The sequence below is a fragment of the Anoplopoma fimbria genome, chromosome 5 (assembly GCF_027596085.1).
Source record: "Anoplopoma fimbria isolate UVic2021 breed Golden Eagle Sablefish chromosome 5, Afim_UVic_2022, whole genome shotgun sequence".
Taxonomy (NCBI): Eukaryota; Metazoa; Chordata; class Actinopteri; order Perciformes; family Anoplopomatidae; genus Anoplopoma; species Anoplopoma fimbria.
Window position 1 is genome coordinate 541,478 of NC_072453.1, and position 71,675 is coordinate 613,152.

General features: G+C 40.6%; 5 protein-coding genes across 5 annotated transcripts in view; 3 read left to right on the forward strand and 2 right to left on the reverse strand.

Annotated features, from left to right (window-relative positions):
- Window positions 1-27,822: 27,822 nt before the first annotated feature.
- On the reverse strand, window positions 27,823-34,275 carry eme1 (essential meiotic structure-specific endonuclease 1). The gene is made up of 9 exons (XM_054599262.1): window positions 33,943-34,275; window positions 32,631-33,350; window positions 32,405-32,532; window positions 32,097-32,192; window positions 30,373-30,494; window positions 30,112-30,250; window positions 29,372-29,487; window positions 29,087-29,276; window positions 27,823-28,186 (listed from the first exon to the last, which is right to left on the reverse strand). Exons 2-9 carry the CDS (start codon window positions 33,322-33,324, stop codon window positions 28,010-28,012), a joined length of 1,662 nt encoding a protein of 553 aa, XP_054455237.1. The 5' UTR covers window positions 33,325-33,350; window positions 33,943-34,275; the 3' UTR covers window positions 27,823-28,009.
- A 198-nt stretch (window positions 34,276-34,473) lies between these two features.
- Window positions 34,474-37,587, forward strand: mrpl27 (mitochondrial ribosomal protein L27). Its single transcript, XM_054599266.1, has 4 exons — window positions 34,474-34,579; window positions 34,947-35,075; window positions 36,679-36,746; window positions 36,852-37,587. The coding sequence occupies exons 1-4, from the start codon at window positions 34,540-34,542 to the stop codon at window positions 37,056-37,058; spliced, it is 444 nt and encodes a 147-aa protein (XP_054455241.1). The 5' UTR covers window positions 34,474-34,539; the 3' UTR covers window positions 37,059-37,587.
- A 135-nt stretch (window positions 37,588-37,722) lies between these two features.
- Window positions 37,723-45,492, reverse strand: LOC129091586 (uncharacterized). Its single transcript, XM_054599265.1, has 5 exons — window positions 45,323-45,492; window positions 44,432-44,526; window positions 42,641-42,736; window positions 42,366-42,527; window positions 37,723-41,446 (listed from the first exon to the last, which is right to left on the reverse strand). The coding sequence occupies exons 1-5, from the start codon at window positions 45,357-45,359 to the stop codon at window positions 41,222-41,224; spliced, it is 615 nt and encodes a 204-aa protein (XP_054455240.1). The 5' UTR covers window positions 45,360-45,492; the 3' UTR covers window positions 37,723-41,221.
- A 2,583-nt stretch (window positions 45,493-48,075) lies between these two features.
- Window positions 48,076-58,777, forward strand: LOC129091585 (ras-related protein Rab-37-like). Its single transcript, XM_054599264.1, has 9 exons — window positions 48,076-48,246; window positions 54,152-54,262; window positions 55,155-55,196; window positions 55,361-55,427; window positions 55,545-55,597; window positions 55,769-55,834; window positions 57,539-57,595; window positions 57,686-57,762; window positions 58,623-58,777. The coding sequence occupies exons 1-9, from the start codon at window positions 48,076-48,078 to the stop codon at window positions 58,726-58,728; spliced, it is 750 nt and encodes a 249-aa protein (XP_054455239.1). The 3' UTR covers window positions 58,729-58,777.
- A 5,591-nt stretch (window positions 58,778-64,368) lies between these two features.
- The window catches only part of LOC129091584 (Na(+)/H(+) exchange regulatory cofactor NHE-RF1-like), a 26,028-nt gene continuing 18,721 nt past the window's right edge, over window positions 64,369-71,675 (forward strand). Inside the window, 2 exon segments of the mRNA XM_054599263.1 lie at window positions 64,369-64,873; window positions 64,876-65,033. Coding sequence (XP_054455238.1) covers window positions 64,576-64,873; window positions 64,876-65,033 — 456 coding nt within the window. The 5' untranslated portion in view covers window positions 64,369-64,575.

Sequence of the window (71,675 nt, forward strand, 5' to 3'; positions counted from 1 at the left end):
CTCGTTGCAACACTGACATATTGTTTAAAGTTGGTCAGGACAGGAGAGACGGAGACATGGTTAAAGTCCCCGCTGATCATTATGAGTGAGTTGGGATGTTTAGTCTGAAGCCCCGCTGTAACAGAGTGGATGACGTCACTCGCGCTCCTCGCTGCAGCTGATGGTGGGATGTAAACAATAACAACAATGGCGTGTGAGTACTCCCACGGTAGATAGTAGGGTCTCAAACCCACCGCCAGGAGCTCAGTGCAGATACACTCCTTCACAGTGACATGGCCGGGATTACACCATTTAGAGTTGACAAAGACGGCAAGACCTCCTCCTCTCTTCTTACCGCTCTGTTTCCCTCTGTCCGCCCGAACCAGCGTGAAGCCGGCTAGTTCGAGCAGACTGTCCGGTATCTTCCCGTGCAGCCATGTCTCCTGAAGCAGAGCAGACTACACTCCCTGTAGGCCCGCTGGTTGCTCACCAATGCTGACAGTTCATCCACTTTGTTAGCGAGGGACCTCACATTCCCCATAATGACCGTGGGGAGAAAAGGTTTAACTCTCCTGTCCCTCTCTATCCTCTCCCGGACCCTCACTCCGGCTCTTTTTCCGCGACGGGGTTGTCTCCATATCGCGTCGGGTATGCGGGCGGAGGGAACGCCGGCTCCTCTCCGGTAGCGCAGAAGCTGGTCGCGGGTGTAGGTCAGCATGATTAAAAGTTCCAGTTGTGTGCAGAGAAGGTGGAAAAAACGCTACAACTAAAACGCTGAAGCAGGAACATGCAATTACCAAAAAAAAGAAAACAACAACGAATAAAAATAGCAGAAAAAATACAAAAGTAGCAAAGCTGGTAGAGAGCTGCTGCGACAGGCTGCCGACCTCTGGCGCCATTTTAACATAACTATTGGTGAGGCTGTCATGATTTTGTATTTCAATCTGCTTATTTTATTCAGTTTTATTGGTTATCCATGTTGTTCAAGTTATTTTCTGCTGTCATTTCAGACCCGGTCCCTCCACCCTGCCTGCTCCTCCACTTATAGGTTATCGTCACCTGCTCATCTTCCCCACTCAACTGTTCCCCATTCACTCATTAGCTCCATAGTATATCTACCATCCCTCTTCCACTAGCTATTTGCCAGATTGTCTTAACATTTCTGAGTCGGCTGAGTTCATATTTGGCCAGATTGATCTGTCACAGTTCAAAGGCACAGAAACCCAAGAGGGTTTCAAGAGGCAGTTGGAACTTAGAGTCTTTACTGAAGGCAAAATTCAAGGATTTACAAATCCAGGCAGGCAAAAATGTGTCAGGCTGAGGCAGAATCCAGGGTTCACAGGCAGGGTCAAAAAACAAGGTAGATCAGGATCAGGAAAATTTACTAGCAGAATTGAAATGCTGGAAAATGTAACCTTTTTTTCACTGAAGAAAAACATTTATTTAATTCTGAGAGTTTAAAAATGAAGAGATTTGTCAATTTGTTACAAAAGTTGAGCTGACTTACCCGGTACAGTAATGTAAAAAGCTTACTAAATTTATGACTAGGAATGAATTATTGCTGAAATACAAATCTTTCTTTGGCCTTTGTGAGTGCTCCAAATTGGGCTACTGTAACAGTAAGAATAGTTGAGCTGTCCTGCTCTGTCACATCATCGTGCGCTGTCAGCAGCTACATTTTTACGTGCACTACCGTGATTATGGACGTGGTATTTCAAACCCTGAGCTGCATAACAACACATCGATAACGGGATGTTGAAACGATCACAGGCTGCCGATAAATTGAAAATACAGAAATGAGTGGAAACCAATGGGGTGACGGGAACTGCTCTTTATAGCTTGCATTCAGAAATTGTCAGCAACGGATACTGGTTCTGTAATATGAAGATGTCAGCAAAGATGGGTTCACTGTAGCACTACAGATAGAGACAAAATTAAGATCCCAGCAGGGGAATGCCTCAAAATAACTGTTTGAAACAATGGTTGCACTCTCAGCACTTCTTACCCACATGCAGGGTAGACTGTTATAAAAAGACAGCATGGAATTAGCAACAATAAAAGTCCTTCCATGCGTTTTCTTGAAAAATATCTTACTCAAATGGAAAATGTTTCTTATCTATGATGTCTATGTTCTGTGTATGACAGTGTTTGAATAAACCTGCTCGAAACATACACACATCCACTTGTCCGGTTAAGCCTCCTCCCGACGCTCCCTCCAGCAGACCCTGAAATAATTCGTCGGCGTGTTCGTCTCACAAACCTGATCCACAAACACTAAAACATCCAGGGGCCAATCATCTGAGAAATTGATCCTCCCAAAGACTAACATTCACAAAGCCAGTTTTGGTGGCGACGTTACATTCAGTAGGTACAAACACGGAGCTGATAAAACTTGTGTTTTCCTGTTCTTTATATCCCCACCCAACCACAGAGAGAGTTGACTCCAGTCTTTTCTATTTCAATTTGCGGTGTGTTTTTAAAGCTAACTAAAAAAGCTCTGTCTCACTGGTGTTGTCAATAGAAGATAAAATAAAATAACTTGCCTCATAAGTTAGGGTCCATTTACAAAGAGTTGGCCCTGAAGTGCCAGTTTTAAAGGACAAATTATACCAATATGTTTTCACACTAATGGGATGTCTCCCTGGGATAAAATGTTGTGCTCTCTGAAAGTGTTTTCAGCAATGTAAAGTGCTCCATAACACTTGACTAAAATGGAAAAGGTAAAGTGGTTTCATAGTGAATATAAAATGGCTCCACATTTTTGTCGTTGAATTGATGATGGCTTTTCTGTCGCCACCTGAAACTCTTTCCAACTGATGCTCAAGCAAGGGAGGGTGCTTTAAAAATTGAAAAGTTGAAGATTGAGGTAGGCCTTACTGGGGCTGGTCGGTGTATTTATTAATCAGGGGTGTCCCCAACTAAGAATTGATATAGACAAATCTGATTGGTCGGGTCTTGCCGATTAGCCAATATGCTGTTCCGATAGTCCCGCAAATTTGGATGGTGATTTATTCAAGCTCACTAAGGAGATTGATTCAAAGCGCTGGAGTTAATTTGAAATTTGTATTAACAGTATTATTAATAGGCTGATAGTTAAACAAAAATAGGTTATATATCATGATTTATTGGAGCAATTCTATGCAAAATTAGACTTTCAGCTCCCCCATATAGCCTCCCTATTGGTTTAATCGAGCTGATCGATAACTGTGATTTGTCAATCTCTTTACCAGTTTGCTGTTTATACAGCTGTTCTTGTATAATTCTGCATCCTATGTTGTTGATGCAGTCATCCCTCTGACGCCGGCATCAAGACTATCTCAGAATACAAGGCGGTGATGGGAGAAACAGCTGCTTGGCCCGACTGATCAATACAGCTTTGAAATTGGAAACCAGCCTCTCCTGATTGTAATGTTGGGAAACAATGTAGAGACCGCCAGCGATATATAAACGGCACCGGTCGTCACTGTAGACATCGACTTTTACATCAGTCCAATTTGGCAGATCCGCTGCTTTGTGGCAGAAAACAGGAAGAAGTCATTGTTTTTGTCTCGGAGATCAAGTTTGCTCACAGAGGCATGTGGTAGAATGGGTGAAAGTTGGCTGGAATGCGAAACATTTCTCCAAATGTTAAAGCCGCACCGATGAAGTGAAATGGTTTATTTATAAGTTGTTCTGGACCTCTTGAGTCCAACTGTCTAAGCGTAGCTGAGACACTTAACATGAACACGCTCAAACGAGCTTCTCTCCTGTTTCACTTTCATAATATCTTCGTGTCTTTCAGCGGTGTATCTTTCTGCGTGTGTAAATGAACTTTCAGATGGCAGTGGTAAAATTGGACTTTTATTTTGCATCTCAAACTCATTTCGTGCAAAGCTGCTTCCCTGTTGCTAAGTCCCTATTGTGTTCAGACTGATGGTTCTTGCTGGAATGAGTCCTCGCTGCAGGACTCTGCAGTTTGGGAGAGAGACGGTGACATTTGAAGTTATTTTGCAAGCACAATGTGAATAAGTTATACTGCCAAGAAAGAAAGAAAAAAGATGCAGGTATTTATGTTGCGAGAGGTCATTAGCATTAATCACAATCACAAATTCTTTGTATATTGTGATTGTGATATATGGTGTGCACAGATGCCTCATGAAAGGCTCTCCAGTCAGTCAGCAGCCGCTAAATACTGACCTAATCAATACACATCTAGTTAAAAAAATGCTTGGTGGCATTTTGCTGGTGCCATTTAGTCATTCCCCTGCAGTCAACAGTCCCTATGACAAGATAAAATAGAGCCGTTCAGAGTAATGAGTGCCCAAATGCGTAGGTCAAAAGCTCTTTATGGTATTAAATTAGAGTAAGTGCATAGTCACAGGTATTAAGTCAGCTGAAGGGTGAAATTTGCACACAGCATGACGTGGAATTTAGGACAGCATGGCAGTAATTGAACTCAATGCTTTAGCTCATAACCCCTTTTTCACTGAGCGTAGGGGGAAAGAACAATTTGCAATGTAAATTGTCGACATGTTCTCACTCCCAACAAATCTGAGACGAAGGTGTCCCTACACCCTACGACGCGTTAGGTTCCCCTCTAGCATCAGTTTTGGACGCGTGAGGGATGGCGGGTCAGTTTCCACTTTGTTACATGCATAGGCTCTTTTTAAAATAAACTTCCTTCATCACAGGAAATGTAGAGTTTCCACTGCTAGGTTTACCAAGTTTTTATGTTTACTTGGTCAGAGGGGGATGCGAACGGCTGTCTCCAGGGGGAAAGTCCGTGTTTGTTTGACCCAACACCAGTCAGGTAACAAATCTAGTTATTTAACCCCATCTGTTACCTGACAGGTGTTGGTTTAAGTGTGTAAGTTACGCCACAAAAGTAAGGGGAAATAAATCAACGTTGACTTGGTTCTATTGGGGACACGAACTGCGGTCTCCTGTGTGAAAGTCTGTTTGTTTGACCCAATAACCCCTCCATCCCACCCACTATCCTAACGTGCTCTTTATATAACGGTTGCTCTGTATATTGTACATTGACTCAAATTGGTTTACATTAGAGTTAGTAAGTTAGTTAGTTAAAGCCTGGTGAATCCCATAGAGACGCTAAAGGTAGCTTTGATGTGTCGGTAGCAGATGCCGAGGACCACTGAACAAGCGTCCATACTTAATGAATTGTTTTGCTCGATAAGACCAGCTGAGACTGTGGTCACACTATGGGCAAAAAGGCTTGCTTCATTCAAAGTTGTACACTTATATTATATATTATGAACGACTGTTAAGGTTAGGCAAGTTAAGGATTGTTTAACACCACCAGCTCTCTGTGTCAGTATCAGGAGCAGGATTGGAGTTCAATTCTGCCTGACCGGTCATACAAGAGTAGCACTTGAACTGAACAACGGGCTGCTTCAGTTTGCCCAAATTATGTGATATTAGGGAGGATGAAGCATGCCGGTGTCCCAGTTGGGCCTAGAGATATCCTGGTTTAAGGAATGTTTCAATATTTTTGGAAAAATGTGCTCATTCTAAGTCAAATGAGAAGATCAATACCAATCTCCTGTCTGTGCATTTGGTTTGGAGCTGGAGTGGGGATGCTGTTAGGATAAGCTTTGCATAAACACTTGGCCTGGATTTATTGCAAGTCTTTTTTTAAATACACCTACCAGCTCACTAATACTCTGTGTCTTGTGTGTTTAATCGTGTCACTCTTTCTTGTGCTTGGTACCTTTGCTTTTGTAGCCGCTGGAATCTGCCTTCTGTTAACTTCAACATTCCTCCTTGACCTCAGCACCGCCTTTGACACCATCAACCACTCCATCCTCCTCTCACGTCTCCAGCACTCCCTTGGCATTACTGGCACTGCCCTCTCCTGGTTCACCTCATATCTCTCAGACTGACATCAATTCATTGCCATAAACAACTGTAAATCCTCCACCTCCCCAGTCACCCACGGTGTCCCCCAAGGTTCCTTGCTTGGTCCCCTCCTCTTCATCATTTACATCCTTCCCCTTGGACAAATCATCCGTCGTCATGGTCTCCATTTCCATTGCTACGCTGACGACACCCAACTCTACTTCTCCTCCAAGACCATCACCTCAGTCACCCACTCCACTCTCACCACCTGTCTCACCACCTGTCTCACTGATCAAATCATGGATGCAACAGAACTTTCTCAAACTCAACTGCAATAAATCTGAAATACTCATCATCGGCCCTAACTCCCTCACCCGCTCAGCCCAGACCTTCTCTCTCAACATTGATGGCTCCATCGTCCCCCCCTCCACCCAGGTCCGCAACCTCGGAATCATCCTCGACCCCACCCTCTCTTTCTTACCCCACGCCGACCACATCACCAAAACTGCCTTCTTTCACCTCAGGAACATTGCACGCCTCCGGCCCTCCCTGTCCTCAGCCACCACCGAAATTCTCATCCATGCCCTCCAGACTCGACTACTGCAACAGCATCCTCTATGGCTCTCCCAACAAAATCCTCAATAAACTCCAATATGTTCAGAACTCTGCCGCTCGACTGCTCACCTCCACCCGCCGCTATGAACACATCACCCCGGTCCTACGCAACCTCCACTGGCTCCCGGTCAAATACAGGATAGACTTTAAAATATTACTCACCACCTACAAAGCCCTAAACAACCTGGCCCCTCCCTACCTTTCAGACCTCCTCCCCCTCCACACCCCAACCCGTTGCCTCAGGTCCGCCGGCGCAAACACCCTGAAGACCATCAGGACCAAGCGCCGGACCTGGGGTGACAGGGCCTTCTCAGTTGCTGCACCCTCCCTCTGGAACGCCCTCCCCATCCACATCCGTCAGGCTCCCACCCTATCATCATTCAAACAAGCCCTCAAAACCCACCTCTTCAAACTCGCCTTCACCTGCTAACCCCTGCTCCCTTTCCCTCCACTACATGACTCATTCCGCACAGCTTCTCCAGTTTTCTTTTTTACTAAAATGTTCTGTTTGTTTTGTTTGCTCCTTTGTGTTCTTTTTTTGTTTTGTTTGTCTTCGCCCTATGTAAAGCGTCTTTGAGTACCTAGAAAAGCGCTATATAAAATTAAAGTATTATTATTATTATTATAACAGCCTTCTCAGTTTAGACCCTTGACTGTGTCATGATTCCTGTACCTACCTGCCCGCCTGTAGGCTTTATATATATATATATATATATATATATATATATATATATATATACACACACACACACACACACACACACACACACACACACACACACACACACACAGTTGCAATCAGAAATATTCAACCCCCTCACCTCAAAAGACATAGTGATGTGGATGAAAAATAATGACAATAAATGATAAAAAAAACCTCATTAAACAACAAAAAATATTTATTGATACATATGAGTTATTTTGACAACAGAAGTTGACTTAACTTTGAAGTTCAAATGAAAAATGTTTTAACACATGTGCAGTATTATTCAACCCCCAGCTTCAGTACCTTGTGGTGCATCCTTTAGCTTTTATTACTTCTAACAAACGTTTTCGGTAAGCTTCTTACACCTCTCTATCGGAATCTTTGCCCATTCTTCATGTGCAAAAGCCTCTAGCTCAGTGATGTTTGATGGCTTCCGTGCTGCAACTGCCTTCTTTAAATCCCACCAAAGATTTTCAATCAGATTTAAATCTGGTGACTGAGAAGGCCACTCCAGGACGTTCCAGGATATTTTTCTCAACCTAGCTTAGGTTGACTTGGAGGTGGGCTTGGGATCGTTGTCTTGCTGGAAAGTCCAATGATCACCAAGGTTTAATTTGCCAACAGAAGGCATCACCTTCCTCTTTAAAATGGCCTGGTATTTCTGGGAATCCATGATGCCAGGTACACGATCAAGATTGCCAGTTCCTGCCGCAGAAATACAGCCCCACATCATCAATGACCCACCTCCATGCTTGACCGTGGGGATGGTATTCTTCTGGTCATAAGCCTGGCTTTTCGCACGCCAGACATACCGCTGGTCCATATGTCCAAACAGTTCCAGTTTGGTTTCATCAGTCCATAGAACTGTCTCCCAAAACTCTGTAGTCTTATCCAAATTCCTCCTGGCATATTCTAGTCGACTTTTGATGTTCCTTGTGGTCAAGAGTGGAGTGCGTCTTGGAGTCCGGCCATGAAGTCCTTGTTTATTCAGTGCACGTCTTATAGTTGCCACTGAAGCACTAGTACCAGCCTTCATCAGGTCATCCTGTAGGTGTCTTGCAGTCACACAGGGGTTTCTCTTAGTTGTTCTGACTAAGTTGCTAAGGGCCCTTGATGAAATGTTGGGCTTTCTTCCATGACCAGGCAGGTTTGCAGCTGTTCCATAAGTTTTAAACTTCCTTATAATGCTCCAATGGTGTCTCTTGGAATATTACATTTTTTGGAAATCTTCTTATACCCAAGGCCCTTCAGGTGTGATGAAATAATCTCCTCTCTCAGCTTTTGTGGAAGCTCCTTTGTCTTTCCCATGTTTGCAGCTCACCTTGAATACCTTCATGGGTGGGGTTTATATATGCATCACAGCGAAAGCAAATGAAGGATCATTATAGAGTTCCTAAAGGCTTCATTATGTTTCAACTCCACTTTAGGCCAGACAGCTTTAAAAACAACAATATTATATAGGGGTTGAATAATTGTGACATGGCTATCTTAACAAAATATACTGTTACACACAAATACTACAACATGCATTTTCTGTGTTGATTTTATGTATCACTCAACTCATAAAGAAGTCATCTGAAGCAGAATCTTGCTCTTTGAAAAAACTTTAATTGATAAATCCTTGGGGGGGTTGAATATTTCTGATTGCAACTGTGTATATATATATATATATATAGTGCACACTTCCAAGTACATTAATGCTATTAAAACCAATCCAATGTATATGCTTGACAATTGAATAGCTCAGCATTGCATTAAGAAAAACAAGCCTGCTTCCAAGCTGTTTTTTGAATAATCCCTTTCCTTAATCATTTTGGGCTTGTTGCTGTCTCAAGGTAATGTTTATCTCCTTTTAAAAGTGTCCTCCAATGTTTGATGCTGCAGCCTTTCACTGAGTCACCTGAATGAACTGTATTCAGAGTGGTTATTTCCGTCTGTACATCTTTTGTGCGGATTGATAAATTGCTCTAATTGGCTTTTTGCTCGCTACTCCTGGTGCACGGCAGTGGCGTGGTGAGTGTGGTGGTCGGCGGCGGCTCTTTGCCGAACGTAAATGAAACAAATGCACATAAATTAGATAAATAACACAAATAAACGGTCTCCTATACTGTGTTTTTTTGGCTGCACTCGCTGTTTCTGCATGAAAAGCTTATCAAGTAGAAATACTTGGGTGAAGGCTGATGTTGAACAAAGAGGATTGAGGCTCAACAGCTCGATTTTGCCGATACTGATCAGTTAAAAAATAAATAAATGCCAATATAAACTTACTTTGACAATAAATCCCTCAACTGAATCATTGAAGTGCTGGGCGAATGGACAAACTGTTCCACATCCAGAGGTTCCAGCAAATTATTAAACAAAGGAGATAAAATAGTAATAGCTAGCCTTCTTGGTATGCAGTTTTAGTCTTTGTGCGAAATCAGCTTAGGCCAACAACGTCCTTATCTTCTCACACTTAGAAATGAAGGTTAAAAAAGTTACTACGCAAATATGTTAGAGAAAGGTTTCATGCTCAGGCAGACTCAGGTTCTGTTCTATTTCACTGTCCCAGTAAACCATGATAGTGTGATGGTTTTGTTCTATTAAACTGTCCCAGTAAACCATAATAGTGTGATGGTTTTGTTCTATTAAACTGTCCCAGTAAACCATGATAGTGTGATGGTTCTGTTCTATTAAACTGTCCCATCTGTCAGCTCCCTGAGGAAGCCCACAAAGTATAAAAACTGACAGTAATCACAAATGTTCAGTTAAAAAAAGGCCCCCTAATTGCCTCCATCTCTAACCCAACAGCTCGACAGGTTACCAAACTGTGAGTGCACATAGGTTTTGTTTGCAAGCCATAGTTTATTTGTCACTACAATATGTGAACTTAAATACATAAAAATGCAACAGTGTAAACTTTTTACATTGTTGTTCAGACCAAGATGTAAGTGTTTTAACAAAGAAAGAAATTAAAACTGGATTGAGACTCTGCTCATGCTGTACGAGTCATGTTCATCATATATGGGGCCACAATCCTTATAATGTAAGATTAATTTGAAGGTACCTAATTCAAAACATATCTTTCTGCTTTCCAGACAACTCAGAACTCAAACATATCCAGCCAAGCAGCCAACAGTGTTTAGCTGAGGGAGAACCAGAGGGGGGGCATTACGTGTTCTGCAAAGAAGCCATGGGCCGGGGACAGTGTTATCAGAGACCACCTTAGGACCCAGTGGGGTCCAGTTAGAGAAAATGTCCTCATGCGAATGTCCGGAACATCATAATAACGTATAACTTGAGCTATGATTTAGTGCCAAGTAGACTACCAGTTGTAACAACGTCTATATAAAGTCAAGAAGGTACAGATCAAATAAAGACGTTTTATTTGAATAATATTTCAACAATATCAGTTTTCAAATTTAACTGGATGAATTATAAATAATAAATACATGTTCTTCCCGTTTAATGTAAAATACATCTGCATTTAAAAGTAACATACAACAGAATTTTTGGGAAAAGTGAGCATCTTAAAATGAAGTACTTCATTTTAGAAAAAAGAAATTGAACTGAATTGTCCTTGTCCTGCAGCTTCAAATTCAGTTAATTCAGGTGTGATAAGATGTCAACCAAAAAGGCCACGCTATCCATTTTCTTTTCATTGTCTCAAAAGAGAAAATTGTGTGCAGGGACTATATCTGTGGTTAAGGAAACCAATTGTTATAGCTCCATTCCCTCGATGTAGGGCAGTGGATGAATGTGTCAGGAACGTGGTGGATCGATCATATTGGGCTATAAGAAAAAAAATTGGGCTTCTCTTGCACTGGAGCTTCACTTTGCTGCTTTGAATAATCTCCATGTTCTCTAAACATGTCACATTTTGAACTGCCTGTGGGAGAAATTAACATAGGAGTCTTTCCACTCATGATTAAAAGCTATGGTTTCACTGTCCACAATCCTGTGAATCACAGTGTAACCACGCACCAAAGCATACCCTGCTTTGTGCTATTTTACTCTAAATTGGACCATAATTTACTAAATGAATATCATGCTGTAGTGAATAAGGCTTGGAACTAGAGGTTGAGACTGTGAACTAATGTTTACAATCTACTGTGGGAATAAATAAAGAGAGAAGTAGTCATTTTCTCATAGACATCTATATAATCAGACTTCTTTCTGCAACCATAATAGGGCCACTTTAGGATACTTCCATATTGGCTTCCAACCAAGAGATTGCCGTATTTGCTAAAACATGTACGCTTTTTAATGACCCCTATAAGAACTAAACTCCACCCAGCAGATTAGCAAAAAGCCATTTCATTTGATTAATTAACAGTTTTGTTTCCAAGTGACGGATTGTGTCGTCGCAGCGCCAGATCCGAGTAAGTTATATGCAATGACAAATGACCTATCGTTCTGTTTAGTTAGAGACTAGAGTAAATGTGAGATATTTTCAAAGACACACCCTCCAGCTGTGCCGTGTGGCTTACATTTAGAGAGCCACTTCACTCACTTACAATAAATCCCACAGAGCTGCTGTGGCAGTCACATTGCAAAAGACATAAAGTGAGAGTTTCACTGATAAGCAGTGGAAGCTGAGGTATTCAGATAAGCCTCCCGTACCCCATGTCATATTTACACCAAGCTTCACATCATAAACTATAGTCAAGGACACGTGATGGGACACAATGCCACACCAGGGAGATTAACACAGAGGGTGTATGTGCGTTGGTCTAAGTTATGATAACCTTGTCATCGCTTGTCAGGTCTGTAAACCTCATCACCATTTATATTTCATCCCAGTGCTGGGGAAGCCGGCGGTTAATAGAGATTTAGACCTTCAGTGATTCCGTATCTGCTCCGGTGCATATCACTGCAAACTATTCCCCTGCTGTTCACTTGATTTGCCTTTTTTGTCTGAGAGCCCTCATGATATAAAATAACTATAGTGTCCGATAGTAATTGGTCCTACACTTATCACAGCAAAAAAAATGATCAGCTCTATAGAATATCCTAAAGGAGTGTTAAATTGATATCATGGGAGTAGTATAAAGAATAATAAAAATCGCTCCATAAATTCAGTGTTTAGAAGCCTACTTCACTACAGAGACACATTAAGTTCTTGTAGCAATATTAAAGGCATATTAGAGAATATTATTATGGGGTTTATTTGTTTAAGAAATCTTTAAATTAACCACAGGGGGAGATAGCTAAATGAATCAGGATCTAGATGTATAATCCTAATATAGAGCTAATATCTTTAAAAAAAATAATACGAGTGAAGGGACGCTGATTAGCAAAACACATATCATTCACCAGCTCCACTCTGACAGGATGGCAGGATAGTGGTGATGAGGGGGTAGCCATGGCAACTGGATATGTCTGACACAGAAGCGAGAACACACACGCAACACATCCACATGAACGCAGTCTTTTAAAATTCTGTGTTTTATGCTGACATAAAAACATATACAGAGCCTTTTTTGTAACTAGAGAAGTAAAAAATGAGAAACTGGAAAATGACGTACACATTGTTATGCCACTCCTGACTCTGGATTATCCATCTCGGAGCCTCTTTTGCATTTTGCTGATGGATGGGCTCATTTGCATTGCTAAAAAAACAAGTTAGATTGTGAGCAAGTCAGTAACGCTCTGAAACTTGATTATTCCGCCTGTTTAATGAAATCTTACAGCCCAACAGCTACCGGTTTAATATAAGCTCAGTTACTTCCAAAGTTGAATAAACTTGAATCTACTTCATTTTTGTGAAAGGGAAATGTCTTTAATGGCAATGCACCTACTCTATTGTTCGAAATTTGGATATAAGGTACCGAAGCACACACGGAGCTGGTAAAGTACCGTTAGCCGTTAGTAATTTAAGACATTGTGCCTTTGACCTTGTATTCCACTCAGAAAGTGCTGGTTAGCCAGCAAGGCCAGGGGGTGGCCAAACTTTTTGGATATTGGGCCATATACAGAACATAATACGGAATATATATTATTCTCATTCAGTGCTCACATAAAAGTAGTTCTGCATCTGCTGCTCTTAAATTTAATTACATTTAATTGAATCATTTTAAACTGCATGGTATGTAAGTCTGTAAATAAGAAAAGCTAACAGGCAGAAATTGCCAAATAAAGATATATTTGTTTATCTTCATGGCCTAAAGTCCCATTCAAAAGATTACATTGCAAATGTAAATGTAAGCCTTTAAGTCTAATATTAAGATGTTACAAACAGAACAGGCAGAAAAAGGTAGCAGAGGTTAAGACAGATAATTTCACAAAATTAAGTCGACAACTATGATTTGCAATGTGCATAAAGTGTAACTTATTAGAAATATGCTCAAGCCATATTCTAGGTTGTTTAAAAAAAAAATGGGTGATATAATCTTTTTGGCTTCAATTTTGAGGAGCTGTCATGACGTCTTTCTTTATATACATTCTATGGTTTTACCAGATACATCGATAGAGCAAATCACATCACAAAAATAAACACTAAACTTTCGAATATACTTTCTGACAATTACAACGGTGACCAAAGTACACAGGTCCAAACAAACGCCACAATTATAGATTCTGATTTCTTATTTAAGATCAGTTTTGACTTTAAAATCCTCTCTGGTTGTCTGGCAACAAGGAGCCCGAGGAGTAAAAGGAACCAGGAATGGTTGGAGTAAAAGACTCAATTCAGTCACACCTGAGCTGAGGTAGCCTCTCAACACCAGTCTGCCATCTCCATTCAATCAGGGTCATTCTCGAAAGTGCCACTGAAGCCTGAATTTATCTGGCAGCTCACATCAGTCTCTCTAGTTACACACAGCAGTCAGCCAATCCAGGCAGAATAAAATGATTTAGCACTTTTTCTTTTTCGCCCACACACTTGAGACCACGGTCCGGCTTGGTGGCAGAAGGCATTACTTTGCGAGCGAAATAATTCTTGTCCGAGTTGTAGATAATTCATGGGTCATTCTACTTTTTTAAAAATAGCATAAATTAGCAAATCAAATCCAGAGGGACAGCAGCAACATTACCCAGCTTAATGGCAGCAATATACAAGCCTGTATTTTGGTAATCACCTCATTATCCTGTTGCCAGACAACATAAGAGTTCAGTAAAGTTTATGAAATGTCTGAATCCCCTAACTGATTTGTAACAGAAGTCTTTTTTTTTTAACCAGTGTTCATTGGCTGATGGCTGAGTGGAGCAGCCAGTTGGAGTGATGGATCTCCCACTTCATCATGTGTAATGGGGGTAGACATGAGGGAGTAAACAGGGGCTGAGGTAGAGGCTCTCTTATGGAGAGAGCAACACCAGGGGCCAAGGTTGCCTTCGATACTATTTATTCAAGTTTATATGAGGCGGAAATGTTTTTCGGAGGTACCGGACAGGTGTCATTGACTTCTTTTGGCTGTTGGTTTTCAATCACAGGAGCTCAGCAGAGATGGGGAAACGGTGGCAGGGGTGTAATAATTCAAGTCAAACATGCTTTAAGTGCCATAAAGACATGATGTGCAGCCAGACGCTGTGATCCATAAAGTTCCTTAATCGATATTTTTTGTGTTAACAATGGATCAGATGAAATGTGTTGCTCTTAGTGACAAACTCAGAGAATTATCAGTCCACTTTGCAGCCCCACTCAGATCTATAAGGGTATTTAAGCCTCTTTTAGCTCAATGTTTTACAGCCAGCCAATCAGCTTATGGCTCATTCATAACAATACCTAGGAAGTTGAAGAACTCACTGTACACTGACAAGACAGACAAAGTTAGCAACTAGCTGGTGAACATAGTGAACATTTAACCGCTAAAGAGCAAAATAGTTCTTTCTTAAGAGCTGAGGGAGACCGAATATCTGCCTGAGGGTTTAATATTGGACTTATATCCGTCAGGTGGTCACCAATCTTGGAAACCCATCAGCTATCACCACAGATGAGCGTCTGGGGCGCGAGGGGCTACGTTTCTGGGGTTCTGGTGAATCCAAGACTTATTTTGCCAAGCACTGCTTGTTGTTTACAGTCCAATTAGAAACTTGATGTCAGGGAGGGGTAGTGTGGACCCAATAGCAGTGCGACTGGACACGGAATATAGTGCAGCAGATTTATTTGTGAGTGGGACAAACAGCAAACAAACAGGCAGGATAAGACTCACAGTGGGAAACAGGCAGGGGATCGGGCAGACGTAAACCAGAGGAAGCGGAGGCTAAACGCGTGGTCGGGGACAGAAGGCTAAGGTGGCTAACCGAGGCAAAGGCAAGGTAGAAATCCGGTGGTTGGGGACAGAAGGCTGAGTCGTTGACCGGGGCACAGGCAAGGCAGGGAAGTCCAAAAGGCAGGGTCGGCAACGGGAAATCAGTCCACGGGAAATTGCTGGAAGGTCTGGCATGAATGCGGCGAACGATCTGGCAGCGAGTGTGTGACTGACTGGGGTTTAAATACTGTAGGGTGTAGGTGCAGCAGAGTGAGCAGGTGAGAGTGATTGTGCTGATGAGGTGGGTGTGGCAGGCAGGTGCACTGCATGAGGCTGATTAGGTGAGTGAGGGAGAGTGTGGTGAGAGAGAGGGGGCTGGGCTGTGAGCTGGAAGTGGAACTGGGAGTGGCCGGAGTGAACTGAGAGAGAGTGACAGGCAGGTGAACAGAGTGAGCCAATTAGGTGAGTGAGACAGAGTGACAGGGAGTATGGAAGACAAACTGTTACACTTGAGATGCAAGACTGGAGTTGATTTATTACCTCAGTAAACATTGTAAACATGAGTTTATGGTCTCATCTCTACTTTCAAGTCTTCTTTAATACAGCATGATGTTCATTTAATACAATATAGTCCAGTTTAGAGTCAAATAGACCATAAAGCAGGGTATGCTTTAGGGCGTGGCTACCTTGTGATTCATGAAAGATAATTGTATGGGATGTTGTATTACACTACATTAGTTTTAGCTGCGAGTATAAGCTGGCAACTTGTTGCATATAAAAATGCGTCACTCATTAACTATATTAATTAATCAACTTAATTACCTAATTTAAGCTATTTAAGAGGCCAATATAACATTATCTGATTTAACTTTCAAATATTTGTGTTAGATTGGGCTTAAAAATATTCAGTATCTAGCTTTCATGCAATGCTGCTCTAAGGGGCAAGGAAAAATCATTTAATGCAGCTTTATTTAAAAGACAATCTTTTCAGAGATTACGAGTAATAAGAACAGGTTATTTTCACATATTTCTGTCAACCCCCTTGCATATCATATCATGCTCTACCACAGGGACTCCTCAACAGTCTCCTTTATCCCACCATGTGGTTGTCCCTCTATACGTCTCCGTCCTCCCGTTGGGTGTCTATGTGTCCATGTGTGAATTTTTTGGTTTTCCTCCTCCATGCTATATCTCTCCGTGGCTCTCCGGGGAGGAAGGCAGACCAGCGGAAAAGCGCTGATGATGAATGGCACAACACACACACACACACACTTTCTCCCTCCATCCTCTTTCCCTCTTTCTCTCTCTGTCTTCTCATCTCTCCCGGGCATCTCTCTGAGGAAGAAAGAGCTTGTCTTCTTCCTGTCGTGTGCGACAGAATGATGCAGTGTAGCTGCATGAGAGACAGAGAGAGGACACCGTCCAAACAGCGCTGCCGGCCAGACGTGATGCAGCTGCTGGCAGCCGGATAGAAAGAAGGCCTTACACATCACTTCAAGAGGGCCCGTCACTCTCTGCATGTATCTCAAGGACTTGGGGGGGAAGCAGGCCACTTCATGTCCAAGGAGTTGTGGTGTATGTTTTGAATAGAGCTCTCTGAATGGCACTCTGTTCTGCTGAAGGCAAGCCATAGATTGACGCAAAACAGGCAGTGTGGCAGCCATAAAATGACGGGGGGGCTTGTGAAATGCAAGCATCTTTGTAATTGTTTCCATTTATTTGTGCCTTCGTGTGATTAGGAAGCCATGCTTCTTGCGTGTCAGTGAACTCCCTGGGAATGTTTTCAGCTCCTGTATCAAAGGCTATTCCCAATTTGTTTCTGCGGATCAAGCAACCACAACGGCAGCCGAGTGGAATGTTAATAAAAATAAAAATAAACGCCCTGTGGGAGCACCCCTATCCGCTGTCATTACCCGTGTGGAGAGAATACTGATTTGCAGGCTCTGAGGCGCTGCAGACGTGGGGACTGGGGGGGGTGGATTGATGGTCTGGGGTTGTCCAGTTTGATTCTTCCGTCCACCTCTCTAAGGGGTTGGGCCCACACTCCTCAGAGATGCACTGTTTGTGTATTTTTTGACGAGCTCAAAAGTTCAGTTGTTTGTCCATCGGGCGGGCACTCACATTGTGATATCTGAAGCTGCGTGGAATATAAAACCAGCATCCGAGTATCTGACAGCAGGCTGGGGAAGAATGAGGATGACTCTTGATTTGTGGGACAGGAGATCAATGAAAGTTTGATGGGTGTAGTTTGTAGCTCCCTTTTGCTGAGGGCGGGACACGTTGTTGCTAACAGAGCTGCTGTTCCAAGGGCAAATGTAAGATCCACTACCCTACGATTTAAGGAGTATAAGCTGATCTCTGATAGTAAGTGCCTAAGGGCGACATCATGGCTTTCCAAATAGTCCTGGTCCTGGTGTGTTAAAAGCTGGTGTTGAAAGCTTGGCTGTTAGCACTCTGGTCATGACACTTTCAACAACAATGGGGAAGACAGAATGGGAGAAGGAAGACGCATAGTGAGATACTGGAAATGGTTTTTTTCCCTATGCCAGTGACTGAATACTTGATTGTCGTTTCCCTCCATTTTTGATTTCTCAAATGTACCGTTAGCGTTAGCATGTTATATCTTAACCACTCTGATGTAGCTTCATAAGCTGTGCTCAGGCTGAATTTTATGGCCCAAATTGTTCACAAAAAATGTAACGAGCATCTTTGGAGATCATTTGGCCCCATACAGCCAATGTGCACAATAGAGTATACAAACTGCGTAGGAGCTAGCTAGAAACGCTGGCAACAATTGTGTGACAGTTTGACTTTTCTCAGAACTTTCCGGAAATTCCCAATTCTTTCCCCCTCAGCCTCTGTACATTCATGAATTGATCATGGAGATAAGGCAATTGATTTGATCCACAGAAAATTAAATCAGAAACTGTTTCGACGCATATCAATGCTTAAATTTACTTTCCAAGTATAATTATTATTAAGTATAAATAACACCCGAATTTCCCCCATGGGGATCAATAAAGGAATATAATAATAATTGCCTAACATTCTAAAGTTTCACTGTTTCATCGATAGGATTTGCTGCTTTTCCTTTTCTAATGTAAGAATGTCTTTGGGCTTTGGACTGTTTGTTGAACAATGGGCCCTTTTAATGGCAGCCATTTTGACATGTCATTGCAGGGTAAACACAGGTGTAATTAATACAATTAAACCGAATAATAACAAAAACAATCTTTCACCCAGGAGACGACGTTGATTTACGTAACTTGTGTACTTCAGTAACAGCACTTCGGTAGTTATTTAACCCAAACGATTATCTTTTCCTAAACAAAACCTAGTTGTTTTGTTGCCTAAACCTAACTCAGTATTTCACAATTTTTTACTCAACCTTACCAATCAGTTTTGTTGCCTAAAACCTAACCAGGTTAATTCTTGTGAAGAAATTTTATTTTGTAACAAACGGAATTTGACACATGGTGCTGGGTGTCGTAGGAAAACCTTATTATTAGATATAATTAAAACCCATTGTAAGAGGATACGTTGGCCAGGGCCCTGTTATTAGGCATGCTGGCTCACTGGAATGTGACACACAAAGTAGAATGGGACCATAATTAATTTTAGCAATCACACCAGTGTTTACCCTGCTATGACATGTCAAAATTGCTTTAGGAAATTATGATGGATGGATTTTTCAAGTTTTCAGTCATTTCCAATGAATCAGATCTTAATGAATGAGTCAATCAAGAAATTAATCAGCAGATTGATCCATGTTTATGATCTGCTGTTCCACAGAATATAAAAAAAAACCAAGAATGTAAATTAAACCACATGAAAAGCATAATTTATAGTTTTAAACATACATTATGTGTATATTTCCACCTACATTGAGTCTGGTTTTTTTTATGGCAACTTACTTCCAAATAAGGGAAATCTTAATGTTAAAGTAGCTATGCAGTGATATTGTAAACAGAAGTGCTCATCCAACTTTGTGGCAAAAGTTTGGGGAAGGCCATTTCCTGTTTCAATATTTTAGTGCTCCCATGCACACAGCCTGGTCAATGAAGAGAAAGTTGGTGTGTAAAAAATTCTAAGCTGGGAGAACTCTGAGCCTTCTCCCCAACTGATGAGAGATCAGGCTAGTATAGTGTGTTTGTGGGTGTGGCATGTGATACCCTATTCATACCAAAATGAGTGCATTTATGCAGGTATTTTTTATAACGTGAAAGGCCGCAATAAAAAACAATTCTGTCCAGCGTAAGTACGGTGTGTTTGGATGATCAGCAAGGTTAAATAACTGTTGTCTGGTGGTTTTGAGGAGAGCATATTTATTCTTAAATTAATATGTTTGAATAACTGTGCAAATCCCTGTTGACATTATGTATTATATATTCACTTCAATGAGCGTAACATAGCATTGAGCCAGAAAAGAGGCAAAAATAAGCTTGTCCACCTGGGTGTCATGTTTCCATCACTGCCGATAGAGCTTTAGCTGACAAATACCCGTGACTTCTGCAGACACCAATTCTAACCTTTCCAACTGAAGACAAAAACTAGATGTAAGTGGGGGAAAGTGTGAGTGTGTTACATTTTTTTACTTTCATAAAGGGGGGGTTGAATATTGGGTTCAGGATTTAGATTATTTTTTACAATTGTAAAAGAATGCCTGAACTGTCAAACAGCTAAATTTATGTTTAGGATTAAGGATGTAAAGGGAATGGTTAAGGTTTGGATTAAAGGGTAATTCCACACCGAAGAAGAGATTAAATGTACACCACAGGTTAAAATATATAGCATGCCGCACATTAAGCCACAGTGATGTCACAACCGGTATATTCCAATGGTTGGTTCAATGGCAACATACCTGCCGTGACATCAATGATTTGAGCACAGCAATGGTTAGGGAACGAATTTATACAAAAGATGACAAGATAAAGGTGACACACTTCTTCATGGTTTCTTTTCAGTCTCATCTTTAGTGCGTTTCACATTCACACAGCATTCACACTAAAAACACTGTGCAGTGCACACACTGAGACGGCCCAATCCCCTTGATAGTCTGACACTATATCGCACTACATGATCACACATTTTAATGGGCCAGACAGCAGGGTTGAAGGACCTGTTTCACCTTAATCCATGCTGACACCCCCTCCTTATTCCACACACTCCCTTGAAACACGAATGAGCCTCTCTTCCACATTGGAGAAACGGAGGCAGGCTGAGTAAATATTAGATATCCAGCGTAGAAAATAAAACACTAGCTGACACGCCCTTCACTTTCTAAGCTTATCTTAGCATATAGAAAATTCTCCCAAACTTATCTAAGCCATTTATCAAAATCTTCGGCCGTTTTCTCGGTGCATATTTATCTTTCCCCGTTCGTTAGTTTACAGGATACATTTTCTGCCCGCCTGACCATTTATCCAGCCTCCAAAATCCTGACGCATGCTGATGTTTTTCTATCTCCCCATCTGACTCTATTCTGAGCCAATGGGGGTTTTGTACGTGGGGCAAGTCTGCCCCCTAGTGATTCATTCTCCCCATGCCTCTAGAGCTGCCTGCCACTCACACAGCACAGTAGTATCCCATACCTCTAGACATGATAATGAGCAGATTCATTTACACCTTCGTTATGTCAGGTTTAAATGTGGAACCGTTTAACATTCTGCTAATTAAACATTCTCAGGGTTTTTCTTCAGAAACAAGACTGGACATTCAAACAAGGAGCCGTACCAGGGTCTAAAGAGCCCCGAGGGGCCTGTAAGGCTCCAGGTTCACCATAAGGCAATTAGTTTGTGATAATTTGATCAATTGGAAATGTTACTGTAAAGATAAAAAACACGTCTTTCTTAAAGCCCCATCTCATGCATTTTGAAATCTAGTTTTTTGGGCCTTTATGCTTTCAGTTATTATTGCGCTTCCATTGTACAAACAAATTTCTAATTAAAGCCCTTTTTAAACATGCAATACACGACATTACTTGCTTCATCTATCTGTTAGAGTCTAGATGAAATGAAAAATTCCTTCTTTTTTTAAACCTTTTTAGATCACATCCCTGGTTGTATTATGCACCCATTTAACATATAATGCAAGACAATTTACAAAAACAAAGATTCCTCCAGGTTCTTATTTCACAGCCGCTGCTATGCACCGCTTTCCGTGGCAACATAACACCCACCCTCTATGTAAACCCACAGGTAAACACTGGTAGCCCTGTCAGCACGTTTCCCGTAGTATGTACCGTTAGCACCGTTAGCTAAGAGCTGCTGGCTCAGGCGTCACTATGTTGAGTTCCAATGAGAATAATTCTGCCGTGAATCATTGACATCGCTTTCGTGAATGATGGAGTTCAAAACTTATTTTGCAGATGATGCCCTAATAATGAACATCGTGGAGCATGGGTGACACTCGCCCCCGCTTCTCACAATAAAACCCCTGATAAATGTTCTCATCAATTTAATCATTGAACATTACTGAATTCTGCTGACAGCACATGCACGCAATGACAAGATCTTAAATTGGGACTCTCATATAATTCCTGTTTACTGTTTTGCTGCAAATTAATTTATCATCAGAATCAACTCATTACCAGTGTTTCATGGTTGACTGAAGTGATTTGTTTTGTGCGTTAGATATGATATATGTATCTCTCCTTGTATTTAACCTTGTGCTGCTGCAGCCCTAATCTGAAAGCATTCAGTTTGGACTTGTGTCTTAGTAGTAAGATTGTCATCGGAACCCTTATTTAAAAGTGACTTTGCCGACATGATATTAATGTGATGTGTTATGTCTGAATAGGGGGCACAATACAAACAGAGAATAGGAGAAACACCAATGTACAGTATATTGTTTTACCCGTAGTGAGTTAATGAGGCCCTGCTAAGAAATCCTGCATATGGTTGTATCAATTTTAGTGCCAATGCACATTAGTGTTGAAATGGCACCTTTTTAAATTATTTTTTCTTATCACTTAGTGTGGTTTGGCCATACATAAATGCGATGTTTACTTGTTTTCTTGTGCATCAAACAGCATCTGTTTGATGGGAAAATATGCCCATCTCAGATAAACAGACAGTGACATATGATGCTCTGAAGCATTGCTCTCCATATTTCTCCTTTGCTAAGATGAAACCCTTCTTTTCTTTTGAGTAGAGGTCAAACAGAGGCAGCGGGCCAGAGGGAAATAATGTTGCCATGGATGAGACATTTACACACATCTCTTACTTTTGCCCGTCACAACCCCCTTTTTTTCTGTTTTTGCTCCGTCCCGCTGGCATCCTCGAAGTCTCCCCCACCTCAAAGCAAACATGATAGGAGTGGAAGAGCCAGGCTTGTCCTGAGGTAGAGCCAAGCCGTGTTTCTTTCACTGTAATTGCCAAGTTCTGTGACCTGAACTTAGGGTATCTAAGGAAAGCGAACCGCTCCTCCTGCACTAAAAACTACTGAATCATGTAATGTAACAATAGCTTTGGGGGCAATGATGGCAGAACCAATTATTGACACTCAGTAGCCATATGCAGCTGATGTTACATTACAGAATCCTCTACAGCAGTGCTTCTGAAAGCCAGGTGTGGAGATTTTGAAAATATGCTGAATAAAACCTTGACCTCATTTACCTCTGGTGGCATCTCGTCATACAGACAGTCAAGGTTTCATTGGCCTATGTTTTTTTCAGATCATTGCACAGAGTTCTCTTGTCTAAGTCAAGGTTTAAAAAGTAAATGCCCTCAGGCTTTTGAACAAATTGCCAGAAAACATTAAGCCTGGTTGAATCATAATTTTTTGTATGCGAATTGAATTAGGCTTGGTATACTTGATTTTTCACAAGCTGCATTAATGTTTTTATGTTGTTGTTATATTTTATGGCGACTTGTAGGCGGAACTCCATAACACACTAATAATCACACACATTCAACACATTATGACATTGTAAAGTTGACACAGCATCTTAGTAATCTAATGCCTGTCTGCATTCCAAGGAGATACGGAGCAACATTAATGTTCATTTACGAGCCGAGCTTCTGGTGACCCAGTGAATGTTGTTCACTGTAATATTACCTCTGTTGTGGTCTCCTGAAGGGTAGGTTTATTCATATTAAAATATTGACGAGTGCAGCTTCAATGATGTTCTTTATGTATACGTGTTTCCATTTGCTTTTATCATCTCTGCCAGGTGATTATGTATTAGGTCATGTGTGTGTGTGACTCTGTGTCTGTCCGTCCACGGTTCATCTCACGTACTGATGCAGCTATGACCCTGAACTTTTTTGTTATTATTTTGGACTGCATGCTCAATGGCCTTACGTGGTTGCAGTTTTTGAAATACTATAGACATAATTTAGTGACTGTTTCATAGGCCATCATTGACTCAATGCTCTTGACGGGCAAGTAGGAGCCACAAGTGATCAACAACCGCTTCAGTTTAGACTCTTGTTTCCGCTATGTGGTTTGTTTGGCTAACAGAGCAAACAGAAGCTAATACAGCTAACAAAGCTACAGTAAACAGAACTAAGAAATCTGTGGGATTGACATTTTCTGCTGAGAGGAAACCGCTAAAACATCCTAGTCACAACGCAGTTTGGGAAATAGTCACAAAATTGAAATCTGTGAATGTGTTCTCGGCCACGCTATTTTTTTTTTTTCGTGTCACGCAAACAATGCCAATGGAAAGTCAAGAAGTATTCTTTTTCACGGTGGACCCGTGAAGAAACCCTAGCCACATGCAACAGTCAGAGGTAGTAATAGTAGTATTACCTATCTCCAGGCCCTACACCCCCGCCCGACCACTTCGCTCTGCTGCCTCGGGGCGATTGGTTGCCCCGTCGCTCAGAGGTCCCTGCGGCCGATCGACCCGGTCACAGCTTTTTTCTGTCCTGGCCCCTCAGTGGTGGAATGAACTCCCCACTGACGTCAGGACAGCAGAGTCACTGCCCATCTTTCGGTGCAGGCTGAAAACTCACCTCTTCAAGAAGTACTACCCTGAGCCTTCCTCGTAGCACTTATTGCATTCGTATTAGTTGTTGCACTTATTGTATTCATATTCGTTTATTGCACTTATCCTATTCGTATTAGTTTGTAGCACTTATTGTATTCGTATTAGTCTGTTGCAATTATTGTTTTCGTAGTAATTTGCCTCTGCACTATACTTTTGCTCTGGTTTATGCTTTTAGTTGCTTGTTTAAGAAAGGAGATGCACTTGTGACTTCTGGTGACTAGTAGTTCTCTTGAATACCTATGTTGAATACACTTCCTGTAAGTCCCTTTGGATAAAAGCGTCTGCTAAATGACTGTAATGTAATGTAATGTATTAAATATTGAGAAAAAACACCTGAGTGGGTTTGTTGCCTAAACCTATGTTGACATACTTTTTTACGTTTTTACGTAAACATAAGTGGCTTTGTCGCCTAAACCTTGCACGATTTTTCTTGTGGTGCCGATTGACAGACATAAATGTGGTGCAGGTACGAAAAATACTTGAGATTATAATATACAAAATATGTGCTGATGCGACAAGAAATGACACTTGCTGTCACAAACAATTTTGATTTGTATTCATTCAATTAAACAGATTTTAAATAGATTTCCTTTTTACACAGCTCCAATTTGAACTGTACCATAAATCTAATCTTGGGTGTGCTTTTAACACTATTACCTTGCTGTGACTAAAAAGATCTACCTTAAAGGGATAAATGGGAAGAACCCTTACCAAAGGGCGGTTCAGTGTGGTATTGAGAACCTGTGATGAGAAAAACTAGTCATTGCTCAACACTGTATTTCACAGAGTGAGCCAGTGACCTACGTTGAATAAATTTTCCCAGCTCATTGCAGTCTTTTACTCTCTCTGAACCATCTCTTTCACCGTGGACTCTCTGTATGCAGCACCTGGGCCGAGGCATGTTGCTCATCTCTTAAGCCCATTTAACAGCTCGTTACCCATTCGTCCCTTTCTCCCCGTTTCGACACTCATCACTTCTTGGTCAGGTTCCATTTTTGCTAATGCGGTTTAAATGAGCCATGGGCATTGTGAAGCGAAGTGGAGCAGATTCGTGGCGGCATTTTACCCACTGCACACCATGAAAACACAACCAGGCTCGACACACACAGGCAGTAAAGACACAGAAAGCTCAGAGGTTAGCAACGTAATTCAATTGGACAGCAGTTTAAATAGAGGAAAGGCCGTGGCGTTAAACTGCACATAATGCCTAATTAAACCTCATTAGAGGTGGGCCACAGAGATATTGTTCCACATAGAAGTAAACTGTGAAACACAGGTTTGGTCATTCTGGCCTAGGTACTGGGGAAAAAAGATTTGTTGTAAGAACCATGAACATAGCTTCCAACTTTTTTGAAATTATTACTTAAATGGAAAGGCATGTCCTTTTCTCAAAATTTTCTGGATTCAGGGTTATAAGTAGGCCGGAACCTGTACCACTAAAGATTCAGTGTCTGTAGGCTGCCAAAACCCATGTACACCAACGGGTTTGCAGTTCAACAAGAAACCTGCTAACGTTAGGTCAACATACAGTTAGTCACTTCCGCCAAGGAGGTTTGTTTTCGGATTGGTTAGTCAGTTTGTTAGTTCATACACGCATTACAGTATCAACACTTTCATATGAATTAACTTTGCAAAAATGTTGCGTCTCCGAATAAACGGAAAAAAACATTTGCATCTGAGGAAAGTCACGTGAACGCCCCCTCAAGTCGGAACAACTCAATAGCTAATGCGTTGTTAAAGCCAACAACTGCTCTTCTTTGTAGCGACTGAATTGTTTCCACATTACAACTTAAAAGCACATGAACACACCGGGGTCGGAAGAACCGTGTTTGTATCTGTGGGTAGAATGATTTCCCAACTTGTGAAACAGGACCATCGAGGGAGCATGTGAATGCACCATTGTCTGCGCTCTCTAATGGGGGAGTGCGATTCTGCTTTACTTTTAAATTACTTCTAAATTGTTCCAGTGTGTTTTTGTGGCCAGCACAGACATGCAGGTTTTTAAAATGTGTTTTTTGCTTTTCCAAAACTGTTACCTTGGTCTACTGCTGGCAAAGGGCAACTTCTGCTGCAGCTGATATAGGGAGCGCTGTGGGTTATTTGGCAGGCAATCGTTTCTTGCAAAAATCTCCCAAATAAAATGACAGACAGAATGTTTCATGATGCTCAGTTTTGATTCCAACAACACGGACAGTAGGTCAAACAAGCTATGCGACCTTTGTAGTTCTGCAGGCATAACAGCATGTGTGCACTTTTTTTTTTCCTAAACACACACAGTGCCTGTAAACTGGCTAACTGCTGTGGATTCATTTAGTTGTAATTCTGTTGCACTTCAACCATTTTAACACTCACCCTACCAACATATTTAACATACAAGAACTACTGAGTGAATACACAGAATTAACTGTAATAACAGTAAAAAATAAACTACTTTTAAGGAACAGCCATCATAGCAAGTTAACGTATTTCTTCAATTAGGCCCCATGACAAACATTCTATTTATCTATTCTATTTGATCTATTAAACCTGCATGGACTACAATTTTTACTTGAGTCCCCCAGTAAGTGGGAAGAGGGTTAAATTAGTTATTTGCTATACATTATGTCAAGTGTTTCCGATATCTTTCTACATCATAAAGGCTTTAAAAAAAATGTTCAGGGAAGCACAACGCTGCTGGTGGGAGGAGAACATTATGAAGCGATGAAAGTTGTGGTAGTAGTACGAACAAGAACTTCCATATACTTTTCACCCTGGACTCTAATAACTCTGGCTATGCCAACTATGGGTCATGCTAAGTCTGCATGTGCCAACTTCGTTGTAATTGAATGACAATTAAATAAAAGTTTAACTGTTGTTTCATTTGATTTTATATAACTAATTTCATGATGAAAGAGCAGCTAGTTTGGTTAGCTAGTAAGCTAGTTTGGTTGCCAGACAGTTGCTCTGGGTTAGCTACAGTAGCTAATTTAGGTAGCTACTTTTCGTATTTACTTACTCAAGCATTTTAGATATCTCCAGAGAGGACAACGCAAACAAATACAAATTTGCTACAACTTCTCTTGCGTGTGCACATGCTAAGTCAACAACGTTTTACGTTCAAACACGTTACCTAGCTGCGTTGAAGCTAGCCCGATCCTCGGGGCTCCTGTCTTTCCTTTTAGTGAAACCGGGAGATCTTGTGCTGCACAATTCTCATTATTTATGTAAAACTGAAGAGATATATATAGATCTATACATATGCTTTCCAACAATGTATAATATTTGGAGGAGGCTCTACAGCTGAGATGTTAGCATGCTCCAAAGTCAGAATGAATAAGACCCACCTTGGAAAGTACGAAAATGTTCTTTAAATCACTGCGTATGACAGAAGCTAACACCTACCCCCAACCGGTTCCCCCTCAGGTAAATACTGTCAGCATTTTTGCTGTAGTTTGTACCATTAGCGCTGTTAGCACTTTAAGCATTGAGCCGCCGGCTGAGTCACCATGTTTAGAGCAATTAAAAGGCAATATAAATGCTCAGGATCTTGTGCCTTTAATGGTTGCATTCTTCAAAAATGCAATTTCATGAAACTAAAATATATACATAAGAAAAAGGACATAAAAATGTAATGTAATAAAAATAGAATTCTTACTACATAGTTTAAAAATTCAATTTTCTAAACAGAAACTGCCGCAGTCCAAAGATGAGAAAAATCTTATTTCAAAAAGGTCAGACGGTGGAGTCCAGAGTCTGCTGAGGATCGCAGGAGTTCATCATGAGGAAGAGGCGTTTGGAAAGCTCCGGGCCGACGCGTCGAGTTGTGGAGGTGACGCCTTCTCCTCGGCGGATCAGAAGGTCAGACAGCAGGGAGAGCCTCTCGCGGTCGGTCTTGCACAGATTGTAAGCCTGCAGAAAGACAGGGAAGTATTTCATATTAAAAAGTTATAAAATGTTAATGTTTTGCAGATGTGACTGCAAATGTTTTGACCTGTATGTGTTGCGTTGATATTTAAACCTCCATAAAATAGTAATTCTGTTGTAGGCTACACTCCATTGACATCTTGAAGCAATAAAGATGCATTAGCAGTAAAATGCATGTCTCTAAGTCCAAACTAAAGAAGGGAAAGGAAGAAATTTGACCCTGGAGTAGTAATGTTTTCTAACTGCATAATGATCTATTTGTAGGGCAGCTAGCTTCAAGACACGGTTAAGTACCCATGAGGTTGTGGTACATCAGTGTAGCGTTAGTAGAAGCAGTATCAAATTAGAAAAAGGTTTGTTAAGGTTATCTTCCTAGAGGATTCAAGAAAAAAATCACATCAACATCGCCATGGTAGAGAGCTAGAGCTAGTTTGGTTAGCTGGTGCACTAGTTTCGTTAGCCAGACAGTTACTCTGAATTCAGTTAGCTAAAGTAGCTAATTCAGGTAGCTACTTGTTGTATTCACTTACTCAAGCATTTTAGATATCTCCTTTAGAGGACAACATAGACAAATACTAATTTGCTACAACTTCCCTTGCATGCCAACATGCTAAGTCAACAACATAGAACGTCATACTACCTTCCGTTTTCAGTGTTACTTTACTTTACTTTTAGTGAGACTGGGAGATTGTGTGCTGCACCATCATCAATATCTATGTTTATGCTGTTATTACAAGAAAAGCCTCTTGTTAAGTAATTTAGTACGTGTAAGGAGACAAAATTTGGCAATGTCAGAGAAATCTTGTTGTAACATACGTTGTGGTAAAAGAGGTGCAGTGATGGTTAACTGGGCCGCTATGAGCAGTGTGTCAGCAGAGTGTGTACCTTCTTGAGTAGCTGTGGGGAGGGATACGCTGCCAGGATGGCCGAGGCCATGTCCGGACTGACTCTGTTCAACTGCTGGATCTGTCTCTTCCACACCTGCTGCAGTCCCTTCCCGGCTCTGTCCACCCGCTGCCCCCCCGCCCACTCGCTCTCCAGGTAGAACGAGAAGCCTGTCTTCTCCCTCTCTCGCCTGTGAACATGCAGAGGAAACGTATGTTTGATCTAGGAAGGAGGGAAAAGAGTGTCGGCAGAGTTGTAAAGAGTAGGAACTGCGAGCTCGCTCACTTGAAAGGGGCTTCCGCGACGGCTCTGGTCGTCATGGTGATGTGATCCGAGAAGTCCTTCCAGTTTGACAAGAAGCGGATGGAGACGCCAGTGTGAAGCTGGAGATGCACCACTGCCTGATGGGATTTTCAGGTAAATGAATGGTACTTTTAAGTGTTCAGATCTATTAAGAGGTTTTATGTGTTTTTCTGCATTGACTACAGGGTTTTTAAGGCGTAAAGACTCATTAAATAATGCAACTAACATTACAGGTACCCATTAATTTATACCAACTTCACTTTATTTGCAAATTAAGGGGTTTACCTCAAGTAGCTGGATAGTGTTCGGGTCAAATCTGACCGATTTACAACTTTAATCAATCATATTGTGTTTTCCATCTGATTGCCTCAAGGACTTATTATATCCTCCACACTAGGCATTTGAACATATGAAATTGCTGATCACCACTTTCATTGAATTTTGAGTGGTTTAGTCAACTTTGTTACACCCATGGTGTTCCCGGAAACACTAGATTATGTCCATTCCTCAGATGGAAAACAGCCCCATACACACCCACACATCCACAACCACACAAAATGCATACATTTTCTCAGATAATGCCCTAAAATCCCATTTCAGAAAACGCATCTTTAGTGACTGATAAATTAAATTGAATCAGTTTCATAGTGAATAATTTAACAAAGTCTGTTTTCGATTATGAAAAATGCTCATGCACGTCGTCCTCCACTTATCCGAATTACCTCCTCCACCTCCATTCGAGACACCTCAGGTCGCGCCTCATCCCCACCATTTTTCCTCCTCTTCTTCGCTTTCCCTCCCCCTCGCTCCTCGCCTGCAACTGCCTCTCGAAAGCGCTTCTGGGTCTGTGACTTCTGGGATCTGCAGACGGACAAAAACAAAGTGTACACCGGACAGCTCCCTTTGCTCCGTCTCCAGGTGACAAACCGAGGACTATCTTATAAACTAAATGATGAATTAAAAGTGACGCTGTCCTTCCCTACCTGAAGTATTTCTCCAGATCGATCACTGCCAAGCTGAGGACCTTACTGGGGCAACGTCTCTGCTGCTCCTGCACCCAGGACGTCAGGGTCGGACCAGAGCCACTCCCACCGAGCCTCTCTTCCTGCATCAGACACACCCACATGCACCCGCCAGCTGCTGTAAATAAACAACCGTTACCCTTTGTCCAAATGTGGATTAATCCACCACGGAAAATAGTCCCAAACAAAAGCACTATTACCTCCTGTTTGATAAGGGTTTTCTTGTTGAGACAATATATATTTGTGAGATGCTAGATATCTTCAGTACAAATCAGGAGGCTTGGGTCTGAGTGTCTTTTCACTGCATCAGTCACATTGACACCCCCGCCCGACCACTTCGCTCTGCTGCCTCGGGGCGATTGGTTGCCCCGTCGCTCAGAGGTCCCTGCGGCCGATCCACCCGGTCACAGCTTTTTCTGTCCTGGCCCCTCAGTGGTGGAATGAACTCCCCACTGACGTCAGGACAGCAGAGTCGCTGCCCATCTTTCGGCGCAGGCTGAAAACTCACCTCTTCAAGAAGTACTACCCTGAGCCTTCCTCGTAGCACTTATTGTATTCGTATTAGTTTGTTGCACTTATCCTATTCGTATCAGTTCGTTGCACTTATTATATTCGTATCAGTTCGTTGCACTTATTGTTTTCGTAGTAATTTGCCTCTGCACTATACTTCTGCTCTGGTTTATGCTTTAAGATGCTTGTTTAAGAAAGGAGATGCACTTATGACTTCTGGTGACTAGTAGTTCTCTTGAATACCTATGTTGAATACACTTCCTGTAAGTCGCTTTGGATAAAAGCGTCTGCTAAATGACTGTAATGTAATGTAATGTAATTGACTATATTGACACGCACATCAAGTTTTTGCTGCTACTCCATTTTTGATTCTCCGTTCTGAATTTTATACGAGCCACTGCTTACATGTACTGTAAACAACACCCTGCATTCTATATAAGGCCTCATTCCGCAAGTAGCATTGTCCGACTAAGATGAGGGACATGCCGATATTATACAGGTTTTGAGAGCGTTCTCTGGACATGGAAACGGTGCGTATGGTCAGCATCGCACACCGGTGGGAACCTCCAGTTGTGCCTAGTGATGAGAACTTGCATTATCTCTACTGACCAGCAGGGGGCTACTCCTCTGTTTCAAGTATTTTGTGCATGTAAACGTAGTCGGTGAGTAAAACGTATAACATCAGCCTTGTCCTGGTATTTCTGTTACAGAAATATTATTTCAATCTCAATCATTATCTCTCCGTCTCAACATTTAGTGGTGCTTATTACGGACTGTGACGAGCAAACAGCACTCAGCAATTGTCTTGTAATATGTTTTTGTTTAGAGATAATATATGAGGTATATATTATGGCCATATGTTTATAGCTATTTAATATTGCTAATGATGCCTTCATACTTCACTTAAAAAAAAAATATCCTCTGCTTATAGGGTCATTAAAGCAACTTGAATTATTCCTATGTATTGGTACATTCATATTTCTTCTAATTAACATACTTCTACTTATTACTCTGTTACTCTATTGTGATGTCGTTTCCTGTCCCTCTGTCTGTTCTGCTCTCACCCCAGCTTTATTCTCATATCTTGACCACGTTTTCCCACGTTTTCCCATTAATCTGGGTTTCATTTTTAAAGCAGCGTTCGCCCTGTGGACTGCAATGAAACGAGCACCAACCTGAGCGTAGCCGTGGATCAGAGTGATGAAGTCGTCGACCGTCATCTGCATCACCACGTGGGGCTCTGGCACACACGCGCTGCCATCGTCGTCTGGCTGGAAACACACAGGGGAAACAGAGGTAGAGGACCAGTGATCCATCACTCGCTACTAAACATTTCATTACAACGCACACACAATGGATGAGTGCTCATAAAAACTGCCTCTAAACCATTGTCCCTTCCGTTTGTCTCAAGTACACATAGTCATGCGTCACCCTGAATGGGGCGCAGCAGTAGGGGCGATAATTTGTGTTTGTTTGTTATCACCTGAGCACAGGGAGCCCTCCTCATCCAGCTGACGCTGCGCGGGAATGGTTGCTTCTCTACGGCGCAGCTGCAGCCCAGGGCCTGCACCGACGACAGCAGGGTGCCGCCTCCTTCCAGCTGCAAAAGAGCTGCAGACACACACAAAAAAAAATAAAAAACCACATCCACGAACAAATCACAGGTCATAGCTTGAATAATGCCATAAATCTTGGATAAGTCTACAGACCTGGGTCCACGGCCACCACCATGTGCTTGATGCACTCCTCTGGCCTCAAGGCCTTGGCTGCCTCCGCCAGAGCTTTCCTCTCTGCTTTCTGTCTCTCTTGTTCCTGCTTTGTTGCCTCCTTGCCCCTCTGCTGTCCCTCCCTGGCCTGCCTCTTCTGCAGAGCCTCCTCCCGGCAGGCCTGGATCTCCTCTTCCGTCCGCTTGGCAGGTTTCCTCCTGGCAGGAGAGGTGTCGGTGGGAGGCGACCATCTCTGAGCAGCCACCACCTCAACTGGGCTCACTGTTCTTACCTGATGGAGGCCGAGCGGACTATCGGACTCAGGAAACACATTCTGGCAAGGGAGCAGAGAGCTGGCCAGATTGGATGGCGAGCAGCGCTCAGCATCTTTCCCATTACCGACGGCGGACGAGGTGCTAATCGCATTGACTCGCCTCTGCTCGAGTCTCTGTGCCAAAGGGACATAAGGTTCCCCGTCATCAGAATCGCTGCTGATCATCAGTACATCAGCCTTCCCTGTGTGTGCGCCCGTGTTGCCCTTCGCTTCTGAGGACTTGGGTTCTGAATTGGAGCCATCTGAATCTGGTTTCCCTGCGTGGCCCTGTGAGGCTCGGCGGAGGCGTCGACCCGGCTGGAGGAAGTCAAACACAGGCAACTCCTCATCTAGGTCACTGGTGGAGTCACTGTAGCTGCCCATGTTCTTTCATGTGCAAGCGAAAGATCCTGTATATGACAAAAGAGAAAATAATTACTATAGGATCATCGAAAGGACCAAGCTTTTGCCCCAGAAGTGTCTTTTTTTCAGTTTAGAGACACCCAACCAAGCTTCATACAGAAATCTTAAAAAATTGTGACATAGTATCTGCCAGATCATTACCTAAATTAGACTGTAAGTATGGTTATTCCTCTAACTCTGGCGTGCAGATAACCCACCACGCAGAACTTATTCCAATAAAATTGAGTTGTTGTTTTTTTATACATAGTTGGTGCATACTGCTTGTTAACGCCCACAACTGTGTGTTTTGGTGTCAGAGAATGTGGAGGACCAATTACAGATGTCAATAAGAAGTAATCAGCAACGTTACTTATCGCTGCTCCGTGGTGCAATGGATAGATTACTATTTTAGCTCTGCAACCATTGGGCAGAACTTACGGAAAAGAAAAACGTTACTTTTATAAATTGTGTTTGGAGCAGCATTTATGTTCTATCAAAAAGACAAGCTGCAGCAAAAGCACTGAGCAGCCAACGTTAAAATAGAAAGAGACGCAGCAGAAGTAAGGTTAGCTGGAAGCTCACTATGCTTTTCATACTCACTTTCTGAAATCTTGCATACAGATGTGAATTAATTGAATAAGTAAGATTCTAAGGTAAGGACTCGCTACTTGCACTAACTGGCTAGCTCAGCACACAGCACGTAAAGTTGTTTTTGCATAAGAGAGCATTTGATTTCCCGGCTAATGTTGCATTCAAATTTGTGGAAAGACCCTAAACTTCCGTTTAACACAGTCTGTCCACTTTTAGCCTATGCTTTTAAAATTAAACTAATTTCATAAGGGACCCTTTTCGTTTGTTTTATGAAAAACTAAAAGTTATGTTTGCCTTAAGCCACTATTAACTCTAATTGTGTAGTGTGACATTATATTTTTTTCATAAACTCAGAATCCTATAAATATTGTTGTTTTTGTTCTTTTTTGGCATTTCAAATATTGTTTGTAGTTTTTCTTAATGACGCTGAGGCAAGCGTTTCTTTTTTTTAGGGCATTTCACAACAGCTTTTAAACTAAAGAGGGTTTTGTATTTGTTGTCTGCTGATACGGTCTGACATCTTTCAGGGGGATCTTGAACGCAGCAAATAAAGAAAAACTCCGGATGTGACGCAACGACGCAGTGGCGCGAGTGACATCATTCAAGATGGCGGCGCTGGCGTCCTTGATGCTGAAGTCCAGAGCAGGTATCGAGTATCTAAATTAATAGTTTAATACGTTCTACCAACATTTACAAACTGCACTTGCGAACGTAAGAAATGGGCATATTTATTCTCAGCTGCTCTGTGTTTTCTTCTAACATTTTTCAACGTTTTAAACCTGATACATGCTAACTAGCAGAGCTAGCTCAATGTGTAATTTAGCACTGAATGTCATAGATACTTGATGACAGTGTTCACATTCAGAAAAAAAATACTTTTGCAGGGAATGTCTGGCGTATGGTCATTAGCGACACGTAAAACACTAACTTAAGTTGATGCTTCATTTGAAGGTCGTTCTGGGATACGGTGGCTGTGTGTGACTTCACCTGCATGTCTGTGCTGCTGGTTTCAGGTCTGCTGGTACCCGGCCAGACTTCTCTTCTGGACTCTGTGAGGTTCGCTTCTAAAAAGGCTGGTGGCAGCAGTAAGAACGTCGGCGGAAAGAGCCCCGGTCGGAGATATGGCTTCAAGAAACAAGATGGTAATAACATATCATTTTTAAAGACACTTCGCATGAGCGCAGTAGCTATTCATCCCTTAGACCAGGGGTGGGCAATTATTTTTCCCAGGGGGCCAAATGAGCAACTGAAAATATTTTGGAGGGCCGGGCCAAAATGCCGAACTCAATTATGCATAATATACATTTTATTTCTATATAAAAAGCAGTAAATGGCATTGTTTTGACCGCTGGTAAGAGTGTATGTTATTATTTGGCAATTAAAAGGTGAGGTTAGCTTTCAAAAATATCATTTATTCAAATAGAATTTCCAAAATGATAAACAAAATGTGAAACATTTGACTCATTTTCAGTCACATTAATAACAAAGGGCATTTTGAGTTTCATATACTATTGAAACAAGGATTTTCTTAGCTTTCTAAAGACATCACATCATCTTTGTAGCCAAAATAAACAAGACATGTCACTGAACTGTGTAAAGAAAAGTGTCCCAGTTTTGTAGCCTTTTTGACTTTACATGCCTATATTAAACATTTAATGTTTTCAAAAAGAAATCCGTTGATGTCCGCGCTCGTTCGGCATCAGTCAGTGTTTGTATTTCTCTATGTTCGTAATGCCGTTTCAGACTGTCCTCACAGGCGACATGCTCCCCACAAACCAAACACACAGGTTCACCCTGGACTTCAGTAAAGAAACATTAGTAGTCCATATTTGTTTGAAAGTTCTGCTTTCGGCATCCACTTTTCTCTTTTTGGCATGAGCCGACATTTTCGCATTTTTCAGGGTGACACGGAAGGTAGACAGGTTGTCAATCACACGCATTTCACGTGCACAGTTGACGTGCACGATTGCGTGCACTGTGAGAATAAATGGGCTTCAAAATAAAAGCAATGCGGTTTTAGTCCACCCATAAGATAATTAGAAAATATGTTTTATTTTCTAATTATCATGTAATCTTTCGCGGGCCGTACAATGCCCAGGTCTGCCTTAGACTCAAGTTGATTTCGACGTGACAGCCTGTTACAACGCAGATACATATTATTTTTCAAATTACAGTAAGGAGAGAAGCTGATGCTCAACATTAGTTAATATTAATCCATATTGTTAAAGAAGGCAGGCATTTTTGTATATTTTTCTTACTATGAATAACCCTAATGAAAAACCCAAACAAGTTATTTCTATGAGATACACCGAACCAAAAGAATGCAGTCTAATACAAAAGTAACAATGGAGTAAATCTTCCATCATAAAAGTCAACCTTTATGTTGATACAGTTTTAGAGAACTGCTGATTTAAAACAGAATTTTTTAATGTTTATGTATATTCCACAAGATGTTTACATAATGATGACAGTGACAGGAGTTTAATAATTAATAATAATTAAGCCTTTATTAGTCCCACAATGGGGAAATTCGGTTCTCTGCATTTAACCCATCCCGGAGGAGCAGTGGGCTGCAATGAAGCGCCCGGGGAGCAATTTTGGGGTTAGGTGTCTCGCTCAAGGACACCTCGGCATGTTGCCGGTAGAGGGGTTGACCCACCGACCTTGTGGTTGTGGGTCAAGCGCTCTACCTCAGGTGCCACAGCCGTTTAGGTGATCTAACGTCTCTCTTCATCTGGTCACAAGGTAATTTTGTCCATGCCGGTAACATCCTTGCAACACAGAGGCTGATGAGGTATCACCCAGGAGCACATGTGAGTAACACCTTCTGTATTAAATCAAACGTCAATATGGTGTGGTGAAAATGTACACGTTCTCATCGTGCATCTCTCCTCCCTTCCTTCTCCCCTGTCCTGCAGGTGGGTCTGGGAACCAACAAGACGCTCTTTGCTCTGGAGGACGGCTACGTCAGGTTCACCAAGGAGGTCTACGTCCCGCCTCCACGCAGCCTGGAGGCCACCCGGGTCATCACCAAGCTGCCAAAAGGAGCTGTGCTCTACAAGACCTTCGTCAGCGTCATGCCAATCAAACAGGAGGGTACGTTTAAACTGGTAGACATGGTCTAAAACTGGAACAGACCGGACTGGGAAGTCCTGATCAAGAAGGATTTGTTTTTTGACACTTTGACTGATTTCCGGTGATCTAAGTGAACGGCAAACCATCAGCCACAAAGCAGAGAGGAGTCGGTGGACACATAAAAACTCTTGGTCTCTCCATGGCCACCTGTCTCCGAGTTCCATATTTATGTGACACACTTTATGGCACCTACTCAACAGAAAATCAACCCTGTCACACATGGATTTTCTTTCTTTTTTTTTCCAGTGTATTGACACAAACTTAACTAAATCAAATGTATAAAGAAAACATTTCCAGTGAAGACTTGATTGATTTTGTGTTATGGGAGTCAACAATGTGGTGATTACTGTGTTTGACGATAAGATCATCCCAATATAGTCCATGATACATGTGCATTACTACGGGCAGGTGTCTTTTGTTACAGTTACTGTTCACTGAGATGATCACCCAGAACAACCCACCTTAATGAGCTGAGGTGCTGTAATACTGAACTATATTAAAGTTTTATACGTGAAAGTCTTTACATGTAACAACCTGGGTTTTGTGTCAAGGGTATTATCAAGGGTTATATGAATACTTATGACCATGTGATATTTCAGTTTTTCTTTTTTAATAAATTTGTTCTACATTTCTGTTTTTTCTGTCAAGATTAGCTCCCATTAAATGTATTTAAAAAAACATTTTAGTTAAATTCTTTGAAATTGTATTTTACAGCCTGACAACCAACCAATCAATACATCAAATGCTCTGACAAAAAAAAGCCAGTATCTGTGGCTGTTGCAGGACTGCAATAAGCCCGTCCAGTCATTTCATTAGAGCCATAAGCCATTAGAGCTCATTACATTTTGGGGGAGTGGCTTCGGAACAAGGCCTGAAGGGGCTGGCTGTCGGTGTCATTTCATTAGTAAACAACACTGGGCTGGGTTTTTGGGGTTGGATACTAGCTAACTCTAACTTGTATCTCCTGTGTTACCTACCCAGAGCTTTAATGGGCCAACTGTGAGCAATGGGATCCCACACGAACCATAATGTAATTTACATGAGCTTTTTCTGTAGTTGTTACTTTCTCTGCTTAATCGATGAGCATAGATAAAGACGGAGCTTGCTGAACTGAACAAGCTTTCAGGTGGTGTGAGACTCACCCCATTGGACGCCATAATTCACACAATAGAGACACAGAAGCACAAAACAATGTATTATTCCTGCATCAAAACACCCTGTCCACACGTCCCAATCAATCCCATTACACGCATTATTGACAGAAGATGACATGGGACACACTGATGAATGTAGAGTTTAAAATTACTGACAGGACATTAGATTAGAAATTAGATTTTTATGTATTTTTTTATGACATTGATTTCCCCCCACAAGCCTCAGGTGCCCCAGGAGATCAATCAGATTTAACCAAGCACATTCCCACAATCCTTTTTTAAGCACATTTTGATAAATGAGTGTTTAAAATATTAAAGGTTCAACACTGAGGATTACATTGATTGTTGCATATTGATTCACAGATATTTCTTGTTACAGAGAAGCTGAGTTAACAAGTGTCACATGGGGAGAAAAATAATGTTGGAAAGGTTCATTACTAAAACTGCCCACAAGATGGAGTACAATCACTACTTCATTACTTTATGTTTAGCTTGATTCACTGGGTCTACATTCACATATCTGGTCAGTGTCTTCATATATTGGAAGTTACAGGAAAAAATAAGCAACCTTAAGAATGATACCTTCAAAGGATTATGATTACTCTGTGACTTGGCTAAAAGGAAACCTTTGATGATTACTAGTCTCCATTGGGCTGTGGTCCTTATTGAACAACCCCTGTATGAGATTTGTTGTGATTGGTACGAGCTTATCAGTGAAATATTTTGTCAGCATTTCTGTAAAAACACTTTGAACAGGATTTAAGAGAAAAATGGGAACTGTTGTAGTTCAGCGGCTTGTGGTATGCAGGGGGAGTGTGGGTAACGCCTGGTACACTACATGGGAGTGGGAACGCTGTCATGAAGCAGAGTGATGAATGCGATGAGTATGCAGACATGGCGTTCTATTTGGAGGGTAAATCACTGTTTAATATACCAAAATGAAACTGAGCGATATTCCCATAAACAACGAGTGTAAGCAGTTGGATTATTTGAAGTCTGCTATGCTGCTTTTTTTCTCCCCTCCTTTTCAAAAAGAACAGAATGAGTCGTGAAAGTTACTGAATAGCTACCAGCTATTGTGCGAGATCTGCACTTCTTGGTTCTCAGTTCAGCCGGTATCAGTGCAGTTCGACCTCAGTGGACACACAAACAACAACGTGCAGTGTACTTCACCCAGTGGTCGCTTTTGTGTTTTCTGTGGTCAGTGTTTGATCGGGGTTAAAGAGTAACCATGCTGTCGTGCTTTACCTCTTAAACTCAAAGTGGCAGTCATTGGTGATGAGTGCAGGCCAAACACAGTTACTGTGTAAGCAAGGCTTGGTATAGAGGAGACCTCTATGAGAGTGCAACCTTTTGATTTTTATTAGCTTAGTTCAGGCAATTGTTTTACTTTAACAGTCTGTAAATGTGTGTCAACCACTGAAATATCTCAACAACTGTTAGATGGATTAGCATGAACTTTTGCACATACATTCATGGTCCTCAGAGCGTGAAGCCTAGTGACTTTCGCGATCCATTGACTTTTCCTCTAGCTCCAACAGCAGGTCGACAGTTTTTTTTTCTTAATATCTCAACGGCATTTGGTACAGATATTCATGGTTCCCAGATGATGAATCCTACTGATTTTAATGGATCCCTGATCTTTTTCCTCCAACTCCACAATGATGTGGACCCTTAGGGTGTTAAGTGAAATCTCGCAACAATTACTTGATCTATTGCCATAAAATTTGGTACAGATATTTATTTACACAGCAAGACTAACTGAAATCATTTTGGCAACTTTTTATCTAGCGCCATAATACGGGTCAAAATTGAAATTTGTCCAATACCTCTGTTCATGAGCAAATGCCATTCTGATGAGCCTCAGAGGCTCTTTGTGTTAAGTGCTTATTAGCATGCGAATAACTGGTGAAAATGGTAGCCAGACTATACCTACTAAACCTCACATTGTTAAGGCATTTTGAGCTTGTAAGCATGCTTATCTTAGCAGTTAGCTAAAAGTATTGCTGTCTCTGAAACGGCTATAGCTTTCGAGGAACAGATACACAAAATCCGTGAGACGCGCGTTTTTTTAAGATTGAAGGCTATTTTTCACGGGTTTTATCATGTGTATGTGTTTTCAATTTATTAACCATATCTGAAGTAGTTGGTTTGGATTGGATGACAAAACCCTTATATGATTTAGCGTCCATTGCTGCTGTCTAAAATGTCTCCTCTCTGCCCTGCTGTTATAACAGACATGTCTGAGCTGACTGCAATGGGCTCATATCTTTTTCTTTTAACCTAGGGCTTATGGGAAATGGTTTTCATTAAACACTTCTACAGGCAGAAATATTTTATTAACATTCCGAGTGAGGCTGTGTTCCGAGGCTGGATTTTAGTTGTTTTTTTTTTTACAAATGTTAATGTTTCCATTTTCTGCACCGAGGTTCCTTCTGTGACTACATATAAACAGTCTGTCATTTTTCCTGTACATTCTGCCATGTTGTGAATTATTAATCCTGAAAGATTTGAATCATCCTGGGTGTTGGTGAACAGCTTTATCATCCTCTGATAGTCTGAATGTTCTTTCTAGACTCTTATAAGAGTAGAAGTCTGACGGAAACACTTGACATTCAGGATTTAATTGGTGTCAAATCTGTTAAATTCAAAGATGTTAAGTAAAAAGCCAACTGTCAGTCTCTAAAGACTCTCATTCGTCAAACATTTGAATCCTTTCACCCATTATACCATTCTGGGACAAACACAATGAAAAACCTGCCGGGAATAGAGTGGACAATGCAGAGATGTGTCATTGTCACTCTTGGGGGAGTGTACAGCCAGAGAGTCTTTGTCGTGAGAATACATCCAAGCAGAATAACGGTGATCCATCAACAGCTCTGCCTCAAAGCACAACCATTCCCTTCCCGAAACTCATCTGTTGTCCCTAAAGGCGTCACTCTCTTGGCTTGTACAACTGTAGCCCCTCTTCATCATTCTGTGACTTGTCAAACGACACATCAGACAGACAGAAACAACCTGGAGCTCTGGAGCTCTGGAGCCGGGCAGTAGGAGGAAGACGGCCCCTGGAGCGGCGTGGGTGTTCGACCGGGCTCTTGCGTGTCTTCATTGAGGTTTGAGCTGTAACCCTGGGGGGGGACCGATGGGTGAACATACGGAAAACATAGATTTGCAGGTGGAACGTCTACGGATTGGCCAAGGGTTTCTTCATACGTTGGTGGAGGCTAGAATGGAGCGTGACAAAATGAAATATATTTAATGTAATGTATCTAAAGATATACTTTAAAGGTTACTCCCCAATTTTTTCACATAAAGATCAGTTTACAACGCTGTATAATAACTTAGGCTGTCTAAAATCTGAGAAAACAACCAGGAGGATGTCATCGGGGTTAATGAAGCTTTGGCTGGAAAACTACACATTTATAACAGAAAGGCTGTTTTACAATACAGGCATTTTTTTTTGCACGGCAACTCTTTATTTTTTCCAATTTAATTATCAATTCCAATATGGCTGGTTTGGAGCCCCAAAATGCTGAAAGTTTTTTTTTTTGTTAAATCTTGTGTGCGCTTTTTGTTATTTTTAGTCTTGTGCGTACAACTTAGTTATCATGTGGGAAGAAGTATATCTTGTGCGCACAAGATTTAAAAACACCTTATGGGACTTTTGGGGCTCCATAGTCTGGTGTAGTGCTAATAGAAAGGAGGAGTTGCTCCCCTTACGGTCTCCCCGTGGGACCTTATTTTGGCAAAAAATATGTAAGGAAGTCAACGGTTAGAGACAAAAAAAAATTGGATTCCGTTTAAAAATGTTCCTTGAATTACACCTATGATGATTGTCAATTTAAAAGGTGACTTTACCGAAAGTTGCAGATTGTTGGGGCAATTATTGAGACAGAGCTGGGCTAGCTGTTCCCCCCTGCTTGTCTTTATGCTAAGCGAGGCTAATTGCCTCCTGACTCCAGTTCCATACTTATTCCACAGACATGAGAGTGGATTTGATCTTTTCCTCTCGCTCTCGGAAAGAAAGCAGATAACTGTATTTCCTGCACTTCCTGCGTTTCAAGGTGAAGTGCAATAAAAAGTTTGCAGGAGAAACTACCTTCTACAGGACCAAACTGAATCTGCAGCCTTCTGTCCGCTCACCTCATCGTGGCAGCCGCTGAGGCCGAAGCGCCTTGAGATCATACTGTGGATCTGTCTCTGACGGTCCTTCTTACGAACGCTCTCATAGGATGGCAGCCTCGGCAGAGCCCCATTCAGGTGGTAGTCAGTTGGCTTCCCAACAATAAACAGCCCTACAGGGAGCTAGATTCCATACGCATACACATGAGCAGATACAATCTGATATTAAACTTCTGGCTGATGCATTTTTAAATCCTTGCAGCGATCAATTCTTATCAGATGATCAGCTTTTTTACCTGTTGTCCAAAAGCTCCCTGGTTCATGGCAGCCCTGTGCTCATTATGGGCGATGCCAATCAAAGAGTGCCTGCTGTGGTAATGGGGAAGCTCATCCTGGGAAATAAGAGATCATTGGCAATTTGTCTCAATTCAACATCCACGGCAAAGATTTTCTGATGGCATTGTACTCCAATGGACGGTGCATGATGAGGTCTTAGGTCGGATACCCAGCTGAGGAGCTCTTTGGTAAGAATCGTTATCAGCTCCAGTGGGGCTCTAAACTCCTGGTTGGGTTGTGTACTAGGGTTCTTACTATCTCTCATTCACAGGATTTAACCGCCTAGATTGTTAATTTTTCCCGTGGTGATGTAATATTGTGACATTTTTTATTATTATTAGGACTCTGGTGAACTGTACCGAGGGGCATCAGACCCTAAAGAGCCCCAATCCTCCCTCCATATCAGGGAGTTAAGGTAATTGGATGCCTGCAAATTTGTTAAGAAATTTGCATTTGAGGCAGTTTTTGCATTATTTGCTAATACTTTAGCCCCTTCTTATAGAGGTGTCCTTCGTCATGATCTGGATTGAAACTTTTATTATTTGAGTTAATACAGTTTAGTTGCATTATTGTGTTTAATGCCTAAATGTCTTAAATTTTAATTCTTTTAAATATAGTCACTTACGTTCACTGGACGCAAAAAGTCAAGATGGCGAAGGCGAAAAACACCAAACTCAAGCCTTCAAAATGGCCGTCCACAGACCAATGGGTGACGTCAGGAAGACTACGTCCAATTCTTATGTACAGTCTATGGTTGAGAGCCATGTGGAGGCGCTAGATATGCACTGAATATCGTATTAAGCACCGTTAATCGAACGACCACAAACTAATTGAAGCCTTCTATGGCTCCAGTAGTGCAGGTTGGTACGTACTCAATGCACACAGTGTTGTTGTTCCCAACAGCAAATGTATGCCCTGTGCATTGTCTCCTCATGCAACAGTTCGTATGATATCTTACGAAAAGTTTACTCATTTTACCAAAACATTTTTGCGTCTTCCTACGAAAGTCCAGCGGGTTGTGCAAATTTTCCCTTGTTAACGTGCATAGCCTTTTCAGAATAAACTTCTGTCTTCACAAGAAAGTCAGTTAGATTTAGGCAACAAAAACTACTTAGTTAGGATTAGATTAATATCATGAAATATTATTTAGGTTTCTGCAACAAAACTACTTGGTTAGGTTTAACCTACAACAGATCGTGAAATACTTAGTAAGGTTTAGACACCAAAACTACTTAGTTAGGTTTTGTCTCCTGGCTGAAACATGGCTGTTTTTAATTCCTCATTCATGATTGTGTGGATAACATACAAAAGCATTTTCGCAGGATATCTACGAATTAAGGCGCATCATTATTTTTCTGTAGGCATAGCTACGAATGATGGATGAGACCAGACTGCCCTGGGAACTGGTGGATCAGGTCATGTCTCTGGAACTGCTCTCCGTTTTTGTTGTTGTTGTTGATGGTTTATTCATTTTCTATTGCTTCTTTTGTATACTGTGCTACATGGGCTTCTGTACACTATATGTTATGTTAAATCCATTCATTATAAATGATTCAAAAAAGACTGTGTAGAGAGTGCATTATGGGGGATGTAGTGCTGTGAGGCTACAACTGTATAACAACACCTAAAGACGATCTCATCCCAATAAAATCTGGTATTAAGGGGTCGATTCTGTGAATTCTTCTGGAACAGTTAATGGGACAGAAGTCCAAAGTCTTTCTGTGATTACTGTAGTAAACAGTTGTTCTTACAGTCCTGGGGGGGGTGAATCTGCAGCAGAGAGGATTTTTCCTGTACAGGACCACCACCATCATCAGGATCATTAAACTAAACGCCACACAGGACACTGAGGAGGGAGAGAGAAACAGCACACTGTACATGTTAGAATAAATAAAGACAGTATGGAGGGGTCTCTGGACACCAAGTAGCAATATAGGTAATGTCTAAGTGATGCCTATGTACATGTAGTGATAGCTGCCATTTGTAGATGTCTAATTCACAATTCTGCACAAAACGGTTTTTTTTTCCCAATGTGGCCTTTATTGGCCTTTCAATAAGATTTGTGTGGAGAAGATTTCATTGTTACGTTGCAGTATAGTTCTCTGCTCAGATTTCAGTTTGTCTAAAAAATGAACTAAAAACAAGAACACCACGTTATCTGAAAAAGAAGATTCACAGCTTATTTCACCAAATGATTACAAAAGGTTCTGTTGACAGACACAAGTTGTGTTGTGTCATGTTACTTTCAACAACTTTATTTAGTATTAAATACATAAATAAATACACAAAAAAGGAAATAGGAATATATATATAAAAAAATATAAATATATAAATGGATATGAAATAAATATATAAATAAATAAATTAGGCAATAAATATATAAATAAATGTAAAAACTATATATATATATATATATATATATATATATGAAATATGTATGTATTTATACAGAAACACAGCTACAGATTCAGTAGGCACAAATCTCCCCCCACATCTCCCTAGTATAATTGCTGGTAACTAAAAACGTCTATCAAATGTTTAATGGAGTATAAAGAAAAATACCAATTTAGCTTAGCGACAAGATGGCTTTCCTCACTTTTTTAACATCATTAAGATAAACAACGCAGATAAAACAAACTCACCCGAAGCCACGATGACAGTCAGCAGCTCCGGGCTCATCTCAGGGCTCTCTGTGGAGCCGGTGGTGAAGCAGATGTGGAACTTTAATCTGAGTCTACACACATTATGAACAGCTTCCACACAAAGCGCTCTTTTGATTTGATGTCGAGGGAAACAGCTGAGTCATCAGCTCTTTCTCTCCCCGAAATTGTTCCAAACTCTCCTGCACACCGCACTGAGCCAGCGGGTAAACATTAACACAGAGAGAGAGGAGGCTGTGGAGCCTCCGGCTGAGACGACACACAGCTGACTCTAGTGCAAACTCTAGTGGATTTAGCGGACATGCGCACTCGGCCATGCTAATTGTTTATTTTTGTATATTTATTCATTTTAATCCGAAAATTAATATATATTTATTTATTTATTTATTTGTATGTGTTGTCATATTCTCCAAATAAATTAATTCCTGATAATGGAAACACTCATTGTTACTTTGTTCGGTGTTGCAATAAATTGTAAACGGCTTTGACTGCGGTCCCGTTGTTATGGTTACTAATTTTAGAGACGATACGCCATTTGTGCTACTTGCATTCCATATATGCTTTGTGGATTCTCCAAACTTTAAATTTGAATTGTAAAAACCATGAAAATCATTGTTACTTTGTTGCGGTGTTGCAATAAATATACTGCGGTATATATAAACAGACAATTTGACGGAATATATATATATATATATATATATATATATATATATATATATATATATATATATATATATACACACACACATACAAATAATACAAATAATACATAGCGTGACAAATTACCAAAATCACTGCTAGATACAATAAAACAACATACAATATAATATAATATTGTGATTCTTCTATATTTAGGTACTGCGTTTTTATTGATTCATTAACTTGTATGAGACAAACTTTTTTTTTTTCAACTCGTGCATATAGGACATGTTTACTCTATAATAACGCATCATATTTTAGCAATAATAGTTAATATAGTTTTTTTCTTCTGTCTGTAAATATTATATTTCAGTTATTGTGTTTTTCTACTGTTTTTATTGCTTATTTATAATACTTGTTTTTTATTTTATTTTTATTTTTTATTTTCATTTTTATTTTTATCTTGTCTTTCTTTACTATGTCTCTTGTGTGCACTTTAACTCTATGCTGCTGTAAGCCTGCAAATTTCCCCGCTGCGGGACTAATAAAGGATTATCTTATCTTATCTTATCTTATCTTATCTTATCTTATTTTATAAGATTATAATATGTTTAAAAAAGTAAAACGGAGTCTTCGGTTAACAAAGTCAGCAGAATATCTTTATTTGTGGAGAGAAATGCTAAGGAAACCAGCACGCTTTCTCATTTATGTATGGACACAATTAAACACTGTTGTTATTTGACAGTTTAATTTTCTTGCTATTTTCTGTCAGTTATATTCCCCGTGATTTACATATATTAACATACTTTCAATGACAAAGACCAAAAGAAAGTTGGAAAAAAATCAATAAACATGTAAATAGATCACATTATTACAACTGTGTGTATAATAAATATATAGTATTTTTTACTTTGAACTGTTTTATGGTAATATATTATGTGATTATCAAGGTTGTTTTTTGTATGCGTAATTGACAAAATGAGAGCTTCAGATTTGTAGCTGAGTTTGTGCTGAAAGAAAATTAATTTGAATATAAAGTTGGCAGAATTGAACAAAAACGAACCCATAAGCTGAAACGCGAGGCTGTTCAACAATATTATAAAAGCACAATGTTTACATCTGAAATGTATTGTTGATCTCCTCCTAATCACCTCCATCCTCCTCGTCTCCTCCAATCCCACAGCCTCCCATTCAACAAGCCATCTCCATCAACCTCCATCCTCCTCACATCTCCTCCATCCTCCCTCAATCTCCTCCATCCTCCTCATCTCCTCCAATCCACACAGCCTCCCATTCAACAAGCTTCACATCACCTCCATCCTCCTCATCACCTCCATCCTCCTCATCTCCTCCAATCCACACAGCCTCCCATTCAACAAGCTTCACATCACCTCCATCCTCCTCATCTCCTCCAATCCACACAGCCTCCCATTCAACACCTCCATCCTCCTCATCTCCTCCATCCTCCATTCAATCATCCTCCATCCTCCTCATCTCCTCCAATCCACACAGCCTCCCATTCAACAAGCATCACCTCATCCTCCTCATCTCCTCCAATCCACACAGCCTCCCATCACAAGCTTCCATCCTCCTCATCTCCTCCAATCCACACAGCCTCCCATTCAACAAGCTTCACATCACCTCCATCCTCCTCATCTCCTCCAATCCACACAGCCTCCCATTCAACAAGCTTCACATCACTTCCATCCTCTCCAATGGCTGCATCCTCCCTCCTCCCTCCTCCTCAGCCTCCCTCCAAGCATCCTCCATCCTCCTCATCTCCTCCTCCTCCCAGCATCCTCACCTCCTCCTCCTCCAGCCTCCTCACCTCCTCCCTCCATCCTCACCTCCTCCCACCCGCTTATATCGTATCCGGCTGCGTGATCACGACTTGCCTTTTTGAAAATAAGGAGGAGAGGACTGCGTGGGGAGGATCTGCTTCACACTTGTGAAAATAAGAGAGAGAGGAGAGAGAGAGAGAGAGAGAGAGAGAGAGAGAGAGAGAGAGAGAGAGAGAGAGAGAGAGAGAGTGTTTCGTCAGCTCTCATTCTCATCAGCAGGCTCTCCTCCGCTGTAAACAACAAAACGAGGTGCTCATGGAGGACGACAGGATGGAGCGGATGGAGTCGATGGAGCCGATCTCTGCGCACTACACCACCGCGTACCCGGAGATCCAACCCGACAGCGGGTACGACTCCAAAGAGCCCCCCGACGGCCAGGAGAAGCCTCCGCCCACTCCGACGTACGATGAAGACTTCGTGCACAAGGTATGATGATGTGTTTTGAGATGTGCCACAAACTGATATGTTTTACTTTGCAATGCTGCGCTTTCTTTGAGATGGTCCCCCCCCCCTTCCTATTATTTATCTATTTATTTGCTGGCATTTATGAAAATGTCCTTAAATCCAAAAAAGTCCTCCAGCCGCGGGTTCGCCTCCGGTGCTAGACAGGTTTTTTTTTTTTTTTTTTTTTTTTTTTTTTATCTATTCGCTCTCCGTGGTGCTGATCTTCACTTGGCTACCGTTTCACTTAGTCAGTTGCCAGTTGCGTCAAATCCCCCCCCAAAAAAAACCACACAATTGCATCTGTGATGAGCAGTCAGTGCTACTCACTCATGACAGCTTTCATTCGGATTGGACTGTATCTTCAATGAGGTCACTTGGTACCGAAATGCTCTCCAGCAAGACACTGAATCCCTCCGTCCCCCTCTAGACCTGTCATTATTACTACAGGCTAAATATATATATTTATAAAAAAAGTTTTAGTTGTGTTTTTAGATTTAGTCTCTTTAGACTGGGAGGTTGTGTCTCCCTGTTAACGGGTCAAGGTAATATCCATAAACGATAGATTCAACCAATACATGAACGTGTCAGCAATGCTCTCAACCGTCTTAATTATCCTTATTAATGATAATACTCATTATTATTTTATTGTAACAATTTTCAAGCGAGGGGCAGAATTGCCAGAAATTCTCGTTCAGGGAGGCAGCATAAAAAATACAATCACTCTTTTAAAAAAACAACGGCATAAAAGACAGTTACGTGTATGAAATCAATAATAAGGGTAAAAACAGGTGAGATGAACATGAAAGCTGGCGGTAACACAGCTTGAGCTGTATTATCCAACAAATAAGAGCCTATAAAGATATGTATTAAGACGGGATGAGACGGTCTCAGCAGGACTTCAAGACTAGTGCAAAGCAAAAGATTCCATCACCCCTTGACCTGAAACTGGACTCTAGAGCAGCTTAGACCTAACGCAGCAGATCTAAGTAGAGTAATGAGCAGGATTTTAAAATGGACTAAATAGCAATTGGTAACCAGTTTAAAGAGGCTCAAACTGGTTTACTTTCAGCGTGGGGCAATTAAAGGCAGACTCCTGAGGGCGGCTGTGGCTCAGTGGGGAGCAGGGTCGTCCCCCAATCAGAGGATCGGCGGTTCGATCCCTGGCTCCGGCAGTCCATGTCGATGTGTCCTTGGGCAAGACACTTAACCCCAAATTGCTCCCGCAGGCTGTTCCTGCGGTGTATGTATGTGTATGAATGTTAGTTAGGGTCCTGATGGTCAGGTGGCACCTTGCATGGTAGCTCCTGTCATCAGTGTATGAATGGGTGTGATTGGGTGAATGATTAGTAATGTAAAAGCGCTTTGAGTGGTCGGAAGACTAGAAAAGCGCTATACAAGTACAGTCCATTTACCATTTACTCCCTCTGGAGTTGGTGGAGACCAAAACCGAAGTAAAAGGGAGGGAATGTTGGTGAAACACGACTACAACTGACTGCTAACGTTGCCAGTCTGCTGAATGTATTTTCAATTGTAGGCAGTTATTTGCTAACATAATAGCGGTAACAACTTAAATAAACAAACACAAATCAATTATCAACAACATAACAATGTCAGAGTGATTGAAGTCAAAATTCACTCAGATTTTTGAGGCTAGTGTGCTGGGAAAAGGGACGGCTCCTCTGGCTCTGGAGTATAGTGACATTAGTAATGAACACATCCCTCCATCTCAGGATGCTGACCTCTGACCCCGCTGGAGATGGAACGGACTGAAAGGAGAAACTCCCTTTGGGCTTCAGTGAAATGTCACGTTGTATTATGAAGACGTATTACAGGAACAGCTTCCAGATCAGTGTGAGAGAGTGTCAGACTAGGCTTGGTCAGCTTGCAATGCCCTACTTTTTTCTAAAATATCAGTCACTGTGTTTTTAAGTGTTTTATTTCCAAAATTGACCATTATATTTAGTTAATTACGTCATATTTAAGACATTTCATCATGTGTCAGATGGTGCTTGACATTTACAAGAAAATGTTATCACTCTTCTTGTAATCTACACGCAGACACAATCATGTTATAATGACATTGTACTTCAAGTAAATCATTCTGGAGACGCATTTGATTCCTCAAAGCTGCTGCTGAGCGACTTTCTGTCATTAGTGTGAGTTTAGTGGGAACTGAGTTTTCCCAAGGGCTAATGGCCCAGTAAGACATGGACCGGGTTATTCTAATGTAACCGTTATGCAATCAGACCATCTGCCTTTAATTGCCCCAGAAGCAGTGTGTGGCTGGGTGAGTGCATGTGCTAAGGCTTTTATTTTGAGGGGAGGAAGTGCTTTGCAAAGAGCATGTTGTAGCAATACACGCTGTTCTTTTCAAAGAAAATCTGAAACAGTTCAACCTCCAGGTCGGAACAATGAACCAAAAGCGGATGAGCCTTAAATTTGCCGTCACAGGGACTATGTCCACTTCTTATATACACTCTATGGTGGTAGCTTTTCGTTCACACCTGTGACATTTTTCTTATTGTCAACAGACCAAAACTCACAATGCATCAGTCCGTCTCTCAATACTTTCTGACTTCTCTATCCTGTCTGTGGCTGTCAACCCAGTCCATTGGTTTCCAGTGAAGACGTAACTCTTTAAAGCTATAATTCTCAATATGTAAAAATAAAAATGGCTCAAATGGATTTTGGCAATTGTCAGTAAAACACAGTTATTCCGTTGTGGTTATTTGTATCTATAATGCACCATTTCACAATATATATTGCTATCATGATTTAAAAATACCATATACCGTGGTGGGAAAATGTATCTCTATCTCCCACTCTCTAAGAGCTCACAAATGTGTCGCCACATTCAGCGCCTCAAGTGTAAATTAGACTTTTAATACTGGAAGCTACAGTAATCTGTGGCTGTTCTGTGGGTTACAGATCCGGATGTGCGAAAACTGTCAAGCTAAATTACATTCCAGGATTTGTGCTGCAGACTTAATTCTCTCCAGGAAGATAAAAGTGACTTCTTTCCCATTGCTTAGGCAGAGGAGATCAGCAGAACCTCATGACTTGAAATGCTTTCCATTCCGTTTAACTGTTTCTCCAACTTCCCATACAGTAAAGGGAATTGCCCATCTTATTTTACTTATTATTTACCATGATCGCCTCCATGGAAGTTCTTAATGAGGCTTCCCATACACTGTTCACATCATCCACGTCTAATTCCCGAACATCTGCGGATCTATCACCTAATTGCCTCCAGTCTCCAGTGGGGGTTTTTATAAGACAGGCCCACTTCCCAGCTAACCTCTGTTACCATGGAAACAGCGTCCTTTCTCCCCCCCATCAGCCACGAACGCACTCATCGTCGTCACATAATGCATGTGTAATACTACGAGTACGCTTGTTTTTCTCCACTGGTTCTGTCCTCACATATCCGCATGCTGGCATTATGTTACATGCTTTCAGTGACGTCCGGTAAACAGGAAACAGATGCCATTAAGTCGCACGAGGAGCCGATAAATAATAAATAAATAATATTGCTGCTGGTTTGTCCTGTGCTCTACAGGTTTGCCCCCTCTGTGTTTATCTTTTTGATCCTTGTTTCCATTTTCAAGACATTCATTATTATGAATGTGTCTCTTTTTAGGGACCCGGGTGTGTTACATACCCTATTAAAAGAGTGATACTTGTCCTTTCACTCAAAAGTGTAAGGACACAAAGCCCCTATCAGTAACTCGCGTGCACGCTCATTTTGACTCCCACAAACACTCAATAAAATCTCTTCTAAAGAGATACGTTTTTTCCTCTGCCGTCCACGGTGTAGAAGGTGCGCTCAGTAGATGTTGTAAGCGGCGATAATACACGTGCATGCGCATGATCTTGCGGTATATTTAAGGGTCCCAGTTTAGGGAGTTTGGAAGTATGGTCACCCTAGTTTACACTCAAACCAGTAACATTACCTTGGATAATGTTAGTTTTGCAAATAATAATAAAATAAAATAAAATCTGGTATTCATCATAATAAAAAGCTTTTAGCCAACACTTGGAACATTAATTATACAAGCTAAGCAGCTAAACTGAAATCGATTCAGACAACAGTCAGATATATAATTCCCTCATTGTAGCTTCTTAGTTATATTTAATACTAATACTTATAAAGCGCTATACCACAAGAAAAATGCTGTTTCTTTATTTCTCGTGTGTAGTTGGCTATCAAGTACAAGACCCCTTTTACAACATTCCGATTTTGAAATGAGTCAATTGGAAACATTAAAAATGCAGCTGTTTTTCAATAACTGATTGGTTAAAAAATCACTCAAAAATGTTGATGATAAATCTGCCACTGTTATGATGTGGAGTCTGGGAATGGAAAGCTTGACAGATGATGCCTATTTTAACGTGTTAGCGTGTTAATTATCACTAAACATGGAAAAAGTAGGTGAGGTCAGTTTGTTATTAGCGGGTAAAGTCCATATTATATCCATGATGCAACAGTTGCATCACCAGCAAGATATGCATTAACTACCTGTCAGCCATATTTCCTGTGCTCCTTTTTCCTTTCAATTTTTAGCTTAGGTTTCCACCCATGTTTCTCACACAGGCTGCCCTATCAAGCCATCTTGCTTTCGTTCACCCTCGACTAAAGGATCTCTTAACCATACCTCTTCTTTCATTTGCCGCACTGACTTTTTATCTCAACAGAGAGAATAAATAACTAAAGTTAGCAACGATGCTGGAATAAATTTGATGTGAAAATTCAAAGGATGCATTATTGTTGATGCAGTGTCTGTAGTTTATCCACAAGTCAGCAGTGACACTTTTGAGAGTTTCTAAAATCCCTCTAAAGGCTGACATCAAAGGGAGTCACTGTTGAGAAAAGCCGCTCCAGCTTCTCAAAACTAATCCTTTCCAGCCTTTATCATTCATAAGACTCAAGACTAAACTGAGTTGCAGTTCAAACACAGACTAGTTTACTTCACTTTTGAATTTCTTACTTTGTGTTGCTTGCATACCAAACATTCGTCGCCTCATTGACGTACACGTTATTCTTATTTCCAGTTAGTCCAGTTTGTGGACATCCATCCCAACCATTCTATGGATGTTCACAACAGAATCAAAACTTTCTTATTGTTTTTTAATGGGAACATTTAATGCTTATATAGATGGTCAATGGTTGAGAGATAACAGGAGTTTAAGGCAGTATAAGATGGACAACGACATGCACCAAAGGTCCCTGTCCAGATGGATATTGGTACTGGCTATGAAACCATGGCATTTACAAAGTGTGTTTTTTTTTATTCACAATTAACTTATCTTGATGTTCATCTCTGGCAATAGGGTCAGATATGTATAACTCAATACTCAACGTCTTGTTTATACTGGACATCAGCAGACATTAACTGCAGGGGCAAAATTGAGAACACTTTTCAGCAAAAATGGACCGATCACAAAAGTAAAGAACCATTTCTTGGGAAGAGGGAGAACAGCTTGGCTGTGTCTCATTTACTGTATCCGTCACAGTTGGAGGGCACTTATGTGCGTGTGCGGAGGTGGTGGGTACCTCAGCGTGACTTTTCTAAGTGGGCTACAGATGAAGGACGGGCCTAGAGAAGATGAATTATTGACTGCTGGCCCTGGTGACTAACTTGGATGCTTCTGAATGCTGCCTTTCATTCATTTCATTGTCTCGAAGGTTATCTCCCCCGGCTTGTGAGTCACACTGTAACGGCGGGACACTGCCAAACTTTTGTAAAAGATAATATTATATGTCCACCGTGACGCAAATGCTGACTCATAACCCAAAATAACGAAACGGTTGAGACAGCCGGCCAGAAGGGAAATATTCCAGGTTGATTCTGATACCAATATAATTTTTATGACTGTTTTGCTGCAGACGATCCTGGTCGGGGACAGTGGAGTGGGAAAGACGTCGCTGCTTGTGCAGTTTGATCAGGGGAAGTTCATCCCCGGCTCCTTCTCTGCTACAGTGGGCATTGGATTCACGGTACGTGTTTGTCTACATTCTCTTGTTGAAATGAAATAGGACGCCACAGAATCAAGTGTCAGTTCACCCAAATCACTAAAAAAGTCATGCAGATAGTTTTGGTTTAATTGGCCAAGTCTTCTCACATATCTATGTGAGAAATCCACCTCCGCTCCTATTCAATGGAGGCAAATGGAATTTTGATTATGTTGCTCACAACATTGCAACATTATTTACAAAAAAAAACAGCAACATGTCTTTCAAGGGAGAGTTTCCTGTTACCCTGGAGAATTTACAGCACTCACAGTTTGTATATCCTTGGGAAACAGAAGCACTCAACCTCCACTAAATAAGAGTTGCTCTAACAAAATTTAGGATAGGCTGTCAAAACTGTCTACTGTCAACAGCCAATGTACTGTAAGTAAGTCATGAGACGCTAGAAAGCATGCTACTTTAAGTCAGGAGAGCGCCAGGCTATAGACTCCATATAAGAAGTGAAAGTAGTCGTGGTGTATTGGCCGTAGCCATCTTGAATTACGGCTGTCGCCCTCTTGGCTTTTTGCAACCAGTGAGTGGAACTGACCATACATGCATACAGTCTCTTTTCAAAATAAAATTCCAAAATAGGTTTAGTTTTTGTTCATGTTTACCTATGCAACTAAAGTACTTGGTTAGATTTAAGAAACAAAAGTTCTTGGTTATTCTAAGGAAAAGACTTAGTTGTGGGTCAGTTAGTTTGTTATGTAAAATGAGTTTGCTAGAAGCAGAAATCTCAGAAGGTAGAGGAGTTAAAGTTATTTAGAAGATACTGTAAATTTTTTCTTTTATGTAATTTATCAGTTTAATCAGGCGTTAATCTGTGTGACAAGTGCTCATTTTAACATCAATTAAAATCTCTCTCTTCTTCTCCCAGAATAAAGTGGTGACTGTTGACGACGTAAAGGTCAGACTACAGGTCAGTAAATAGATCACTTCCAGTGAAAACTTGATGTGCTCTCACAATGGCAACCTATTTTTAGAGCAGAGGCTGGCTTCCTCTTGGGCCCCAGTGTCGCGACTGAAAATGGGACTTAGCCAAGTGGAACCGGGCTGAGCTCTTTGTTTCCTTTTCTGTTTTAGATTTGGGACACAGCAGGACAAGAAAGGTTCAGGAGTGTGACACATGCGTATTACAGAGATGCACATGGTGAGGCAAATATACACCATCAAAAACGTCTCACTCTCCACTGCTCTTTTACCCACAGATCGTAGTGATGGGCAGCAATGTAATAACAATACATTTTCTTTCATCTTTTCTCTAAAGCTTTGCTCCTCCTGTATGACATCACCAGCAAAACCTCCTTTGACAACATAAGGGTAAGTCTGGGATAAGTCTACGGTCTGGCACGATATGGGGAACAGCCTGTGACAAAAACCAATAAGGCTATCAACCACTACCTGTGTGTGTGTTATTGTAATTAACCCTGCCTTCCAAATGCAAACACTTTCTCTGGACTGACTTGTGTCCGTCTGTCTTTCTTGTTTCAGGCCTGGTTAACAGAGGTCCATGAGTATGCACAGAGCGATGTAGTCATCATGTTGCTGGGCAACAAGGTAAGGAGATGGAATTGTTTGACAAGCTAAAAGTAGAGGAAAAGGTCTTGAGAAAATTGAAAGACAAGTGAGGCCTGACTGGAAAACTGTGGCTTCTAATGATAGGAGATATACAATACATGTTTGTACAGCAGACAGTTAGTAATTAGCTGGTGAAACATGGGCGGATAGTGACCTTAAGTATCAAGCACAACCTTTTATTATTAAAGTGTACGATAATACTGCAACCATTCTACCTTCTGTTCACACCAGCACCCGCATGCCAAGTGTACGTGAATGGTCATGTGATATTTGTTTTCCAGGCGTGTTAGTATGGACGGTAATCATTTGTTAGACGGTGCAAAAACGTCTGTGTGGACGGAGAACGTTTTTGTTTTAAAAAGCTGTTTCAAAAACCAAAACGTATTAGCGTGGATGTGGACATATTGTGAGGTGGACAGAAACACAACTTGAAATAAAAGCTAATATGTTTTTCTCCCTGTGTCTGCTGGATGTGTGCAAAGACAGCTGTTCGCTAACATGTTTACCGTAACAACTTTGAAGCCATTTCACTCCGGGGCCTGGTGAAAATGTGGAGAGGGAAATGCAAATTATCCACGTTGCCGTGTTCCAGTTTCATAAAAAAAATTAAAAAAAGAAGAAAATCCAGACAGAGAATGTCTAAGGGGCTAATGTTGCCGACACAATAGCCTATACATAAGATAAAAGGAACCCACATTTTAATGCTAAAGCTAGCTGATGTTAGCAAGTGTATATCAGCTACTTTACCATCATCATCGATTCCCGACTGCTGGGGGATCTCAAGCCATATATTATCCTTTATTTGGTTGTTGAGTTGTCCGTTTTTCGATGGTGGGTGTGGAGAAACCAAATTGATAAGATGGTCCAGCATTTAAGCAGCAAGCTATGACCTGGTAGGCTTGACGTCAATGGGGACAAAGTATTTCATTGGTCAAACATATATTTCCAACGTGAGAAATTTGCTGTAATGGAGGTTAGGCCGAATATATATATTTTTTTTAATTTCTGTGCAAACTTTTGGGTAAAAACTATGCTTAGTGGGAAGCGGCACTTTATGAAGGTGATAATATGTCAGTGTTTCGTTTACACCTGTCAACTGCCCTCGGGTTGATCAAAAAAACTATATGCGCTGCTTTACCTCACATTTATTTCTTACCTTTTTATTGTGGCTACAATCAGTAGCTATCGAGGTCTCCACTTGAAATTAGCCAGTAGGATGGTAAACTAAACTGCCATTTCACACAGAGACTGGATATGTCTAGCAAATGAAAGGCGGTTTATATGGCATCCCTAAGTTTCACGCTGTTCCACTGTTTGACAGTTGGTGACTCATAAAGTAACGTAAGAATGTGCGTCTCCAGGAAAAGGCGAGGAAAACATAAAGGCCATATGGAGGAATGTTAACAGTTTCAGGTTTCCAAAAATATGCTAAAAACAAGTCTTTGCAAACTAAGTATGAGGAATTATAATGAATCAATACTGTTTACAAGAGAACTCCACAGGGACTACTGTTGCATGAAAAGTAGTTTGTTAAAAAAAAATTAAAACAAGGCAAGATTACAAAATTGAAACGGTGCATGCCATAAAGTATACTGCAGCCACATTTTTTCAAGTCTAGCGTAAGTGCTTATGTGTTTTTTTAAAGTCCCATTCTAACCACACTGCTCTGCGTCTCTCTGTCAGGCTGACATGAACAGTGACAGAGCCATCAGGAGAGATGAAGGAGAGCGGCTGGCCAGAGTGAGTATCTCCTTCACCGAAGTACAACTGTAGTTAACGTGGTTTACTCTGCTGTTAACACCTGTGTTTGCTCCTCCTCTTTTCCCTCAGGAGTACTCGGTTCCTTTCATGGAGACAAGTGCCAAGACGGGGGTCAACGTAGAGCTGGCCTTCACCGCTGTTTCCAAGTATGAAACCGTCTCACATGATGTACACTACACCTGCTGTGTCCTCAGTCTGCTACTCCACACCTCTCAACTAATAAGAAGCTACCAACAATAATTTGTCAAAATCTATTGAGAATAACTCTGCAATGTAAAAAAACATTTTCATCTACTAAAATACATCATATTTTACTATTGATGAAATAATACCCTTGTAACAAAATGTAATATATTTTAATTTATTATTAAGCAAATTCACATGTTTAACATGTTCTTTTATACTATTTGAAATATCAAACTGGTATTGTAAAGGGCTATTAAATGATAAAGCCCTTAAAATTGACCCAATATCATAAGATCCATTCAATAATTTATTTCATAAAAGGATTTTCGATTTTCAATTCAACCGAATAATGGATCCATCGAATATAATATATACCAAAATAATGATGGAGAATTAAAAAAGATATGTCCATCTTAAAATTGCATTAACTTGAAATATTTCAGATCCCTATTTCAAACAGCAATTCCAATGATAATATTGATTTCTGAAAGGAAAACATCAACTATTTATTGATATGGTTAATATTAATAATATAATACAAATTAAAGTGCCATAAGTGACCATTTATTAAGAATACTAGATTTTTTTTTGTATGATTAATACAGTTATTTCAATTAACATAGAGTAGATTGAGTAAACAAGATGACACCGTGTTAATAATAACTGAAAACTTTCTACAGATGGTCAGCAAAATTGACCCACACATCATTATTTTCTTTGACTTCCAAATAATAGTGACAAAACCAATGTGGATTAATTTAAGGTAGAACAAAATTCCATCAGTTTTCTAAACTGTGTGATGTCTGGTTCTGTTCTTCAGGGAGCTGAAGCACCGGGCCGTCCAGCATCCCAATGAACCCAAGTTCCAGATTCATGAATACATCGAAGCACAGAAGGAGAAGTCGGGCTGCTGCAGCTACTTCTAAACCTCCTCTGGTGATCCGTCCTCCCACCACTCTGGCACCGAGTGGGAGGAAGCCCTACTAACTCACTGCTGCTCCCAAAATATGATGCTGCAAATTCATTCAAGACTAAAAGCCAAAAGGACAAACCCACGGTTTTATTCAGCCGACGACAGTTTACAAAGCATCTAAATATTTCTAATAGAAACTTTATTAAAAAAGTATTGAAATTATTTGAGAAAATAAAGCCATCTGCTTTCTTTGTGAGAGTTAGATGTAAAGATCCAAAACATTCTTGTGTATGCCTGTTAGGTACGGAGGTGGAGTCGGGGCGTGGTTAGCCTAGGTTAGCTTACATGCTAAAGGAAACAGCTAGGCTGGTTCTATCCAAAGTTTAAAAATACACCTAAAGATCCAAAGATTTTAAATGTGTGTTTTTTTTCTAACATACCTACTGACTGACCCCTTAATGCAAATGACGTCATATATTAAAATCACATTACTTAGCTTTACATTACCTTTATAAACAATAACAAACACACAAAGAATATATTTTTTGTTTGTTTTTTACATTGCTAAATGGTTGTGTGCTAACATTTGCTACTTAGCAATAAACATAAACAGCTGAGGCTAATGGGAATGCCACATTTCGCAAGTATTGGTAATACATTTACCAGTTGGTTTATGGACTACAATTTTGAAGCTCCTGGTAACGAGCTGTCATTCACAAGGAAGACCCGTCCTAAACTATATCCTGCTTTATAGTCTATTTTACTCCTAATGGGATCTTAATTTACTAAATGAACATGGAAGAAGACTTGAAACTAGAGATTGAGGCCATAGACTCATGTCACAATGTTTACTGAGGGAATAAATCAAGAGAGAAGCATAATATAATATAGTATAAATATTTAAATTGTGACTAGATGATGGCTTTTGGATGGTCGAAGTTATTTTAGATCTTCCAAAGGGAAACATGAATGTCTGTACAAGATTTCATGGCAATTCATCCAATAATTGTGAAGGCTTTTCACAAAAAAACCCAGAAATGTCAACCCACGGTGCCACAAGAGCAAAAATCCCGACTTAAACTCCTTACCGAACGCACGGACATGAGATTGATATTGATCTTCTCATCTAACTGATTATATCATTCATGCTTCTTTGAATAATGTTTTTTTTAATTTTGGTTTGCCTTATCAGACTCAGACTATCTCAGACTAAAAATACTTTTTCTGCCTTTTAATTTAGCATGAAATCATTGCTAATGGAAGTACAAGGATGTTACACCAGTTTGCCAAAGTGGAAGAAACTTAAAAACTACATACACCCACACACCACTGGCATAAGCAGGAAGAGCACAGAGTCTCAAAGCAGACTTAGTTGATCTGCTTTTGAAAAATTGATAATGCTACAACCTTGTATGTATGTAAACATACTTATGTAAGAGATCCAGACAAAGGCCACACACTGTGTCGTGGATGCAATGCAAAGCCAAGCAAAAGGAAACAAAAGCCCTGTCTGTTTATAACCTGGTCGGACTGGTATGTTCTTGACAAACTGTTCTCAAGAGGTGACATCTGGATGTTGTTGAACACTGGCTGACTCAAGAGAAGCCCTGGGACACAGCTGGAGTTTAAGGCGAATGTGCTCTGAGCGCCTGGGGACCGTAACCACAACTCTATTTCTGAACACACAAATGTTTTGGTCACCTGAAATGTGTCTCTAGAGGATTGTTGCATAAGACCAAACATTACGTATGAGTTACTTGACAATGATCTGCGTTTGGATTTTGAATTTTGTCATTTGTATAGGAAACATCTATGTACATAATCGATTTGTGAGTGAGCAGTTTTTTTGAAAAACAAAAGTATATGTATATATATATATATATATATATATATATATATATATATATATATATATATATATATATATATATATATATATTACTTTTATGGCTTGATTATGGACTTTAAACTTGAGTTGCATGTTTGCTGGATTGCATGAACCAAATCTGTGCAAATTGCCTCCAGAACATATTAAACTCTGTTTATATTTGTATCAGTATAAACATAAATTATAGACAAATTATTAGCATTTTTTCTCGGATTTTTAACTCAATGCTCAGGGTTAAATTTTGTTTTGGAAAAGATGTAATATATAAATCCACATCAATACATTAAAAGCTGCATTAATGGATAAAAAACGCTCTGGGCGACTTGGAAGGAAAGTAGGCGACACACAAACAATGGAACAGGGTGTGTGATATCGCATCAAAAAATGTTTTGTGTGTAAGTTTACTTTCCTTTTAGTTCTGTTTTAGTCTCCACCTATTCCTGAGGAAAGCGTCTGGCTCTTTAGCTGCTAAATGCTATGCTTTGTTCAGCAGCTAGTGCGTCTGCCATTTCTTTTTGGGCAGGTACAGTATGGTGGTTTTAGGAGAATATATGCTAGACATCCAAAACAATTACTTAAAAGATGCTAAACTGCTTCATGATGAGGGAAACTGCAGAGTTGGGTGATAATTCCCTGTCATCATTTTTACATAAGACATTTATCTATTTGTAATATAAAAATATCCATTAGTGCAGCTTTGAGAAACTAATGATGTCAAAACAACAACTCCACGTTCAGGTTTTTACTGTGACACAAGCAAGTTTCCAATCTCCTAATTGCAGTATGCAATGCTCTTCTGCAAATGTCAATTATTGTGGGGATGCTCAGGTCTGACACAGTTTATAATCCAAAAAAAATCTGATTATTGCCTTTTGACCTTGTTCACATTTAACAGTTGCTTCTTGTCAGACCACGCTGCCAAAAGTTGTCTTTGATGTGATGTATGCTGCATAAGAAATAAACTATTTTTAACTGAACACACTTCATATGAGCTCTAAACTTCACTGCAGTTGCCGTCTTGTTACTTTAGCCACAATGGTGTGTGCGTACGTGTGTGTATGTGTGTGTGTGTGTGTGTGTGTGTGAGAGAGAGAGAGAGAGACATAGAGAGAGAGATCACATTATTTTTCCATGGTTTTATCATGAAATGTGTCACCATCAGCAATAAATATGTCCTGAAGCCGTATAGTTACGAAGCCTACAGGAATAAATAGAAACAAAACATCCTACTTTCAGGTGTGACTTCACAATTAAATAAATAGAATTTCCCAATTTTAGGTGTGGACTTGAGTTTCATCAAAATTCATTTTTGTTCTCAACTATGAACAAAATCCAACAGGGGAGAAGTTGTTTCTAAGTGCCTTTATGATGCACTCACCTCGTTTATGGAGGATGTCAACAACACGTGGTATCCTTATTTCACCAGATACTATTTGCTCTCCTATGATGACTATCACTGACCAAATTGTGCTGCCGTTTTTGGTTGTCGAAAATTAGTGGAGAAAAGTTAAGATTGCTTAGAGATTTTACAAAGTGATCCTCAACAGTCTTCTGAGATTAAGAAAAAACTTTCTAGGTGAGCTTTTGATATTTGTCCGATCATATTCCATTGCCAAGCTTGTGCTTCCTCAAACAGGAGTAATCTGAGAAACACATTGATGACAACACGGTAACACAGTAGTTCCCAACTGCATGCCTATACGGAACTAATTGATATTATCAACTGTGCTGTTCCTGTTATGGCTGAGAATTATATTGACTTTCCATAATACTATTTTGTGGCCTGTGAAAATGCATGAGAGTAACAAATCAATCATATTCTTTAGTGGGACTACCATAATCCTGTCTTGTAGGAAATAACTATATGTTTACAGAAAGCTGGGGTTGGAACTGCTAACATTACACAACATTTTTTTCTAGTAACAAAAAAAAAATTGAACTCACAGTAGTAGAGAATTATTTTGTTTCTAGTCCTGGGTTGTAGCCAGTATTTAAAAATAATGATTCCAACCAGCTCAACACCCAAATCATAAATGATCTTAGTATCCAGTTTTTCTCTGACTGACCCCTTAATGCAAATGACGTCATATATTAAAATCACATTACTTACCTTTACATTACCTTTCTAAACAATAACAAACACACAAAGAATATATTTTTTTACCATTTATAGTTTGTTTTTTACATTGCTAAATGGTTGTTAACATTTGCTACTTAGCAATAAACATAAACAGCTGAGGCTAATGGGAATGCCACATTTCGCAAGTATTGGTAATACATTTACCAGTTGGTTTATGGACTACAATTTTGAAGCTCCTGGTAACGAGCTGTCATTCATTTGCTTCTTCCCCGGAGTTCTTGTGCTTTCTCGCCTCGCAGGTTCCCAGGAATCTGGGTTATATTTGGACTGTCATCGTGCCACCTACTGAGGCCCTGCTGACACCCACTACTACTACCACTATCATTATTAGTCACATTACTATTATTATTGCCTGTACTATTACGCTTATTGACTTGCTTCTACCCTGGAGTCTTTGTGCTTTCTCGCTTCGCAGGCTTCTATAAATCGTGGCTGTACCTGGACCGTGGATGTGCATCCTGCTACGGCCCTGCTGACACCGACTGCTACCACCATTATTATTATTACTAGTCACATTACTATTACTATTACCTGTACCATTAAGCATTTTAGCTTTACTTCCACCCTGAAGCCCTTTTGCTTTCTCGTTCTGCAGGTTTCCATGAATCGTTGTGGTACCTGGACCGTAGTCGTGCCTCCTGCTGTGAGCCGACTGACACCCACTGCTACTTCGATTATTATTATTAGTCACATTACTATCCCTATTTTCATGGCTATAATTCTACTGTAATAATTGCTGCTGTTATTATAAGTAGTCTTATTATATGAATCATTTATGTCATATACATTGAATGTGTTGTATCTCTGTTATGTTGTTCATTCTGTACACATGACATCTATTGCATTCTGTCCATCCTGGGAGAAGGATCCCTCCTCTGTGGTTCTCCCATAGGTTTCTTCCTTTTTTCTCCCTGTTAAAGGGTTTTTTTAGGGGAGTTTTTCCTGTGCCGATGTGAGGGAAGGACAGAGGATGTCGCATGTGCACAGATTGTAAAACCCTCTGAGGCAAATTTGTAATTTGTGATTCTGGGCTATACAAAATAAACTGAATTGAATTGAATTGAATTCACAAGGAAGACCCGTCCTAAACTATATCCTGCTTTATAGTCTATTTTACTCCTAATGGGATCTTAATTTACTAAATGAACATGGAAGAAGACTTGAAACTAGAGATTGAGGCCATAGACTCATGTCACAATGTTTACTGAGGGAATAAATCAAGAGAGAAGCATAATATAATATAGTATAAATATGTAAATTGTGACTAGATGATGGCTTTTGGATGGTCGAAGTTGGTCGATATTATATTTAGATCTTCCAAAGGGAAACATGAATGTCTGTACAAGATTTCATGGCAATTCATCCAATAATTGTGAAGACTTTTCACAAAAAAACCCAGAAATGTCAACCCACGGTGCCACAAGAGCAAAGAGAAAAACACACCATCAGTAACGTTCAATCGTGCACTGTAGTTTAGCAATCCAAATTCCCCGTGATAAAGATTCAGAAATGAATAACATTTTAACAGTCTTAAAATGTGCTTTTAGTTTGAAAAAACCGGTGACGCGCGTTAATCTTATTATGTTAGTTTGACACCGGCCCCTCCGTTCAGACGAGACGGCGTCGGATTGGAGGTAGGAGAAAAAGAAGATTGCAACATAGCAGTTCACAGGGGAGGATCCACCACCGAGCGGAGTGAAAGCGAAGCGGAAAGTTTACAGTGACTCAGTTCAGCGGAAGTCTGTACGCAACAGGTGTCATATTCTGTGTATGGTTGTCGGTCGACTCCCTGTTTTACGGGTAAAGTTTTCGTCCGTCAGTAAAGTGAGATCATGTCGAACCTCCGACCCAAACTGTGCTCGCTGGAGAAAGGAACCAGCGGCTACGGGTTCCACCTGCACGGAGAGAAGGGCAAGACGGGGCAGTTTATCCGACTGGTGGAGCCGGATACTCCCGCCTCCGAAGCCGGGCTGTTCGCGGGCGACCGGCTGGCATTCGTGAACGGGGAGAGCGTGGAGGGCGAGAGCCACCAGCAGGTAGTCGCCAAAATACGGGCCACCGTCGGGGCTCTGGAGCTTATCGTCGTCGACCCCGAGACGGCCGAGCTGCTGACGAAACACAACCTGGAGTGCCGGAGGAGTTCGTCACCGAGGGGATTCCCCTGCCCGGCGGGGACAGCGACTCCGACCGTGTCGACGCACAGAGCAACGGCGCCTCCAGGGAGAACGGGGACACTAGCTCGGAGAGGTCGGTCAGGTCAGAGAGGCTGAGTGTCAGCTCCAACACCAAGGTACAGCCAACAACACAGGATCACTCCATTTAACTATTACTGTCCGCTTCACATTTTATATAATATATATATATATTTTTTTTTTCATTTCATTTATTTATTTCAGACATATCAAAATACAAATCAAACATCGCAAATAACACCAAACAAAATAAAAAACATGACACTACAATAAACAAAAGCGATGTGCCAATTATTTCACTAAAGAAAAAAAAATTACATACATTCAATTGATATGTCTGAAAAGGAGTAGGAAGAAGTGTAACACTTATTTAATCCTACCCCTTTTCCACAGTTCAATAATTAATATTTATTTAATTAATATATACTTCCTGTATTCCTCATAATCTCTCTTTATACTATATTTGATATATTATTTCATATATATATTAATATTATTATTTATTTTTTTATATTTTCCTTCTTACTTCTGTCCCTCATATATATTATAATCTTGACCAAACGTATGAATCAGACTTTCAGAAATGTCGGCCATAAGGTCAGCTGTTCACCTCTTGACCTGTGACTAGGAGTGGGAGTTATGGATGACATCTTATATAATGTAATCTTTAACCAGCATATCACTATACAGTATTGTAATGTTGTGTATTTTCTGAAAATCAATTATAACCAAGAAAATGTATTCTTGCCCTTTTGATCAGTGTAGATTACAAAACACCCTCAACAAAGTCCACCTACTTTTATTTTGCATTATTATTATTATTACTTATCCACAATCAGTTAATCACTTAAATATTGCCTGTTAATGCAAAAAAACCCCATTAAATATCACCATAAACAAGTGATAGCTACCATGGTAAATGTGTTTTCTGACGTTTGACAAATGTATATTATCTCACTGTATGTTGACATACGCATAAGCTGCAGTTTATGGTCTCCCAGAGGTCATTAAAACACACTTCATTCTACATTATTGCTTTTATAGGAGTCAAAAACAGCAGTGCCCCTGGCTTATATCTTCTGATCTGATCTGAGGCCAGCCCCTGCCTAAGGAAATAGATTCCCCCCCCCCCCACATTAGGTAGCCATTTCCAGTGCCGGTGATCTGCTAAGACTGAGAGGTGACACAGCCTCTACTCATTCCTGTTGAGCAGAGTCTTTGTCATGTGAAGGCCTGTCCGTTTCTCTGCTTCCTGTCTTGAAATTCCCCGGCAGGTTTTGCTCGTCGGACCAGAGATTTATGATTCATGTCAGCGTCTGAATCATTTTCTACTCTCTTATGATTACCCGATAGGGTTATGAGAGATATTGATTGACACAATAGGGTTAAAAATAACTTAAATTGCACATGCTCAGAGAGGTTGGATGGAGGTGCACCACGGTTTCAGATTTTTTTATTAATGTGCTGTGTGGATGGCACTCGCAAAAAGAGCTGGATTAGCAACAATGCTAAAGGTCTGACGCTCTGTCTGGGACTCTGAGAACTTCCACTACACCAAAATTACAATAACTGTACTGTGACGTGCTTTTCTCTTGTGGGATTACCAGTATCCTGCCTCTTTGAAAGACCAGGCTCTGTTATTCTCAGAAGTTGTCATAAATGTGGCAATATTTTGTAGGCTATCAAACTTTTTTTAGCCAGTGCAAAGTCTGGGCCCTGATTCTAACCTGTTGTGTAACAGCTATATAAAATAGCCTGATTGTGGAGGTTTTTAATCTGTGTGGCACTCTGAGAATAGAAAAGGATTTACATTTGGTGGCTTACAAATATTATTGGATACTTTTAGGATATTTTTTAGACTTGGCCCCCCTCATTAAGAAGGAGTCAAGGGTGAGCTCCAAAACAACATGAAGGTACTGGCAGGGATTCAGTGTCTTTCATGGATTACATTGCAAATTCTCAAATGAATTTCAACGTTCTGAAGTGAGTGTTAAGCATCAAAAGGTTTAAATGTCAAACTTTTACTTTGTTATGGTCATCTATATATTTTTTTCTTCATAAAAACACACAATTCAAATGATTAGGAAATCAAAGTGTGTTTTTATATGGATTCAAACAAATCTTGTCATTGGTAGTTTTAATGATGTATTATAAGCTGCTTCGAGCTAGTGTTAGGAAGTTAAACTGGTCATAATTCCCTCTTTAATATCTATTTATGTGGTTGTGAAAACATCTCCTTCAAACAACTGGATTTATTCAAGTTGCTCATGAACACTACATTTTACGTGATTAAAATGTTAATGCTACATCGTCAACCTCAGACCCATGTAGAAATTGACAGGGGAAGAGCTACTAACGTTAGCTGTTAGCAGCCGGTGGCCAGCACAGTCCTGCTTGCTGTATTGAGGTTCCATCGAGTTACATTTTTGCTGTAATCTGAAAAAAAATGAGTACTGGCCGAAGGTAAACTATAACGATATCATGATGAGTTGAAATGTAATCTTGTAAAACTTTTGTTTTTGGCAGCAAACTTGAGGCGGATCATCAGGAATTTATAATGATAAGCAAAAACCAGCATGCAAACGGTAATAAAGGAAGAACGTTAACAGCAGCAACAAAAACAATTCTCTGGGCAAATAATATGGCCGACATCGTCACATTCAAAATTCAACATGAGGAAATACATTGTCCAAGTTCCACTTTGGTGAAGTTATAAACACAAAATGCATTATTTGCAGATAGCTATGACAGGATTAGATCCCAAAAAATATGTCTCTTGAATAAACAGATTTAACTTTTTGTCTTTATAATAAACTTATCATTAGCTTGGGGAGGTATTGTGACTGCCGTGTTCCCAGTAAGTAATCACTTTGGTACCAAGCATCTAACAACACCTATTTCAGCTGGATGTACCTGTGGTCAGGCCTTTATAATGATATGATGCGGAAAAAAGCTGCTTTTTTTGCTTGATGAAGGACTTGAGTAATGATTTAGAATAAGGATCTGTCTGTAGACGTATCGATTTAATCAAGCAATTGTTTCTGCACTAGTTTGCAGATGCCCAGAAGTGGGGAAAAGTCACTCCGGTGTGAGACTCCTCCACCCTCTATACATAATGTGTTTTTTAGTTGTCAGCTATCGTTGCGTCTCTGACTTGAATCCAACTTGTTCGACTCTCATCCACACCTCTGCCTTTACCTACATGGATCTCCTACACTTTGGCCCCTGTCCCGCTGCTATAAATGGGATGTCTAGATCTCGGTCTCACTCTATGCGGGCGGCTCACAGCCCGTCACTAATCCTCTGACCTCCGGTGAAGTAAAAAAGCCCAGGCTGGCCGGGATGCTGCAAACCTCCAGCCACATTCCTCCCTGATGGGGAACTTGGCAGAGCCTGACTGATGGTCTTATACTGGCCTCTGATACCAGGCCTCTCAGTGGGACACACTTGAGTGGGCCGGCCAGTGATGACGCAGAACTAGCCCGGAGCAACATTCACGGTTCCGCCTCAAACAATAGTCCCTTTCACGTGATCGCCTTTTGGTTGGTCCTAGTATTAGTCCAGGGCTCTGTCACCAAATGTTTTTTTTCACATTAAATTAAGATAAGATAATCCTTTATTAGTCCCGCAATAAAGGATTATCTTATCTTATCTTAATTTAATGTGAAAAAAAACAAGCAATATCCTCGTGGTGATAGTCTCGGCAAAGACTTTGATATCTAATACCACAAAGATTGCATTTTTTCCCCCCGGAGATAAAAGCACAAACCCAATGAGCTGTCATCATATTATGGTAACATCCTGGCCTCCAGCGACTCGGGTCCTCCACCACACCGAGGGTCCTTCTGTCCGTCGCCATAGAGATCCCCGGCAGCAGAAAGAGGCTTTGTCCGCCGTGTTTGCATGGGGAGAAAGGCTGGCGGGCCAAGGGGAGGAAAGGAGAGAGGACTCTCACGCCTCAGCAAGGAGGCCATGCTGACCCTGAAATACCTACACCCTAACTTGAGACACACACACACACACACACACACACACACACACACACACACACACACACACACACACACACACACACACACACACACTGTGTGTGTGTGGTTGGTGGTCACCAGATTAAACAGCAATTTGTTCTGCACTTGAACATGTGAAAGTGTCAAACAAATGGTGACATAATGGAGTTCTAAATGAATGGGTGTTTGAGGTGTTGAAGCAAGGTTTAATACGATGAGGTTCTTGACCAGATATCCAAATGCCATATCGCACCAGACTCATTATATTTGCCCCAACTTACAAGGACCTGGCTCCCACTCCCTGTTTGCCCATTTACCTTAAGACTTTGACCCTCAGACTCAGAATGAAGGCCTCTCATCTTGCCAACCGATCGTTTCGTCTTCCATGTTTCACAACATCTCTTATCTCTCCGCTCATATAAGCCCTGGGAAAGAGCAATCAATCTGCCACTTTATTGATTCAAGAGGAGTGAACGCTATGAATCAAGATTACTGTCATGTCAACTCAATATAGCAGCAACCTCTTAAGCTTTATTCCAATGATAGATGGAGTGGTTATAATTTAACTGCAAAAGATTAGAGACATGCTTGGATGTGCACCTATCTGACTGCGTACAGAATCAAGAGTCTCAGTGTAACAATGAAGGATTTAACGGTTTTGATAGTTCTGTAACGATGAGTCGGTTAATCGATCACATAGCTTGGTCATTGCTGATACAGATATTAATATTCAGAGTTTCTTCCTGGTATGGGCTCCTTATGTTTGTTTTTTTTAAATAATTGTGGACACAATTATTAGCAGGACATTTTAAAGATGGAAAAAAACCCTGTAAATGTTCCATATTGGGAACATTTATTGGGAACAGTCTTCCATACTGTGACGTCAACTTTTGTACTGCAGTTTATTCATTGGTCATCATTCATACCCAATTCCGATATATGTATATATTTGCAATAACTAATATCGACCCAAATTATCTTGTTAATTGCCTTTTTTGATAATTGATAAACCGTTTTAAGTAATTTTTTAAGCAGAAGTGCCGTATATCTGTTTGTTCCAGCCTCTCAAATGTTAGAAATGTTGCTGCATTTCTCCGTTTGATATTACAGTAAATTGAATATCTTTACATTTTGGACTGTTGTTGGACAGTTATGCTTTTGAAGTAACCATTGTGGGCTTCAGGAAATCTTGATAAGTACTTTTTGACATTTAGCATTGATCAAATAATTATCATCATTATCATTCTGAAAGGCTGTTAGATGTGCGATGGAGGTAGAAATGCTGCTAGCAAATGCTCGGTCAAAATCATAATATCAGATTTGTATCTGAGGTCATCATCTGATGGAGATGCTGTTTAAATTAAGTGATATATGGGACACAAACTGGGGACACCCCCAGTCAGCGGCAGGCCATCCACATCCACTGCATGTGATAAACCTATAAACTTATAAACCTGTAAGCCTATTTGGAGTTACATTATACCTGTACTTGGAGACTTTCAACTCAAACCATTTTTTTCTTAATTATCAAATGTGTTTTTAAATAGAATTGACAGCATTGACTGTTTTTTTGCTCTATTATTATCTATAATTGTCTCTCACAACAGTCACAAATAGTAATTTATTTATTTATTTATTTATTAGATTCCCAACATCCGAAACATCTTTACAGAAGTGTGTGATATTTTTAATGAACTGAGTATCTGCTCTTGTTTTAAGAATAAAAAATGTTTTCTTACCCAGGCCGAATCTAGAGCAACTTTCCATCGGATGTGTCTTTATATGGGCTGCCATCCAAAACAAACTCTATAAAAGAGCTGTTGGCGTCATCAGACTGAGATCCTCTCTGCTCCACTGTTTTCTTAGTGTCAAAGTCTAAATCAACTCGGATACAAAATAGCCTCTTGGTCGCCCAAGCTTCCATCACAGTCCTTTTATTCTTAGTTACAGGGTAAATGCAGTCTAGCGGTTTATTCATTTTTCATCATTTTCCACTTGAGGTTAACCAAGGACATGTCTCTTGACTCTGAGATGACAGGAGACTTTGTGCCGTCACTGCTGTGATCGTGCTCTTCCCTTCGGCTTGGACCGGACCGTGAAGTTAATCTGTGCAATGGAAAGCCTGCAGATCCATCAAGATTTAATCAGGGTCTTTGGCATGACAGGGATTATAATTACATTTGGTGCAAGCAATTAGGACGTCTTTGAAGCCTGTCATCTTCTGAAACTCAGAATGCAATCATACTAAGTTATAAATATGTACCTCAAGCTTTGGGCTCAGTCTGCTTTCAGCTCCAATCAGTCAGCTGTTGCTAAATGGAGAGTTCAGCATGACCAAACAGGTTGAGATGATTGTATCCACAAAGACGAGGGGGAGATGTGTGGGGAAAATAAAAATACAATATGTTCTGACCGTTAACCCTGTCCTGTCAAACTGTACTCTCTGTTGCCTTGATATTGACTGGTGTGTGTGTATATATATATATATATATATATATATATATACACACACGTATGTGTGTACTGCATCTCTATGGAAACAGCACAATCATAGCTAGTGTAATGAGAACTTAAATGTCTTTGAATGTCTTGAAGTATAGTAAGTACAGGCACTAAATCCTAATAAAGGAAATTCATTTTTGGGAAAAAATATTTTTTAAATGGGTGCCTACAAGTATTACCAATTAATATATAATAATAATGAAGGCTCCATTTTCTATATACATTCAA

What these genes read in the sequence shown, in the direction of transcription:
- eme1 (XM_054599262.1), bottom strand. Translation starts at nt 33,324, where the DNA reads ATGGGCAGCTACAGTGACTCCACCAGTGACCTAGATGAGGAGTTGCCT. An exon ending in GTCGCGGAAGCCCCTTTCAA is followed by an intron (nt 29,277 to 29,371) that starts GTGAGCGAGCTC and finishes GCATGTTCACAG; the next exon opens with GCGAGAGAGGGAGAAGACAG. An exon ending in CCCCACAGCTACTCAAGAAG is followed by an intron (nt 28,187 to 29,086) that starts GTACACACTCTG and finishes GTCTTTCTGCAG; the next exon opens with GCTTACAATCTGTGCAAGAC.
- mrpl27 (XM_054599266.1), top strand. Translation starts at nt 34,540, where the DNA reads ATGGCGGCGCTGGCGTCCTTGATGCTGAAGTCCAGAGCAG. An exon ending in GATGCTGAAGTCCAGAGCAG is followed by an intron (nt 34,580 to 34,946) that starts GTATCGAGTATC and finishes TGCTGGTTTCAG; the next exon opens with GTCTGCTGGTACCCGGCCAG. An exon ending in TGGCTTCAAGAAACAAGATG is followed by an intron (nt 35,076 to 36,678) that starts GTAATAACATAT and finishes TCTGGTCACAAG; the next exon opens with GTAATTTTGTCCATGCCGGT.
- LOC129091586 (XM_054599265.1), bottom strand. Translation starts at nt 45,359, where the DNA reads ATGAGCCCGGAGCTGCTGACTGTCATCGTGGCTTCGG. An exon ending in GACTGTCATCGTGGCTTCGG is followed by an intron (nt 44,527 to 45,322) that starts GTGAGTTTGTTT and finishes CTCCCTCCTCAG; the next exon opens with TGTCCTGTGTGGCGTTTAGT. An exon ending in GATTCACCCCCCCCAGGACT is followed by an intron (nt 42,737 to 44,431) that starts GTAAGAACAACT and finishes CTTATTTCCCAG; the next exon opens with GATGAGCTTCCCCATTACCA.
- LOC129091585 (XM_054599264.1), top strand. Translation starts at nt 48,076, where the DNA reads ATGGAGGACGACAGGATGGAGCGGATGGAGTCGATGGAGCCGATCTCT. An exon ending in GTATTACAGAGATGCACATG is followed by an intron (nt 55,428 to 55,544) that starts GTGAGGCAAATA and finishes TTTTCTCTAAAG; the next exon opens with CTTTGCTCCTCCTGTATGAC. An exon ending in TCATGTTGCTGGGCAACAAG is followed by an intron (nt 55,835 to 57,538) that starts GTAAGGAGATGG and finishes TCTCTCTGTCAG; the next exon opens with GCTGACATGAACAGTGACAG.